The 65,653-nt window shown below is 27.7% G+C and overlaps 2 protein-coding genes and 1 non-coding gene across 5 annotated transcripts; 1 reads left to right on the top strand and 2 right to left on the bottom strand.

Moving 5' to 3' along the window:
* The first annotated feature begins 20,593 nt into the window (after positions 1-20,593).
* On the top strand, positions 20,594-24,113 carry LOC135923313 (serine/arginine-rich splicing factor 4-like). Of its 3 annotated transcripts, XR_010571181.1 has the most exons (5): positions 20,594-21,110; positions 21,850-23,159; positions 23,222-23,288; positions 23,542-23,790; positions 23,970-24,113. XR_010571181.1 is itself a non-coding variant. In XM_065457996.1 (3 exons), the coding sequence occupies exons 1-2, from the start codon at positions 20,647-20,649 to the stop codon at positions 23,156-23,158; spliced, it is 1,773 nt and encodes a 590-aa protein (XP_065314068.1). In that variant the 5' UTR covers positions 20,594-20,646; the 3' UTR covers position 23,159; positions 23,222-23,432. The 3 variants fall into 3 exon arrangements, 1 of the variants encoding a protein (XP_065314068.1); XR_010571180.1 differs by lacking the exon at positions 23,970-24,113 and having other exon boundaries at positions 23,542-23,937; XM_065457996.1 differs by lacking the exons at positions 23,542-23,790; positions 23,970-24,113 and having other exon boundaries at positions 23,222-23,432.
* A 15,462-nt stretch (positions 24,114-39,575) lies between these two features.
* On the bottom strand, positions 39,576-39,647 carry Trnad-guc (transfer RNA aspartic acid (anticodon GUC)). The gene has a single exon. It is a non-coding gene; the product is annotated as a tRNA-Asp (tRNA).
* Positions 39,648-43,955: 4,308 nt separating this feature from the next.
* LOC135923912 (uncharacterized) lies at positions 43,956-64,911 on the bottom strand. Its single transcript, XM_065458918.1, has 16 exons — positions 64,858-64,911; positions 64,697-64,813; positions 64,517-64,647; positions 57,451-57,537; positions 53,061-53,157; positions 51,923-52,065; positions 51,491-51,611; positions 49,658-49,887; positions 49,430-49,529; positions 48,477-48,742; positions 48,161-48,240; positions 47,226-47,339; positions 46,604-46,858; positions 45,758-45,888; positions 45,160-45,265; positions 43,956-44,452 (listed from the first exon to the last, which is right to left on the bottom strand). Exons 2-16 carry the CDS (start codon positions 64,757-64,759, stop codon positions 44,172-44,174), a joined length of 2,205 nt encoding a protein of 734 aa, XP_065314990.1. The 5' UTR covers positions 64,760-64,813; positions 64,858-64,911; the 3' UTR covers positions 43,956-44,171.
* Positions 64,912-65,653: the final 742 nt, after the last annotated feature.

Here is a 65,653-nt window from a genome sequence, read left to right as displayed (position 1 = left end):
TAAGTTTAGCAATGACGCCATAAAATTTATTGTCAATTTTAACTGTAAAGATAAACACATCTGCAGCATAATTTTGTGAATCTTTGTTAAGATTCTTCTTATTGCAACTACACATTAACAGCATGTAGTAAATTTCCTACATGTGAAATCATTCCTAAATATACCTCTGCCATTCATTATTGAAAATAATTTTTAAATGTTAGGACAGCTTTTATAATTTTTATTTAAGAAATTTTTTTTTAAGGTGTATAAAATTTTAAAATTCTATCGATGGCGGGTATTAGGAACATATCGCAACCAACATTGTGCTGACTCAATTCTGTAAATACACTCTGTTTTTACCAAATTCACTGAGGCATTATCAGATCAGAAAGCTGACATGCAATTTATTGATAATCTCGAATCTGCTATATAAACCATTATGGTTAGCTATGTCTTTGGATTTTTCACTAATTGAGGGAAAAAAATTTAATAGTTTTATTGAAACTGTTGTATATGCAAATTAGAATGTTAATTTTGGAAGTTATTATTCATAAATAAATTGTAGACGAAGATAATATTTTTTGGGTAATTTTGTTATGTAAATGATCTTAAATTAAACATATTATTATTTTATAAATTTTCATATATTCAAATTAATTGTAAAGCAATTTTGATATATATATCCCGTTAAAAGTGAGATTCGACACATAAATGATTATTAATTTTTTAAAATATAATTTGGATTCCTGATCGAATAAAATATAGTCGTAAAGTTTTTTATTCTTGATTATATTATATATTGGGTTATCATAATTTATATATATTTATTTCTTTCTTATTTAGATTCCAATAATAATAATAATTCTAATCGCGAGTGTTAGTTAACATCGATAATAATATAATCAACTTCTATATACAATTTCAATTCAAGCTTGCAGCCAACTGCAACAGAAACGACCTTAATTTTGTTGAAATAGCGGAGGATCAACCTTATTAGATGCATCTGTTAGAATTGCATATGTATACCCATCTTTCAAATCGTCAAGGATTGACCTCCTGGATTTAGGTCCTAAAACATTGATGATAGCCTTGCTCATTTTTGTACTACAAGTATAGTTTTCATTTATATTAGAGTCGTTATATATTATGGGAAAAAAATTCTAACATTGTGATGATAAGTATCTCTGTGAATGTTGTACTACAAGATAAGTGATTACAATTGCCGCATAGTTGCAACTGTAGTTGCATCTGTATTATTTCTTATTTTTGGAGTTCCTTTTTATGTATTTAAACGTGATACGTGATAATTAAGCGCCTATCCCTATAATGTTATACACACACGGTAGATTTTCAATTGCGGTCGTTTTGCGGGACATTCGCATAAAATATATTTTTAATTTTTAAAATTTGATCTTGTACATTCTTTTATATTTAAAAAAGATCTGGTTTTTTTTATAAAAAAATATATTTTAATAAATCAAGATGTTATTTTATTTTGAAAATAGTTACTAACTTTGTATTTATATAAACTAATTATAAAAAATAATAGGCGGATAATTAAGTCAATTCAAAATCCCGGCCGAAGGTCGGAATTTTTAGCAATTTTTATATTTCTACCACAATTTTCATATTTCTCCCGCATAATACTAAATTTCTCCAGCAATTTGAAAATTTTGACCTGGCAACCCTGCTCCTTAAAAGAATTTTTAGAATTATTATCATAATTTAAAATGTATATAACAATCTCTTTTTATTAATTGGTTTAAATGTATTCTTATAATACCTTTATCTGCTTTGAATTGGAACATCATGTCACTTTCTTTGTGTGTGATCATGCCTTTCCACTATTTGTCCTCACCTTGTATTTTATACCAAATAAAATCTCCGGTTCTATTACGTGATAGTGTTATGTTATCTCTATTTTTTTTTCCTCTAGCGGTTTTAAGTCCCATTTAATTATAATCTCGCGGTTAAACAATCTTTTAGAAGGTGCAACTCCTATTTTATATTTTGTATGTTTCTGTAATTGAATAAGAATTTGTCAAGTGTAGTATAATTCAATCTTTATATTTCTTATCATATGCATTTTAAACGTTCTTACAATATGTTCAACCTGGCCATTAGACTGCTGGTGATATGCGGACGTAAGTACATGTTTGATACCATAATCATTGCAAAATTTCTCAAAATCATTACTTCAGTGGCGTCACTAGAGGGGGGGGGCAGCAGGGGCTCAAGCCCTTTAAAAAATTTGAATAGCCCCCTGCAGCAAAAAAATATTATTTTTTTTAATGGTTCCTTAATATCCCCTTAAACTAAAAAGAACTTTTTTTGATTGTCCCCTGTTTATTATAATTCTATTAAGTAATACATAGATTTAATTTTATTAATTAAAAATTAATAAGACTATCTAAATTTTATTAGATTAGATTAATACATATAAATTATATTTTCACTATGTCAGCTTGCAATCAAATTCTTTGTTAAAAATAAAATATCAATGCCATGCATAATGTTTAAATATCAATTTAGCATTAACAGTTGAAGTTTAATTGATTTTTATTAATTAAATTATTATATAACCCTAATTAAATAAATATAAAGATTTATTAATTGAAAATTAACAAATTTAATATTGTAAGCCGAGTTTAAAATCACTATTTAAATAAAATGACTTTGCGATTTAAAAATTTAAGCATTAAAGACTTTATGAAAAAAACTAAAGATAAAAGTAGCAATAATCTTGAGTACCAAAGAAGAGGATTCAATAATAAAGCTGGTGATGAACAAAGTATATTTTATACAGTTTTTAAAATTCAAACTTTGATTTAGTTGAAAGACGATTAATTGTAGTTTTAAAGATATAAATATTGAAAACAAAAAAAGTTAAAAGAAAGAAAATAGGTAAATAAATTTATATATAAGTCTGTGTCCAAAATGTTTTGAAAAAATCCTTAAAATTTTCACAAATTAATAACAAAACACATTGGACATTTAAGTTTTAAAAAATAAAAATTTATTAGTTAATTATCTATTTTAATGGAAGGTTTCTTTTTCACTTGATCATTTACTCAATCATTCTTTCATAATTTGATAATTATATATTTATTTGTTTATCCTAACTTAATAATAAACTATATTTTAATAAAAATGCTAAATAAATTTAGAATAGTTTGCTTATTTATATATATTTTTGAAAAATGGACCTATAATATGGAATATTACTTTTTATATATTATATTTACAAAAATAAATACACTGAAAAGAAATACATTTTAAAATTAATCTTATTTAGATTCATTAAATAATGAAGAAAGTATTGTGAATGACATGATTGTAAATAATGTAAGTACAGCAGGAAAGAAAATAAGTAAAAAATTAATTTATATATAAGATATTTTATTTATAAAATAATAGAAGCACTATGTGTGGCTCAATCTGAAGATATATGTGAGATCCAATGTACAGATATCTCTGAATTATCAATATATCTAACATACTAGATTTTAATATGAGTTAACATCGTGTATGTCATGGCTATGACTGCAAATTAACCAGCATCTATTATTTGTATGGCTATGTAATTTAAGATTATTACTACAGCTGCTGAGATCATATGATTGCATAATTAAGATGAGCAACAATGATCAACTGTCCAGTAGTTTATATAGGATTAAAAATGGAAGATAATCTTTTAGAAATTTAATATCTCACAATAATTTTCTCGATTACTTATCTAGCTTCCATCATGTCATCTAAGAGGAAGCTCTAACCACCATATAGTTTTATGATTTGGATTGGTCGTTTATATTCTCTTCTTCAAGAATTGTTGATTTGGTTAGGCCTATAAATTTTTCCTTATTAGTCCATGTAATATAAATTGAATTTAAATTGAATATAATATTAACTTTTCGTTTGTAAATTATATAACCTGAAGGATTGAATTCATGATATATATATACGTGATATTTTGTATTAAATATACTTTTACTTACTTTACCTATTTTACTTATTTAATAAAACACTTCATTGGCGACGATATTTTTATAGAAGATTTATTTGATTTATTAAATTTAAAGTAAAGGATTCAATGGAAGTAGTCCCTATTAAAGTTAAAGACTCAATGGAAGTAGTTCCTATTAAATTCCATATTCCAGAATTCGTCAAAGAAAAAGTAAATATTCAGGACTACTTATTTAACTTGGAGTTAATTTATAAAAGAAATATTATAAATTTAAATACAAAAAAAGACCTGCTTTTAGCCTATATCGGAACAGACAATCTTATCAAAATTAAGAACTTTCACTCTCCAATAAATTTAGAGATGATAAATTATGATACTTTAATAAAAAGCTTAAATTTGGTGTTCAAGGATAGTTCGAGCATTTTCGTAAATAGGAAAATTTTTTTTACGCTAAAAAGATGTAATGAGACGATTATTGACTTTTCAATTAGGGTTAAAACTGTCTGTTCTCTTTGTAATTTTAAACCGCCTTTTGATGAACTTTTAAGAGATATATTTATCCTAGGAGTAGGCTTACCTGAGTTGGACAAAGAACTTCGGTCAAAGTATATCGAAGGCAATATTACTTTTGAAGAGACCGTGCGTTTAGCGATCGCGCTGTTTTCGTTGGAAAATGAAACCCAGACTGAAGTTAATAAAATAATTAAAAATAAGCCAACACAGGGTTCGAAAAATAATTATTTTAGAAATAATAATTATACTAACGTCAATAGATTCAATAATAATAAACACTTTAGTAACAATTATATTCCTAATAATAATTATAGACCTAGTATCAAACCTAACTCTATTCAAAAGAAAGTGATATGCTTTTGTTGCGGTAAGGCAAACCACATAGCGAAAGATTGTAGAACCCATGCCATACAAATGATTCTGCCACGGACACCTCGCCTGTCATTTTCAAATAAAGCTACCATCGATGCGAAGATAAATGGGTTGCAGCTAGCTATGGAGTTTGATACCGGCGCCGCATGTAGTGTGATTGATGAGGTCACCTGGAATCGTATTGGCAGACCACAACTATCACCGGCTTATAAATTAGTGGGATATAATCATATCCAAATCGAAGTACTAGGTAAATGTACCGTAGAAGTCAAAGTAAAAAATATTTCGAAATTTTTACTTATTTGGGTAGTTAAAGGGGAGAATTCCCTTATTTTTGGGATGCCTTTCATTAGAGAATTTGATATAAAACTACCGGAAGAAGTTAGCATTAATAAAATAAATATGAATGTTCCCTCTTTAAATACGATTGTTTCAAAATTCCCTCAAGTTTTTAAAAAAAAATTAGGTGAAATCAAACTGCAAAAGGCAGTCATCCGAATAGAACCGAACACGTTACCGATTGCATTACCAGCAAGAAGAGTTCCTTTTCCGTTGCGTCGAACCATTGAAGCTGAGTTGGACAGATTTTTAGACGAAGGCGTTATCGAGAAGGTAGATCCAACAATAACTCCAATCACTTGGGCTACGCCAACGGTTAATATCTTAAAGAAATCCGGTGCCGTACGGATATGCGGAGATTTTCGTTTAACAATCAACAAATATCTAGCGATCGATAACGATTTACTACCAACTTTCGTCGACCTAACAAATAAAATCGCGGGTGGTAAAATATTTTCAACAATAGATTTAAGAGATGCATTTTTACAATTCGGAGTTAGTCCAGAATGTAGGGACCTTTTAGTAATTTCGACACATGTCGGTTATTACCGATACCAAAGAATTCCATTTGGTTTGACTAGCGCTCCGATAATATTCCAACGCTTTATGAAAAACCTATTAAAGGAAATTCCTATGGTTAGTGTATTTTTAGACGACATAATTATTGCATGTGAGAATAATTCCGATCACATAGTTAATTTGGAAGAAGTATTAAGAAGATTTGAGAAGGCTGGACTGACCACGACGACCGATAAAATTAAAATCGGAGAAAAGTAAGTCACTTATTTAGGTCATGTTATTGACAGTTTCGGAATTTACCCTACAGAAGATAAGATTAGCGCTATAAAAAATTTTAAAACACCTTCCAATGTTAAAGAACTACGTTCATTTCTTGGAATAGTGAATTATCATGAGCCATTTATTAAAAATTTGCATTCTATTTGTGCGCCTTTACACCGACTAACGAGTAAAAATGTTGGTTGGTTTTGGTCAGCTAAAGAAAATGAAATATTTACTAAAGTTAAAAATATATTGTCAAAAGAAGATATAATAATTCCTTATTCATCCGATATCCCTGTCGTATTTCTTGTGACGCTTCCGAAGATGGTCTAGGAGCTGTTATTGCACACCGATTTTTTACTGGCCAGGAGAAACCAATTGCTTACGCATCGAGGACACTTTCGGCGGCTGAAAAGAATTATGCCACAATTGATCGGGAGGCTTCGGCAATCATGTTCGCTATCGAGAAGTTTCATCAATATATTTTTGGAAGACATTTTATCTTGGTTACTGATCATAAACCATTACAATATATTTTAGGTGATAAAAGAGATCTAAACAAAATAACAAATAACCGTTTAATACGGTGGGCGACGAAACTATTAAATTATGATTATGAGATATATATAGACCAGGTAATCAAAATAAATGTGCCGATGGTCTGTCCCGTTTGGGGGTAGAGAAAGCAAAAACCAATGAAGTTACAAAAAAATTCGAAGAAGAAATCAGAGGATTAAAAATGAATTTAATAGAGGATTTATCTTTCACACGCAGTAAAGTCGTAAGTGAAACGAGCAATAATATAAACCTAAAAGAGATTATTAAATTAATAAAAAATCATTGGTATATTGATAATATAAATAATTATTCGGAGATTGTAAAAAAATATATTTCGATTAAAGATAATATTTCGTTCGAAGAAGGATTATTATTTTATAATGATAGAATTATTATTCCAGATATTTTAAAAAGGGAGGTTTTATATGTGATTCATCGAGGACATCCTGGGATAGTGGGGATGAAATCATTGTGTAGATATTACGTGTTTTGGACAAATCTCGATACGGATGTTGAAGACTTTGTTAAATGTTGTAAGAGTTGTCAAGAAGGAAGGCCGGGAGCTAAAGAAGTGCCATTATACAATTGGAACCCTACCCGACCTTGGGATTACACATTGATTTGGCAGGCCCCGTATCTGAAAAATATTGGTTGATTTGCGTAGACGCTTTTACCAAATGGGTTGAAGTTGCAATTTTAACACATATTAATTCGGCTAGTGTAATAAATAATCTGCGTAATTATTTCGCTAGATTTGGGTTACCTTGCTACATTGTCTCAGATAACGGTACTCAGTTTACTGGATCTGAATTCAAAACGGTACTCAGTTTACTGGATCTGAATTCAAAACGTTTCTTTTTAAAAACAATATAAAACATTTTAGATCGGCCCCTTATAGCCCCAAATCGAATGGTTTGGCTGAACGATATATACGGACGATAAAGACGCGTTTCTATGTTGGAAGGAGATGTGGGACTCCGGACCAGTTAAATTTAGCAAATGTTTTAATTACTCACCGTAATACTCCCAATGCAACTACTGGTAAATCTCCTGCCGAGATGATGTTTGGAAGGTCGCTTAGGACGACATTAGATCAGTGGAAATTATCAACGAGAGAAAGGACGGAAAACGCTCTATGGAAACAAAAGTACTACAAAGATAGAAGTGTTGAACCTCGGGAGTTTGAAGAGCAGCAAAAAGTTTGGATAGCAAACGAAAGGACAGCAGGGTGGCATGAAGGAAAAGTGTTACAACGAAAAAGCGCAATATTGTACGATGTGGAATCAGAGGGGATCGTTAAAAACAAGCATGCAGATCAATTGAGGGATGCACATACACAAGAGAAGGAAATACCCGTTACGTTGACCGAAGAAGTGGAAAAGGCAGAACATGAGAATACAACTCTTGAAAAAAGAGTTTCGAAACCCCCATTACGTTATCACGATGAATTCAATTTATAGTGGGGAGAACTGCAATATAAATTGAATTTAAATTGAATATAATATTAACATTTCGTTTGTAAATTATATAACCTGAAGGATTGAATTCATGATATATATATACGTGATATTTTGTATTAAATATACTTTTACTTACTTTACCTATTTTACTTATTTAATAAAACCTTTAGTCCATTCTATAAAACTTTGTCTAAAATTGTAAGAGAGAGTTATATTAGTTTCATGACCTTTTGTTAATGTTAGTTGCTTAGAATTATATTGCCTTATGGGGTTTTTAAAAACATTAACAATTGAGGCATATGTATGAATTAGTTAATCGGTTTTATCACTTGTAATTCTTTAGACGCGAAATTTTTTATATCAGCAATTTAAAATACTTTATACTGTAGTAAATCGATTTTGTATTGAAAAATTTGTAGAAATGTATTGTTTTAATTATTTATATTCTAGTTTTAATTATTTATATTCTAGTCTTAATTATTTATATTCTAGTCTTAATGATATTTATATTCTAGTCTTAATGATCAATATTCTAGTCTTAATTATTTATATTCTAGTTTATTTTGTACGTATAATATAATAAAAAACAAAATATGAAAATAAGAATAATCCTTCAGGAGTTTAGTAATTTTTAAAAATATATTAATATATAACCCGGCCGAAGGCCCGCAAATTAGGGGGTATTTTAGTTGAGCCCCCTGAGATTGTAAAGGCTAACGACGCCCCTGCATTACTTGTGAAGTTAGTATCATCAATAACTATGGTTTTAGGTATTCAGAATAGCGAGATGGCTTTAAAAATTTCTTTTAACGTAATTTCAGTTGTAACATTTTTGACAGGAACAATAATCGGAAATTTACTCAATTTTTTATGAAAAACGGACCCGCTTAATTGAGGTATATCCTTTTAAATGGTTTGGTTGCATAATCTCATGGTTTTTGTATCTTTTTAGGATTGTCATGATATATATTACAATCGTCACAACTTTTTACTTCCATCTCTATGTCACTATTCATACCAATTCACAACATGTGATCTTTGGCTAAGGATTTGATTTTTCTTGGTCCCATACGACCTTCATGTATTGTGTGCAGTACATTTTTTTCTCACAATAGACGGAATTATAATTTTGTTATTTTTGTAAAGACAATATATAATTATACTTAATTCCAATTTAAGGTTTTTATAAATCTTATATTTAATAGGCTATTTGTTCTTAATATCATAAATGACTTGTGTTATTTCAATATCTTTATAAATTTTGTCATGTATTTTATTATAGTTAATAGGTATATCCCCTAGGTCATTTCATTTGTAATTGTGATACTTTCAACAACTTCATCGTTACTTTTTTTTGGTAATCTTGAGAGACAATCAGGAACAATGTTGATTTTCCGGCTTTATATTTTATATTAAAATCGTGACCTCCTGATGTTATGTCCCATTTTCGAAGTCTGCAGGACATAGTACTGTTGTCCTTAAATCCCTTGCTAAAAATATGGACTAGAGGCTTATGGTCAATAATTATTGTAAATTTAGTCCCAATTAAGTATTCCTGGAACTTCTTTATAGAAAACATAATAGCGAGAGCCTCACGCTCAATATTGGTGTAATTCATTTCTTTTAATAAGGTTCTCGACGCAAAAGCTATTGGTTTTTCTTTGCCGTCTTTTTCAGTATAAAATAATATTCATCAGTTGCAATTCCGATAGGCAATTCAGGATTAAAATAAGTCAAAGCTGGAGGAAGACTAATCAACGTCTTTAGATCATTAAAACTTCTTGAGTGTTCTAAATACCATATTAATTTTTTTTTATTAACAATTTTATATAAAGGATCAGCAATTTCCGCAAAGTAATTTTCTATAAACCAGCCATTCACAGAAATGTTGATAATTCAACAGCTGATTTTGGTTCTGGCATATTTATTATTGCTTCAATTTTGTCATCGTTGGCATGAATCCCCTTGGCATCAATATCATGATTCATTCATGACCCAGGAACCTCACTTTGTTTTAAAAAAAAATAAGCTTTTGGCGAAATTAGGCACTAACTCATATGATAATATTTTTTTAAACACATTTTTAATGTTGTTTTAATGAGCTTCATCGTTATTTCTAGTTATAAGAAATCGTCATTGTACAATATGACATCTTTCATATAACCGAACATCTGATCCATAATTGTTGAAAGATTGCAGATGAGGTCTTTAGCTCAAAAGAAAGTCTAATAAATTGGTAGTATCCCTTATGTGTGGATTAGTAGCGTATCTATGGGGGGGGGGGGAGGGGGGGGGAGGGTTTGAATCCCTCCCAGAGAAAATAGATTATACTTTCAAAAGACTCAAAAGTGACTTTATAACAAATAAATACCATGAATATTTATATTTTTCTGGTTTTGATGTTTGTGGAAGGATATTATATTACTATTGAAATTATTCTGGATGTATAAAGTCATTTGAGAATTATCTATTAAAATACAATAACGTATTATTGATATGTATGGACCCCCTCTAAGGAAAATTCCTAGCTACGCCACTAGTGTAGATTATGTCAAAAGATTTCTGCAACATTTATCAATGAGAATCTGTAAAAACGCATTTTTTAAATCGATCTTAATAAATTTCTTTCCTCCCGAAAGTTTAGCTATTAAATCATTTATTCGTGGAAGTGGATATTATATAGCTGGGTTTATAGTCTCTTTAAAATCAGCGTAAAGTCTTATGTTCGCATCACTTTTGTAGATGGCGGTTATAGGACTTGTCCTTCGAATATCTTTAACCGGCTCGATAATTTTTTCTTGATCCATCTATAATACTTTGCCCATAATATCAATTTTTGCATAAGGTATACATCTTGGTAGTATAATTTTGGGTTGGGCATCTCTACTTAAGTATAATTTGACATTTGCTTTGTTAATTGGCCTATTGGTCATTTTTAATTCACAGTTTTTAATCAATTTTTTTATTTCATCCTCATAATTGGTGTCAATATAAACTTGTTCAAGATATATTTGAAAGTTTTAATACATGAAAGTCCCAATAATGCATTTTTTCTTGATTCAACTACCACTACTTGTAAATTTTTAGTAATACCTTCATAACTTACTTTGACTTGATTAAGTTTACGTCGTAGGCTGTAAGTTACAGATTGGATTTTTTAATTTCTGTTAGCAATGTCATGAGGTATGATAGTAAATTTTGATTCTATATTGACTTGCATTGTAATAGTAAAATTATTTATTAGAGTAATCATAAAGGCACTGTCATTATCTTATGCGTGTTTTCAGTTAAGTTGTTGTCGTTAAGATCACTATGATTATTGTCTTTGTAGTGTCGACTTTGTAATCAACAATTTCTTCAATGTTCATGTTGTAATTTATTATTGTTATATCGATTTTGGTCATCGTATGGTATTTGTTTTCTCTGGTTGTTATCACGCCATGTGTTCTTGTAGTTATTTGAGTTTATCATAGGATAAATTATTATTATTGTTGTAACCAGGGGCGTCGCTAGCCTTTACAATCTCAGGGGGCTCAACTAAAAAAAATTCATGGGGGGCTTCGCCACCCATATCCCCCTTTTAATTAATATATTATACATATTTAAAATATGCTAACTCTATATAATTATTCTCAATTTCATATTTTGTCAATTATAATATTTTGCGTACAAAATAAACTAGCATATAAATAATTAAAACAATACAAGACAGACATTTCTAAAAATAATATTTTTTAATTTAAAATCTATTTTGAGTAAAGAATTACAAGTGATAAAAAAGGTTAATTAATTCATACATATGCCTCAATTGATAATGGTTTTTAAAAACCACATAAGGCTAATAACTCTAGCAAGTTACATTGACAAAAGATCATGAAACTAATATAACTCTCTGTTACCATTTTAGACAATGTTTTATAGAATGGACTAATAAGAAAAAATTTATAGGCCTAACCAAATTAACAATTCTTGAAAATATAAACGACCAATCCAATCATAAACTATATGGTGGCTAGAGCTTCCTCTTAGATGACATGATGGAAGCTAGATAAGTAATCGATAAAATTTTTTTGAGATATTAAATTTCTAAAAGATTATCATCCATTTTTAAGGGTATATAAACGACTACACAGTTGACAATTATTGCTTATCTAAAATATGCAATCATATGCACTCAGCAGCTATATAGTAATAATCTTAAATTACATAGCCACACAAAACCACCTCTAGTTGGTATATTATATCTTAAAATAATAATAGATTGTAATAATATCAAAAATATATTCGTATTAAAAATTTAACTCAAAACTGTTTTTCAATAAATAAACAGCTTTCCTAAAAAGACTTAAAAAAGAGAAGAAAAGATATCTAATTTATTACATCCATTGTGAAATGAATAATAATAAGTTTAATTTTAAAAATATATTTAATAAATAGATGGCGCTAAGTAATTGAATGCAAATTATTAGGTTAATGATGCTTGGTACCTTAAGGTACCATCTATCAAATTTGAATTTTGTTCATTTTTCATTTGGATAGGCACTACCAAATATATTTATAATATATATTTGAAAAATCGTGATTTTTGGAAAGCCTCTATGGCCTAGTAGGCAAGAGCTTGGCTTACTTATCCTATGCTCCCGGGTTCGAATCCCAGGAATGATCATGTTTTTTTTCTTATTCTAACTTGGTGGTTCCATCCTTGGGGGGATGATATATAGAAGGCCGGACTCGACCACGTGATTCCGTATTAATATATTAAATAATAAGGGTCTTATTACATGGGTCTTATTACATGGGTCTTATTACATTTTAAAAAATTTTGGTCGGTATTAAGCAAATTAGATTGGTATTTAAAATATTTCCATACATTCACTTCTGTCGAAGAATGTTGGGCGTCTTTCAAAAACAACTTGTTTGATGCCTACAATCATCTCCCAAACATTAACATTTCTCCACCGAGACAGGAATGGCTATCCGATGACACCACTCGCATGATAGCTCAACTCAAGTTACGGGGTGAGCGCGATGGTCACTTATGGACCTCAATTCATAGACTCCTAAGGAGAGATAGAAGGATCTTTATTGCTAAAAAGGCTTTTGAGATAGACAGGGATATGAGGGAAAATAGAACTTTCGACGCCTATAAGAAACTAAATTATTTTTGTAAAGCCAAAGTGTTCAAGACACTTCCAACTATAAGACTGGATAATAATAGGTTAATTACTGACCCTGACGAACAGATAGCGTTATGGCTTGACCACTATATGGGAGTCTTTGATTCTAGGAGGCCTACCTTAATCCCATCCACTAGTCAAAATGGGGGACAATTGGATGCAAACTTTTCATCGGCGGAAATTGTGGCTGCCATTAAGAAGCTTAGGAATAATAAATCTCCGGGTACAGATAACATTACGGGAGAACATCTGAAAGCAGCTCCCTTAACGATCTCTCGGTTTCTTACTTCCTTTGTTTAACAAGATATGGTTGACTGGGATGATGCCAGCGGATTGGAATAAGACTATCTTTTGCAACTTCCCGAAAATTCCAAATCCATCTAAATTCAAGGATTATAGAGCCATCGCTCTCACGTCTATTGCATCAAAAGTTTTTATGGTTCTTTTAAAAAATCGCATTCTTTCCTCTACACCAAACCTTTTGTCTAAGTATATTTGTGCTTACCGTCCAGGTAGAAATATAAACGAACCAATATTAGCTTTAAAGATTATAATGCAGAAATGTCAGAAGTATAAATTACCTTTTTACTTTATTTTTATCGACTTTAAACGTGCTTTTGATAATGTTAATTATGATGAGCTTTGGAAGATTTTAACCGAATATGGCATTGACTCTAATATTATAAGGATCCTTAAAACACATTATAGTAGTCTTTTTGCCTCCTTAAAAATTTATAATAAGGTTTCTCCATCTTTTAGGACAAAAAAAGGGGTAAAACAAGGATGTGTTCTTTCCCCGCTTTTGTTTAATATACTTATGAATAAAATCATAGTAGATACGCTGGCTACTGCGAATCTCTTAGAATTAAGTTCCAGTCAGTCTTTTTTCTTGGAAAATAGGGTGATATCTTATGCTGACGACATAGTTTTGATAACAAAAAGTTTGGAAGAAACCCAAAATTTGATCGCTATATTAAACTCCTTTAGTCTTAAGGTTGGCTTGGACATTAACTTTGATAAAACAGTGATAATGCCCTCGTCCCAGGCGCCTCTTCTGAATAATTTGGTGGTGGGGGGAAAGTTGGTTAAGGTGGTAGATTCTTTTAAATATCTAGGTGTAACCATTGACAATAAAGGTAGTTGTAAAGAAGAACTAAAAATTCGTTTACAAAATGCTAGGGCGGCTTTTTATAAATTTTTTAAACTGTGGAAAGCTAGAGAGATATCCGTTTTCACAAGACTCTGTATTTTCAACTCAACCATCATCCCGATTCTCTTTTATGGCGGTGATACATGGGAGATTACCAAGACCGAAACTAGGAAATTACAAACGTTTGTAAATAAATGCCTTAGAATAATAAATGGAATCTTCTATCCAAATATTATCTCAAATGAAAATCTTTGGAAGAAGTCTAACCATACCCAGGTTCACGTATCTTTAAAAAAGAAACGTCTTACTTTCTTTGCCCATATTTTAAGAAATCATAGTAACAATAGCCTTGTTATTGATGCCATTAATTGGTTATACTCCTTTAATGGGAAAACATATTGCAAATATAAGACATTATGGTTCTACAGAGCCTTGAAGGACATAATGGATCTAAACTTAAATTTGAAGCAATTCCTAAGGCTAAATAAAAACAAAAAATCTATAAAAAAACTACTAAAAATTAAATCGAATTACCTAAACCTCCCATAATTTATTTTCTGTATTTTTCAGGTTATTTAATTTCTTCATCTCTAAATTTTACCTCTTGATTTTTGTCTTTCACCTATTCTGTGAATTACTTACTTCACTGACTTCAGCTTTTATTTATCTTATTTTCTGAAAAAACTGCATGGTTAACATTATCAATAGCTCTGTTATAATTCACAAATGTAAAGCAGAAGGGGTTTTGTACTTAGTTTTTCTGCATGATTATTTTTCTAAATTAATTTTGGATCCAGTATTTTCTTTTCTTGGCCTGTATATACTTATGTATTTTTGGTGTGGGTGTTATGCTTTTTCCATGCTATAGGATGTGATGGCTATAGCTCAATAAGTCTTAATTTTCTTGTGGTCTTAGTTTTTGGGTAGTTACTTAGGTAGGATTTTTGATTTCATCCCACTGCAGTAGTTCCGCTCTCCTATATTTCTATTAAATGAGGGCAAATAGGTAGCGATATTGTTATAGATGCTATTTATTTTTTGGTTTTTCTGCTGTGATATTATCTGGCCCTGGAGCTTTTGCTTTTTCTTAGTGTTTTTTCATTAGTCTTTGTTCGCTTGTTACATCATTTATGGAGAAACCAGTCGACAGGGGGGTGGCGAGGTTTGTAAATATGTTTTGCTGGTAGAGTTTTCCGTGAATGATAGACTATCATATAACAATCAAGCCAAAATGCCTTTTGTTAATCCTGGCCAACAATTACTTTTCAATTTCCTAAAACTTACGGAGCTGGCTCCTATTTCTGCGTCATAGTTTCCTTTCTCTCATATCTTTATCATTATCAAAGACCTTTTTCGCTATATAATCTATCTATCACTCCATAGAGTTTTTTGTTTCTCTGGAAAAAGGAAAAATAACCGTTTGTTGTGTGGTGTTCGTTTGCTGGATAGTCATAAACCGATTACTGACTAGTTTTTGCCTATTCACTGGATTTTTCACCTTTTAAACAATTTGTGGTAAACCCATTTTAGCTTTTCCTTATTTTCATGAATAAATTCTAATCTCAATTGATATGAACACATTCTCAATTAGTTAGTAACTATCAAGGCTTACATTAGATGTTAAACTTAAAATTGGCCACCACCCACCCTTAAAGTAATTAAATTATTTAGGCAGTTCATGGGTATAGGCTTTTGTTTTTGCATCTCTTTTGTTGATTAGCCTATAGACGTTTAAGCGACAGTTCTCGGACTGTTGCGCGTACAAGTACGTGCGGCTTGCCCACAAACGTGTGAAGGGCTCCTCATTTTTTTTCCTCCCCTAAATTAACTATCCAGTTTGATGGATTTTTTGAGGAAAACCTAGCGTAGCTCTGTTGTATCCACAACCAGAGGGCGAAAACGCTTTTATCACGTATCACGTATCAATTATTACTTATATTTATTATCAAAAGCATTTATTATTAAAATTTTAAAATTATTAACTGTAATATATTATATAACTGTCACTGTCAAATATGTCTGTAAAAGTGGCATTTTATCTAATATTTTATAAATAATTATATTTTATAAAGGATTATAAACTATTTATCTACTTACTTTTTACAAATAAATATCTTATACTCATTTGGATTTGGGCCTTGAAAATAATTTTAGGAAGAAACCAATGACATATATAATACGTAAACTGTCGATTCATTCATTAAAATGCATTTTTAAGCGTCTTTAAAAGCAAATCAGCTGGACCCGCCATTTTGGTAACACATATAGTAATTATTTTCATGTTAAAAACTACTATTAAATTGATAACTTGCTTCCTTATTATCTCGATGATCCGGTAATTAATAAAGTTTGCATCAGATATATAAATTAGGCTCTCGTTTAAATTTTATAAATGATTAGTGTAACCAAGATGGCGTCTCCAGCTGATTTGCATTGATGTACACTTTTAATGAATGAATCGTCAGTCATATGTCATTGGAAGAGACATGATAAAATTTAAAAATCAAAATGTAGTTGATTAGAGATTTTGAACTCGGTTAATTACAATATTAAATTTGTTAATTTTCAATTAATAAATGATTATATTTATTTAATTAAGGTTATATAATATTTTAAATAATAAAAGTCAATTAAGCTTCAACTGTTAATGCTAAATTAATATTTAGTGAGTGATATTGATATATTTTTAACACAGAATTTGATTGCAAGCTGACATAGTGAACATATAATTTATATGTATTAATCTAATCTAATAATTAAAATAGTATTCATTTAATAAAAATTTAGATAGTTTTATTAATTTTTAAATAATAAAATTAAATCTATATATCAATAGAATTAGAAATCGTTCAGGAGGCAATTAAAAAAATTTATTTTTAGTTCAAGGGGATATTAAGGAGCAATTAAAAAAAAAATTTGCTTCAGCAGGCTATTCAAATTTTTTAGGGCGACACCATTTGTTGTAACGATTTTGATCATCCTATTGAATCTGTTTTCTCAGGTTATTGTTATGCCAGGTGTTGTTTCTATAGTAGTTATTATAGTTATTATCATCGATAATTATAATCTCTAAAGTTGTTATTGTTTCTAAAATTAACATTATTGCCATAATATCTAAAATTGTTATTATTGTAACTCCTACTCCTATTATAATTATTATTATACCTGTTGTCATAATTTTGTTAAAATTGTTTCTAAAATTATCATTAGAGTCAAATCGATTATTAGATCTTTTATAATTATTTTTGTTCTGTTCTCATTCCTGCAATTATGTCTAGGAAAGGTATTGTCAAACGTATTTTGGTGAAAATTTATATAAATTCTTTTGTTTATGGTCAACATTGTTTCGATTATGGGATCCCTTTTTATAAGGTTTTTTGTCATTACTCACATAATTTTTATTATCATTATCTGATTTAATATTAATGCAATCTAATTTTATTCATAATTGTACCATTTCATCTAAAGTTGAATTAACATTTTAAATTTATGTTTAATATTGTCATTTATAGATGTCTTAAGTTTTTCCTTTGTACGATTATCGTCAGGAAAAGCACATTGTCAACTAAGTTTGGATAATCTTAAGTACCATTCTAGATGTGCTTAAGGGGCAAAATAAAAATTGTTAATTAAATCATTTATACCTTCCCTAGGTACCAAATATCTAAGTTTTTTTTATTATTAAGTTAAAGTCCAAAATTTATATGTTTGAACATAAAGATCTGATTTTGTCATACAAATCGTCTGATAAATTGCTCAGGATTGTATTGATTTTAACCGAATCGGACGATACTATGTCCGAAAAAAATTGGGTCAGTGTGTTATTTTATATGTCGGTGATGTTCCCTTATAATTTAGGAAACTTATGCTGAAAGTCATAATTTGATATCGTTTTTAATTTTTCATCCAAAAAACAAATTTAATGAAGTTTATAAATTTTGTAATAAAACACATTATTTTATAGTTTGTTAAAATACAAGTTAATTGGATAAAATCTTCGTCATTCAAAATGTAAAATTTTCCAATCAATTCATAATATTTTAGCATGTCCTTAAGTTTTTCAAAGGTAAAGAATACATCGCAAAAGTTTGGTATTATAATATTCTAGGTCTCTAATCCCAATGATCTAATAAAGTAAGTCACAAATGTAAATATTACTGGTAATATTAATTAAAAAGAATCTTCCAATAAATTTTTTTTTGGTTTTTTTACCTTTATATTTCGAATTTTTTATGTTATGCATAAATAATTATGAGACCAATGAGCACTTTTTTTCGGTTCCTCACTCGGTTCATTATGTAAAATGGTGATCTAAAACTATATGATAATTTATTTTTTAAATAACTAAAAATTATAAGTCTAAATGTTAAAATGTTTTAAATCTATATATATAATGTATAAATTGAATGAATAAGTTAACAAGAAGGTTAAATAAATTACAAAAATAAGTTTAACAAAATAATAAGAATAAGCTTTGCAAGATAATAAAATATAAAATGAATTTATTACAAAAATAAGAATACATTAATAAGTGAAATTTTAATAATAATTCTTTAATAATACTATCGTGAATATATATATTATTTTTATTACATAATTAAAAAAAAACAACGTTTAATATAATATATTTTTTAACAATTTCAATCGACACTTCTTTTTTTCATTTTAAATTGATTTTAGTTTTACCAAAATAATGTATAAAAAACTTTTATTTTAAGGATGAGGTATTGAAAGAGTTGGATATACTTAATTGAAACATCTTTTACTCATTTATTTTATTTTTTATTAGATAATGAAGAAAGAAGAAATATTGATTTTGAAATAAATGCTTTAAATAATAAAAATAGAAGCAATATTTAAGTTAATAATATTTTTGACAAAAGAATAAGGAAAAATGAAAGAGTTGGAGTTGAACAAAATACGTTTAACATACAGTTTTTTAATTTCAAACTATGCTTTAGATAATGAATTAAGATTAATTATAGTTTGAGCAAAGAGTTATAAAAATTGAAAGATAAAAAGGTAAGGGAAAGTAAATAGGCATATTAATTTATACAAAAGATATTTTATTTATAAGATAATAGAAGCTTTAAGCGGTGCTGAATCTGAAGATATCTCTGATGGTATTAATAAATTTTCTAAAATATTTTAAAAAATTAAATATAGGCATGGAATCTGATGAGAATACTATTGCAGGCCTGATTGCCGGTAGCAACACTTTATATAAAGATACATTAGATAATGAAGAAATAAAGGAAATAAAGGATAATTTTCTAAATCACTTTTGTAATTCAAATTTTTTTATATATTTGAAATCACAAATATTTAAAGCTCTTTAATATTTAAAACTCTTTAATATAACAAATTATAATATATATATTCTGCAATTGCAGATAATAAATAAACTGTAACAAATAAATAATATTTTATATTAAAAAATATTATCTTTAACCTTACAAATTTGTATTGTTTTTAGTGATCTGCATCGGCTAATTTTTTAAGTCCTGTCCGATCTCGAAATTTTATAAAAAATTTTGATGGCCAGGCCCAAACCCGTTTTTTATAAAAATTTTCCTGTGGGGTCCTCTGCGAATTTATTTAAATATTAAAATTAATTTTTATAATTACTCAAAATAAAAGATTTATGTTATTTTTATAAATAAAATCAAATATTTTTATTATACATCAAAAATTCAACATAAAATTCATAAATTTAGATATATTTTAAAAATTTTTAAAGGCCCTACCTGAACCGACATAAATTTAAAAAAAAAATAATATACCCGACCCAATTCGAACCCTATTTGTTTTAAAAAGGCAGATATCTAATTGTTTTATGAGAGCTTGTGGAAAAATGCATTTTTAAAATAAAATCGACCATTATCAAAATATTTTTTTAGGCAACCTTGCTCAGATTTTTTTGTGATTTTTCTAGCGCAAATATATTTTCTTTTTTTACGATATTGAAGTGAATTAATTTTAAAAGCAAAAAAATTTTTTAGATATATATCAAAAACTAAATCTGGAAAATAAATAAGATCTATGATAATTTATCTACAAGATATTTTAAAAATCGAGTTGAGTTCAAAAAATTTTAAGGTATTAATTAAACTACTAACCAATGCTTCTAACTGTATTTAAAAATTAAAAAGTATTCAATATATAAATGGTCTATATATTTTATATGATAAAATTTTTGTACAAAATATAATAGTATTAATATTTAAAGTATGATTTACTATATTATATTTTTTAATTTCCTTCATGAATTATTGTTTTAATAGAAATTAATATTTATTGTGAATAATTTACAAATATATGATTTGTTAAATAAGACGCCATTTTTTATCAATGTCTAAAATGGATATATCTCGTATGATATCCTTAAAAATCGGTGGTCTTTCTTATCGAACAACCCACGATGATTTAAGAGACGAATTTGCACGATATGGGGATGTGGGAGATGTTTACATTCCAAGAGAACACAATTCAAGTAGAAGTAGAGGCTTTGCCTTTGTAAGATTTTTTAACCAAAATGATGCAGATAGAGCGATGCGTAAAATGGATAATAGAATGCTTCACGGACGTCCTATAAGAGTTTCTATGGCTCGTTATGGTCCGCCCAGTTCACTCGTTACTTCTCTAGCTAGGCGCCGTGAAATGAAAAGAACTAGGAGCAGAAGTAGGAGTAAAAATCAAAACAGAAGCATAAGCAGAGATAGAAATAGACGCAGGGAAAGGACCCGGAGTAGGGGTAGAAATTCTAGGAGCTCTACCCGATCAACAAGAGTTAGCCGTGAGCCAGAGCGCAGCAGGTTCATTTTTTAATGAATATATTTGATTCATTCGTATATTCCTTATATTATAAAAATATAATAATTAGTGAAGGCTGAGCATTGAGTAAAACTTACCTATTTAACAAAAACAGTATTTAGTCCTGTCTTTATAGTTTTTTTTCATCTAGTGCTATCTTTTTGTTCAGTACCATTAAATTTTGTAAAATATTTATGCAGTTTTATTTTATATATATCACATGTTATGCAATGTTAAAATAAATTTAATGAGATATTTATCTAAAAACAATGTTAAATATTTTTGCAATTATATGGCTAAATATGGCATCTTATTATTTTGATTTTTGACTCATAAAGTTTTTTATTCTATTTATAATGCCTGTAAAATTAAGATTTGCTCAACTGATCATGATATCTATATAATGGCTACTTAATGCTAATTACACTAAGGAAAAATTTCAAGTAAGAATTAAGAGAAAAACAATATTAAGTTCAATTATGAAAAAATAGTTATTAAAAAATATACAAATGAGTGGATGAGATCATTAAAGATATGGATATATGATTTTAACTTTGACCAAATTATAGAAAATAAAAAATGTATTTAAAAATTGACCCAATATTTTGATATTAACATTTGGTCTGGTTATTTATATATCTGTACAATCCAATTTTTGACCTTCACTAATTTATATATTTTTTTTTTATTAAATTCACTTTTAAGCTTATATTTTGCACAAATCTAATGTTTATTACTTAGAAGTAGAAGAAAATTTAATAGAAGTGTATCTAGATCATCATCCAGAGGTAGAAGGCAAAGAGGTAGGAGTAATATATCAACTAGAAGGTCAATTTCAAGGAGAAGAAATGGTAATGACCGTGACAATAGATCATTTAAAAAAACAAGATCAAATGATAAAACATCAAGTAGAAGTGTTTCTAAACAAAGGTATACTCGAAATAATAATAAATCAAAGAGGTCCACATCCTCTGACACAAGTGTCAGGAAAAAAAGTAGATCTGCTTCTAAAGGAACACCAAAACGTTCCTCAAAAAGTACAAGCTCAAATAAATCAATTTCCAAGCCATATAAAGTTAGAGTAAATAGGAGTTTGTCTAGAGATAAAAGTGTGTCATCTAAAAATAGTGATACAGTAATGAGCCCTGAAAGATTTAAAAAAGATAGTAAAAAAATGATAAATGGTCGTATAAGCTCTGAGCATTCATCAAGATCTAGTTCAATCTCTAATCAACACAAATTAGAAAAATCTGATTCTATAGCTAATGACACAGAAGCAAATGACAAACTATGGAGCCAAAATGACACTAATTTGGTTGGGAGTGCAGAGGAAGATAGAAATGAAGAGATAAAAGAGTCGTCTGTTGAAAAAGATGCTGATTCAATCAATGAAATCCATGTGGTGTCCCCTAAATCTGATAAAATAGAAACAGTAATTGATAAAGATTCTGATGATGAAAATGATAATGAAATAGATGTTAACAAAAAGTTAAAAAATAAAAAAGATAAAAAAAAGAAAAAAATTTCTAAAAAGGATAAAAAGAAAAAGAAAAAATTAAAGAAATTGAAAAAGAAGAAGAAAGAAAAAAAGAAACTTAAAAAAAAATTAAAAGCTAAACCTAAGTCTAAAAATGACTCTAGTAATGAAGAGGACATTGATAAAAATGGTTCTCAAATTGACGAATTAAAGATTGTTGCCAAAGATATAGATAAGCCAGAAGTTGGAGATCATGAAATTGCTTTACCCAAAGAACCATTAGTAAAAAAAACATCTAGCAAAAAAAAGTTGAAGACTAAAAAAGTAAATAAAAAAAAGAAAAAGTTGAAAGGTGGCAAAAAGAAAAAAAAGAAACATAGTTCAACCTCTTCTGATTCAGAAGAATCATCCAATTCTTCTACCCAATCATCAACATCTTCAAGCACAAGTAGTTCAGATGATTCCTCAGACTCTGATTCTGACTCATCTAACAATTCAACTTCATCTCACAACTCAACCTCAAGTGCTGACCTAGCACCTTCCCCAAATCATGATATTAAAAGCTCTGATTAAAGTAATGCATAATGAGATATATTAAATTTTAAAATATTTTTTATTTTCATTCTTTAAAAACAGTTAGCAGAGCAATCATTCATAGACTTATGCCAGACACCTAAAAGAATTGATAAAGTCTTATAAAATGGTATATTTTTTTTCTTCATTTTTTTATTAGTGTCATTATATATATTTTTAAAACCTTATTTAGTAGGCATTTTATTTATATTGTATATCATTCACATTACAATTTATTGATTCCTTGTTCATAATAAATTGCTCTTATGACCAGTATGATGTAATTATTATATTTGAATATATATATTTTTTTACATGTACATATAAATAAATAACATCAAAAAAAATTCAATCGTACACCGTAAAATATGCACGTTACAAAGTTCGTACATATATAACATACGTTTAACGAACGAGAAGGCATGGCTAGGTAATATTTGCGCGTTTAAAAATCGTTTGGTATCTATCGTTATTGGTCGATCATGTGCTTTTCTTCACCTAACCATTTTTTAATGCGAATATTCGTTTCACTATCAAAAAAAACGCGTTAAGTTATTGCTAAATATTTAGGAAACGCATCGGGGTTGTGACCTACCAATCTAGATGCCGCGACGTTATAATTTACATGAAAAGTTTTATCTTTCCATTCATTATCTGTTATTTTAGATTAAAACGTTCAGCACACTTTATTTTATATTGTGAGAACAGACAAGACGTGAGTTTAATATTCCTAGTTATTATTTTAAATAGCTTATAATTGAGTTTAAATAAACTTTAGATCACTTGAATTTACCTTTATCACATACAATAGGTGGTTTATTTTAAGGCTTCTTACGTCACAGGTCGGGCTTAGAATCTTACGTTTGCGATTTGCGTTTTTTCATCCTTAAATGGATGATAGCAGCATTATGATAAAGATGAAGGTTCTTTACCTTACGTATGAATTTACCATATGCATAATAAATTATATATTATTTTTATAAAATTATTATTAATATATTTTCAATAAAGTAATTATGATCTTCAACATATGTATTTATTTCAATGAATGGTTAACATGCTTTTCAATTAGGTAACTTGATATAGCATATTAATTAATAACAAACTTAAATTCAAAAAGAGAATATGTGTTCAAATGTTAATTGTAACAATTTTAAACAAATAAATTTAGAGGAAAAAAATTGTTTATTATAAATACCCCAAAATAATTAACGATATAAGTTTTAAAAATTAAATGAAATTTCTTTATTTTAAAAAATAGCCTCATCTGCACTTTTTAAAGTTTGATGCAAATCAAATGATATTCACTTTATTGCATTTTAATGTCAGATGTTAACCAAATATTATGAAATGAATTTAATTGACATCAAGAATGTGTTTTTATTATTTCTCTTTTTGTTTGGTGGAAATTCCATTAAATGATTGAATTATTATTTTGTTCTTATATTTTCATCAAAATTTTCTATTTGAGAAAAAGGAATGAGAATAAATTATGTTACTACATCATAAGTTAGTCCACCTGACCTGCAAGCATAGCCAGTAAAAGGAGATATGGGCTTGCTGGACAAAATATTTATAATATAAGGCAAGACCATAATTAGATAATGCTTAATGCTAATAATGACAAATTTATATCCTTTTCCTTCGTAAAAAAATATTACAAGTCAGATTGGAATATATTTGTGAGCTGAACCTAGAAAATATTATCTGTTTGCTAAAAAACCCAATAAAAATTTATTTTCAATTTGTTAGTCTAGTTAGGTATGACCATATAAAAAATTCCCAAAGATTCAAATTAATAAAGTTGACAATCTTGTTAATAATAGCCCATCAATTCTAGTATTTTTAAATAATCAAAGAATTGAAATCGTAACTTGAGCTCAGCTGATTTATAAATTTTTTAAAATCTTGTGCATATTTTCTTATTCATAAAACCCACTGGATAATTAGATTTTTAGTACAATTAGTTTAAAGATTTTTGTTATTTCTTGTATTCAGATTTTATTTTATATTTCAATATTTTTCAATACCATGATATCTATATCAATAAGAAAAGACATTTATTCATTATTCAAATTAATATAGGAAAAATAAATGACAATGAGTATGAATCTTTACTTTTGACAAAAAATCTTTAAATTCGGTAAAAATATTAGAGAAAACTCAAAATTAAATTATATAAAATCACCACTTGTTCCTCACCATTAAAAAATAATATAAGTATAATTTTCTGGAAACAAATTGCAGATTTAATGACAATACCTATTATAGGTAAACTTTTATTAAATTGGATATTTTATCTTTTGTAATATCTTGAACACAATTTGATAATTAACAATATCTTTTGAATTTTTTAGTATAATAATTATATTATAAGCAGAGTTGTAAACCCTACTCTTAAAAGTAACGTGCTATCACTATTTGTCCATGCATATTATCTGGCTACTTTTTAGATTAAAAAAAAATTGAAATAAATTCTTATTTTTTGCTTATAATATAATTGTATAGAATATAATAAGAAAAATCAACATTTATAAATATTTAAATATAGTTATTGATTAAAATTTTTTTTATTTAAAAAGACTAAAATTAATGTAATAAAAATAACTATTTATGGTAATGTATATTTTATTATGCTGCATTTTAATATTAAAATTTTTATATTTTTCCCAAGTTTAGAGTGATGATCAGAAATTATAAGTTTAGCGTTATTAAATCTCAACACTAGCACTTGAGGGCAAGCAGTAAATAATTTTATATACATATTTTTAATATAAAAAAAATACTCATTTGATTAATTTTATATATAAAAAACGCGTCTAGTGGATTTTCTATTAAATTAGTATCCTTTGTTTCAAAATTTTTTTTAGTTGAAGTCGTTTTTGTGGTTCTAACTAAGGCGTCTTTGTGTGCTATCTTTTAGTGCCTGGCAACGAAAAATTGTTTCTATAGAGTTTTTATCATGGAAAATGATTATCAAACAGCCAGTTTCTGAGAATATTGTCAGGCAATATTGTTAATCAATTTAGTTAGAATTGAATTGGTCTTTTTGAATGTAGTCTCCCACATACCAAGATGTTTTACTATCTCTAAAACTGTTGGCATGAACATTCTTACAAAATAAAAATATGATTAGAATTTAAAAATGATAATTACTTTTAGGTGTTTTTTGAGTTTATATCTACTATAGGTTTATTTGAGGATTTTAAACCTTTCGCTTTTACATTAATTTGAAAATATTTTCTTGGAAATGGAAAAGTTCTATTGTTATCAAAAACATTTTCTTCTAAGGTATCTTCCACATGATTAATTTTATCATTGTCTGATTCACTTACATCGATTTCGATATCCAATTGCGATTACATTTTAAATAATTTACATCAGATGATTTAGGTTTATAATACAAATTGAAAATATAAACTTCAATTTCAAAAAAATTAAATCATAAAAATTATGATTTTATATTTCTGTTTATATTCATTATATTTTTTAAAAATTACTAAGTAGTGCACTTTCAAAAAAAGAGGGCGCTAAAAATAAATATTACAAAAAATAGGCTTAAAAAGTGCAAATTTAAGAGAAAAAAAGATTCAAATTAAAATTGGACAATTTTTTTAGGGAGCCTTAAATATTTGGCTACACAGTGCTGGTAAAGTAATATTTGTTTAAAATATAATTGGAGGAGCACATTTAGCCATATCAAGTTCGTAAAAATGGCTCTGGGCTAATTTTTAATCATAAATTAAATTAAACAGACTAATAAAAGGATCATTTTTTATTCTCTACTTATCTCCATAAGTGGAACAGGTTCAAATTTTACTGAAGTATAGGGTACTCATATATTTTAAATTGATATCCCCTGTGGCCATTTTATAAATCACTACCTGCTTCTGAGTTAAAATTATATTTGCTTTTTCTATTATGCTAAGTTAAGACTCATAACAAAATCTGGGAAATTAGAATATTGAGAGGTTTAAATGCTTGTTCAAAAAGTCTCAAATGTTCCTAATTTGATTCCCACACTTAAGACTTTAAAACTCTTCAATCAGACGATGTGTAGGCTTCCTCGATCGTTGTTTCTAGTTCTCGAGGTAATTAAAACCTCTTGTGAACCCGAATTTTCATCAGTATTTTCCGTGTCGTCGTTATCTCATTCTATAGGTTATTTTCCAAATTCTCAACTATTTCCGACCCCAATTTTTTTCGTCTCTCCCTGACTTCTCCATTTCTTTCGTTACATCTCGTTTTCGCAGTTTATTAACATGCTTTCATATCGTTCTACTTTCTACTAAATAGGAATATCGACCTTTTCAGGATTTTATAATTCCTTCTTTCCAACCTGAATTGATTTCACCATGTACCCACCAGCGTCTACATGACAGAATTTTCACTGGATGCAAACCCCCAGTGGCGTCGCTAGGGGGGAGCGCAGGGGCTGAGCCCCCTGAAAAATTTGAATAGCCTCCTGAAGCAAAAATTTTTTTTTTAATGGCTCCTTAATATCCCCTTGAAATAAATTTTTTTGATTGCCCACTGAATGATTTCTTTTATAATTCTATTGAGTAATATATAGATTTAATTTTATAATTTAAAAATTAATAAGTCTATCTAAATTATTCTTAAATGAATACTATTTTAATTATTAGATCAGATTAATGCTAATAAATTATATTTTCACTATGTCAGCTTGCAATCAAATTCTGTGTTAAAAATAGAATATTAATATCCACTAAATTTTAATTTAGCATTAACAGTTGAAGCTTTATTGACTTTTATTATTTAAATTATTATATAACTCTAATTAAATAAATATTAATTGAAAATTAACAAATTTAATATTGTAATTAGCCGAGTTCAAAATCACTAATCAATTATATTGTTAGTATTTAAATTTAATTACTATGCCTCTTCTTAAAATTATTTTCAAGGTCCAAATCCAAATAAATATAAGAGATTTATTTATAAAAATAAGTAAACATATAGTTTATAATCCTCTACTAGATATAATTGATTCTAAAAGATTAGGTTAAATACCACTTTTACAGACGTATTTGACAGTTATAAAATATATTACAGTTAATATTTTAATTAATCTTACTAATAAATGATTTTGATAATAAATATAAGTAATAAATTACTTTTAAATATTTAACGCCATCTATTTATTTAGAAATATTTTTAAAAATATAACATCTTATTATTTATCCCAGAATGAATGTAATAAATGAGATAACTTTTAGGAAAGCTATTTTTTTTATCTGAAAAACAGTTTTGAGTTAAATTTTTAATACTAGTATATTTTTGATATTATTACAAACTACTACTATTTTAAGAAATAATATACCAACTAGAGGTGGTGCGACAATAATATATAAAATCTTAATAATCTTAATTAATTCCTTTTTTCATATCATATCACCCTGGTTCTTATTTTATAGTTACAAAATGTTTCATTTCTAATATGGCATCCCTGCCTTGTAAATAACTTAAGGCATCAATACATTTGCATAATTTCTTCTAAAGATTTTTAGTGTTTTTGTTTTATCAATTTATCTAGCATAATAAATTCTGATATAAGTTAAAATAGTGAGTGTCATGGCTATGACTGCGAATTAACCAGCATCTATTATTTGTGTGGCTATGTAATTTAAGATTATTATTACAGCTGCTGAGAGCATATGATTGCATATTTTATGAGCAATAGTGGTCAACTGTGTAGTTGTTTATATATCATTAAAAATGCAAGATAATTTTTTAAAAATTTAATATCTCACAATTTTTTTCTCAATTACTTATCAAGTTTCCATCATGTCAATAAGAGGAAGCTCTATCCACCATACAGTTTTGATTTGAATTGGTCGTTTATATTCTCTTCTCCAAGAATTGTTGATTTGGTTAGGCCTATAAATTTTTCCTTATTAGTCCATTCTATAAAACATTGTCTAAAAATGGTAACAGAGTGTTATATTAGTTTCTGGACCTTTTGTCAATGTAAGTTGCCAATTTTAAAATATGTAAATTTTAATACCATTATCAATTGAGGCATATGTATGAATTAATAAACCTTTTTTATCATTAGTAATTCTTTAGACGCAAAATTTTTTTATATCAGCAATTGAAAATATTTTATACTGTATGTATTAAAAATAATATTTTTAGAAATGTCTTATATTGTTTTAATTATTTATATGCTAGTTTATTTTGTATGCATAATATAATAAATGACAAAATCAGAATAATTATTCAGAGTTAGCAAATTTTTAAAAAGTATAATATATTAATATAAAACCCGGCCGAAGGCCCGCAAATAAAGAGTATGGGGGCAAACGACCCCCCCCATAAAATTTTTCAGTTGAGCCCCCTGAGATTGTAAAGGCTAGCGACGCCCCTGCCAAACCCCCTTTAAAAACCTTTGCATACCCCCATAAAAAAAAATCGCCTCCTTCGGCGGCGGTGTCTCTTTCTCATTATTTTCACCTATTTATTTATTGATACTCTTTTCAAAGAATTTATAAAGGATAACTTAAAGTAATCTATCTCTACTACCAACTATCTATACTTTGTGAATATAAAGAATTTATTTTTTAGATAATAAATTCAATTAAAACCTCCATTATTTACAATTAATTAATTATTATGACATTATGAGCTTGCTAAAATATCTAAACCTTTTAAATTACATTTAAAAGGATAGTTTATTTGTAAAACAATGTGTATGATTGTTTGCAATATATAGATTTGGTCGATGAATTGTATTATAATAATACTATAATAAAAGTATAATTTTTACAGCAATAAATTTTATCCTATTTCATCTCAAAATTTAATAGATAATTCCCCAAAAAATTTATCCTACCCCCATTAAACCAGCTTACCCCCTACCCCCTCAAAAAAATAGGATGCAAACTGTTCCTACCCCTCCCGCTCATGTAGACGCTGCCCATACGTTATGAAACCTCGAATTCCCTCATTTGAATGTGTTTATCACAATGACATATAAATTCATTCATTAAAAGTGTACATCAATGCAAATGAGACGCCATCTTGGTTATACTAATCAAATTATTAGAATTTTAACGAAAGCCTAATTTATTCCTATATCTGAAGCAAACTTTTATTAAAGAATTACCGGATCATTGAGATAATAAGGAAGCAAGTTATTAATTTAATAATAGTTTTTAACATGAGAATAATTACTATATGTGTTATCAAAATGGCAGGTCCAGCTGATTTGCTTTTAACGACGCTTAAAAATGCACTTTAATGAATGAATCGTCAGTCTAGGTATTATATATGCCATTGGTTTATCATGCGCTGTCTTTTGTGGCATATTAGATTTCCATCCTCATCCTTAACATTTGGATGTAATTAATATAATCCAGTTTTTAGATTGCTCTCAACAATAATTTTGCCGATGAACTAGTTCGAAATTCTCCAAGAATAAACTGAGGGACATTATCTGACACAATTTGTCTTGGCGTTCCAAAACGTGCAAACCATTTCCTTAGTGCTCTGATCATTATTATAGACGTGGTCTCTCTCATCAACTCGACCTCAACCTGTTTAGAATGTGCATTTCAACTAACCATGAATACGAATCGAATGATCCAGCAAAATCTGGATGAATTCGTTCCCATGCCATATTAGAGATGCTCCAAAAATATAAAGGAACCTCCATTATATTTGACCGGTTACTTTGACATGACATACATTGACGAACATGTTGTTCAATATCTTTATAGCAATTAGGCCACCAACATTAAATTCTAAAAATTGATTTCATAGCATTTATTCCTGGATGCCCCCCTGTGTATAATAGTTAATATTAATTTTTTCAACAGGTTAGAATTACCAACTTTCCATTCCATTTAATGACAACACGATCTACAGACCATTTCTCCCGACGATTATTAATACAAAGTAACTCTGCACCATTTTTCGCATCAAACCCCACCCATCCTCTCTCAATATTTTTAATTACATTATTTAGCAATCTATCTTTTTTTTCTTTCTCGAGTTCAACTTGACCAAGATTTATATCGAGCAAATTTATAGCTCTAATCTTTAATGCATGTTTCTGATCATTATTTGACTCCACACTTGCTACTATCAGTCTAGATAATGTATAAGCTACTATATTTCCTTTTCCTGGACAATATTCAATTTCAAAATCATATGCGGACATCTTCCATGCACAGCGCGTTAATCGACTATTGGTTATTTCTGGTAGTTTCCTTATCAATAATTTTTCCAAAGGTTTATGATCTGTTCGCAATATAAATTTTCTTTCAAAAATGAAAGTATAAAATTTTTCCATTCCAAACAAAAGTCATGCCTCTTTTTCTATAAGTGCATAATTTTCTCTGACTCAAATAATGTTTGCGAAGCACTTTTTAACTACGTGAAGTAGCACAGCTCCAAAACACATGAACTTTTAATGCTTGTTAATTTATGCAGTGGATGGCGTGTAAATGTGGTAAAAATCTTACTCGATAATTCACAAGCCCTAAAAAAGATCGCAAATGGTGTATATTCTTAGGAAGTTTCCTTCAAATAGCATCTATTTTTTCCTTCGCTAAATGCATGCCATTTTCATCTATTACAATCCTAGAAAAGAAATTGATTCTTTTAAAAAACGTATTTTTGCTTATTTTGCCTTTATACCAGCTTATTTTAATTTCATTAATACTTTTTTCACATTGTTTAAATGCTCTTCATCATTTTTTCCCATTATGTATCAGTGGAAAATATTCGGCGCACTAGAAAGGCCAAAAGGCATACATTGATATCGAAAATACCTAATATGGGTTGATTTAGTTAGTTATTCCTTTATTGCTGCAAATAATCATCTTTTAAATCTATGACAGTAAATTTCAAGCTTTTTGCAATTTGGCCTTTAGATCACCCATAGTTAATATGGTATGGGTTTAATGTAACGATAAAATCAGAACAAATCCTGATTTCTCCATTTGTTTAGGGCACGTTTACTGTTGGAGTCAATGACATATAATAATACCTAGACTGACGATTCATTCATTAAAATGCATTTTTAAGCGTCGTTAAAAGCAAATCAGCTGGACCCGCCATTTTGGTAACCTTTATAATAATTATTTTCATGTTAAAAACTAATATTAAATTGATAACTTACTTTCTTATTATCTCGATGATCAGGCAATTCTTTAATAAAGTTTGCATCAGATATAATATAAAATTAGGCTCTCGTTTAAAATTTTAATATTTATTACAGTAACCAAGATGGCGTCTCTAGCTGATTTGTATTGATGTACACTTTTAATGAATAAATCGTCAGTCTAGGTATTATTATATGTCATTGGTTGGAGTAGACCACGTTATGCGCGTTTTTGTTGGGTCAATCGGTAATTATTACTGATTTAATCAATCTATCAAGTTCTATCTCGATTGGCTTTCGTAATGGAAAAGGTACTCTACGTGTTGAGTATGATTTCGGCCTAACTTCCTCACTAAGATGTATGCTAACTTCAAAATCATTAACTAATCATGGCTTATCATTGTAATAAAGTGACAAATTCTGTAGTCATGGCAACAATTTGTTTATCAATTGTATTACTTGTTATACTCAAAGTTGCCATGTCTCCCCCCATCAGCGGGAGACTCCCGCAATTTTTTAGTTTACACGCAGACATCTCTTTCCCGCAAAACTACCGCAATTGGAAATCTCCAGCAAAAATCTACCGCAATTTTTTAATTTCTCCTGCATTTTTTTAAGTATTTTAACGTTTTTAATATATAAATAATGATTTTGAGAGACATTAATTGATTATTTTTATATTTATAAAATAAATTTTAAATATTTATTCGAAAAACATGTCTAGTTTGTAAATTTCTTTCTATCCTGTTTTATTTTTATCTAATAATAACAACATCATTTCATTTATATAAGTCAGTACAGGGGAGTATATCAACATGATTGCAATACAAAAATATTCTCAAAAATAATAAATAATACAGATGCAACTACATTTGCGGAAATCGTATACATCTATCATGTAGTTCAACATTCACAGAGCTATATCATCACAATGTGGGTTGAATTCTCATGATATTTAACGACTCCAATATAAGTGCAAACCTTAATTGTGGCAGAACAAAAATGAGCAAGGATATCACAAGTGTTTTAGTACCTGAATCCTAGAGGTCAATTCTAGATGATTTGAAAGATGGGCATCCATATGCAATAGATGCATCTAATAAGGGAAATATTAAAACATTTCCCTCGATCCTTCGCTATTTTAAAAAGAATAAGAACATTTCAATAAAACTGTTAAAATTATTTCCTCGGATAGTGAAAAATCTAACGATGTAGCTAGCCACATAATGGTTAATATAGCTGATTCAGGGTAATGAGTTGCATATCAGCTTTCTGCGCTGATAATGCCTGTGAATTTTGGCAAAAATCAAAGTTTATTTACCGAATTGAGGCAGCACAATAATGAATTAATACTAATTGGCTGTATATGCCATATGCTACATAATTCTTGCAAGAAGGCAATGAATGTACTATCTGTGGATGTCGAAATAATTATGATAAAATGTTTAACGAATTTAGTTCATCAACTAAAAGAGTTAATGAATTAAAAGAGTTGGTGAAATGGTCTGATTTTGGAATGTGAGTTGTTTGCGATATATACCTATCAGGTGGTTGTCATTAATACCTGCCATCGATAGAATTTTAAAATTTTATAAACCCTTAAAAAATACTTTTTAAATAAAGATTTTAAAAGCTGTCCTAAAATTTTGAGAAATTTTTTCGAGTATGAAATAGCAGAAGCATATTTGGTTCATTTCATATGTAGGAAATCTACTTCATGCAGTTAATATTCAGTTGCAATCAGAATATTCTTTATTAAAAAAGGTTAAAATCATGCTACAGCTCTGTTCATCTCTACAGTTAAAAATTGATAATAAATTTTATGGCGCTATTGCTAAAAATATTATATTAAAATGTTCAAATAATACTCTAATACATTTTTAAATGAAGCAGATATTTTTATTAAGACACTTTTAGAATATATCAAAATTTGATTTTAATAACTCTAATTACAAATGTATAAATATTATGACCTTGGAACAGAAACCATCAATTGATGGTTTTTATAATTTAATAAATATATTAAAAATACCGAAAGACATTGATGTCTTGTTTGAGGAAATTGTAATTCTCTTTATTTTTTATGATCCGCCAAAATACTTAAAGTTAGAGGGTCTAAAAGCAGAGGAGAAATGGGTAGAATTTTTTCGTAATAACGATAAATCCTCATGCTTAAGAAAAATATGCGAGTATGTCTTCTCCTTACATCATTCTAACGCCTCATCCGAGTGCATTTTTAGCCTGATTAGGACTGCAGGAGAGAAATCGAATTGCTTTAACAACATTAAAGGCCCAGCTAATGGTTAAACAAATATATAATATGTCATGCCAGGAATTTATAAATATCTCAATAACGACGGTAAACATTTAGTTCTATTATTTAAATCTCAAATAAAATATAATTAAGTTTTAGCAATGGTGCCATAAAATTTATTGTCAATTTTTAACTGTAAAGAGAACACATCTGCAGCATAATTTTGTGAATCTTTGTTAAGATTCTTCTGATTGCAACCACACATTAACAGCATGTAGTATATTTTCGATATGTGATATCATTCCTAAATATACCACTGCCATTCATTATTAGGAAATTTTTTTTAAATGTTAGGACAGTTTTTATAATCTTTATTTAAGAAATATATTTTTAAAGGCTTATAAAATTTTAAAATTCTATCGATGGCGGGTATTAGGAAAATATCGTAACCAACATTGTGCTGACTCAATTCTGTAAATACACTCTGTTTGTACCAAATTCACTGAAGCATTATCAAATCAGAAAGCTGACATGCAATTTATTGATAATCTTGAATCTGCTATATTTACCATTATATGGTTAGCTATGTCTTTGGATATTTAATAGTTTTATTGAAACGACCTTAATTTTGTTGAAATAGCCGAGGATCAAGGGAAATATTTTAATATTTCCCTTATTAGATGCATCTGTTAGAATTGCATATGTATGCCCATCTTTCAAATCGTCAAGAATTGCCCTCCTGGATTTAGGCCCTAAAACATTGATGATAGCCTTGCTCATTTTTGTTCTACAAGTATAGTTTTCATTTATATTAGAGTCGTTAAATATTATGGGAAAAAGATTCTACCAACATTGTGATGATAAGTATCTCTGTATATGTTGCACTACAAGATTGATTAAAATTGCCGCAACTGTAGTTACATCTGTATTATTTCTTATTTTTGGAGTACTTTATTATGTATTTAAACGTGATACGCGATAATTAAGCGCCTATCCCTATAATGTTATACACACACAGTAGATTTCCAATTGCGGTCGTTTTGCGGGACATTCACATAAAATATTTTTTATTGTAAAATTAATATCGTTTTTTTAAATAAAATTTTATCTTGTTTACATTCTTTTATATTTAAAAAAGATCGTTGGATTTTTTTATAAATTAATATATTCTAATAAATCAAGACGTATTTTATTTTGAAAATTAGTTACCAACTTTGTATTTATATAAACTAATTATAAAAATAGTAGGCGGATAATTAAATATAAATTTTTTTTAGCAATTTTTATATTTCTACCGCAATTTTCATATTTCTCTCGCATAATACCAAATTTCTCCCGCAATTTGAAAATTTTGACCTGGCAACCCTGGTTATACTACGTATTGTAACTTGTGAAATTAATAAAATGCCAGTATCTAATGGTAGTCCAAAGTGGTATGTCATTTGAACGAGTAACCACAATTGGTAATGATCGGCCTATATTTTCAAGTTGCACTCTTACAGTAGTTTCACAAAGGACCTCCATGATTGCCGTAAACTGATAATGGATTTGTTGGTTCAAGTTTTGGTCTGCCAATTTCATCCCAATATTGTCTTTCAATTACCAATATCTGTGCACCCGTACCATAATCAAATTCAATCAGCACTCAGTTTATCCTAATGGATATCTTAGCACTGTTTCTACAAATTTGGGAGATGTTGTCAATTGAATCTGATGATAAATTATCATCTTGATGCATATCATGTACAAGGTTGCCAGGTCAAAATTTTCAAATTGTGGGAGAAATTCGGTATTTTGTGGGAGTAATATAAAAATTGTGGGAGAAATATGAAAATTGCTAAAAAAAAATTTTTGCGGGCCGTTATCCGCTTATTATTTTTTATAAATATAAAATCGAATCTATTTTTCAAAATAAAATAGGCAACTATTTTTCAAAATAAAATAGCCAACTATTTAAAATAAAATAGCCAACTATTTTTCAAAATAAAATAGCCAACTATTTAAAATAAAATAGCCAACTATTTAAAATAAAATAGCCAAGCTATTTTTCAAAATAAAATAGCCAACTATTTTTCAAAATAAAATAGCCAACTATTTTTCAAAATAAAATAGTCAACTATTTTTCAAAATAAAATAGCCAACTATTTTTCAAAATAAAATATCCAACTCTTTTTCAAAATAAAATAGGTATCTATTTTCCAAAATAAAATACGCAACTATTTTTTAAAATAGGTAATTATAGTATGACACAAAATTTCTTAAATACTATCTTTATTATTAAAATAACATATTGATTTATTATAATATATTAATTTTGTTTAAAAATAATAACCAACGATCTTTTTTAAATACAAAAGAATGTAAACAAGATAAAATTTTATAAAAAAATTGTAATTTTACAATGTAAGGAAATATATTTTATGCTAATGTATAAGTAAGATTTTATAAAAAAACAAACAATTAAATTTACAATGTAAAAAATAATTATAATCAGTGCGGGGAAGTTGTTCTACAGTATTTAGTTAATACAATGGGGGAAGGGAATATGATATTTTGAGGCATCAAACATCTTCAAAGCATAAATCAGTACAGGGCAGTCTATCAACATCTATTGCAAAACAAAAATATTCTTCAAAAATAAGAAATAATACAGATGCAACTACAGTTGCGGAAATGGTAAATACCTATCATGCAGTACAACATTCAGAGAGCTACTTAACATCACAATGTTGGTAGAATCTTTCCCCATAATATTTAACGACTAATATAAATGAAAAGTATACTTTGTAGAACACAAATGAGCAAGGCTATCATCATTGTTTTAGGATATAAATCCAGAAGGTCAATTCTTGACGATTTGAAAGATGTGAAAACATATGCAATTCTAACAGATGCATCTAATAAGGAGATATCATAAGATTTCCCTTGATCCTCCCCTATTTCAAAAAATTAATATCATTTCAATAAAACTATTAAAAAATTTTTCTCCAGATATGAAATATCCAAAGACATAGCTAACCATATATAATGGTAAATATGGCAGATTTGGCATTACCAATGAATTGCATGGCAGCTTTCTGATCTGATAATTCCTCAGTGAATTTGGCAAATACCAGAGTGTATTTACAGAATTGAGTCAGCATAATGTTGGTTGACAGGTCCCTCCTAATACGTGCCATCGTAGAATTTTAAAATTTTACAAACCTTTAAAAAATAAATAGATTATAAAAGCTGTCCTAATATTTTGAAAAAAATTTTCAAAAATAAATGGCAGAAGTATATTTAGGAACTTTAGATATAGGAAATCTACTATATGCTGTTAATATGCGGTTGCGATTAGAAGAATATAATTTAATAAAGGTTGACTAAATTATGCTGCAGAAATACCAAAGTAAGAAAGAATATTATTACTATTATCGGATAATTATTAATAAGATTTAATATCATGTCATGTTTGAGGAGATTGTAATGCTTCTTAACTTTTATGATTTGCCATAAATATTCAAAATATTAATTTTACAATGTAAAAAATAAATTTATTTGATTTTATGCAAATGTATAAATAAGATTTTATAAAATATAGAAAGTCAAATAGTTATAGTTAATTATATTTTATTTGAGATTTAAATAATGGAACTAAACGTTTACCGTCGTTATTAAGATATTTATAAAATTCCTGGCATGACATTTTATAATTTTGTTTAACCATTAACTCGGCCTCTAATGTTGTTAAAGCAATTCGATTTCTCTCCTTTCTCCAGGCAGTCCTCATCAGGCTAAAAATGCGCTCCGGTGAGGCATTAGAATGAGGTAAGGAGAAAACATACTCGCAAATTTTTTCCAAGCATGGAGATTTATCCTTATTACGAAAAAATTCCACCCATTTCTCCTCTGCTTTTAGACCATCTAACTTTAAGTATTCTGGCGAATCATAAAAAATTACAATCTCTTCAAACAAGGCTTCAATGTCTATCAGTAATTTTAATATATTTATTAAATTACAAAAACCATCAAATGATGGTTTCTGTTCCAAGGTCATAATATTTAAACATTTGTAAATAGAGTTATTAAAATCAAATTTTGATTGTAAATATTCTAAAATTGTCTTAATAAAAATATCTGCTTCATTTAAAAATGTATTAATTAGAGTATTATTTGAACATTTTAATATAATATTTTTAGCAATAGCGCCATAAAATTTATTATCTATTTTTAACTGTGTGAATCTTTATCAATAAAGAATCTTCTGATTGCAACTGAATATTAACTATATGAAGTAGATTTCCTACATGTGAAACTAATCCCAAATATGCTTCTGACATTTCATCCTCGAAAAAATTTTTCAAAATTTTTGGACAGCTTTTAAAATCTTTATTTAAGAAGTATTTCTTTAAGGGTTCGTAAAATTATAAAATTCTCTAGATGGCAGGTATAACGATATAAAATATATTAAGTAATTTAAAATATATTTATAATAATTATTCATACTTTTCTAACTTCTATTCTTTCTAACACAAAAATTTTGAAAATGTCGAGTGGATAATTTTATAAAAAATATATTTTAGAGCGGAAAAATAAAATAAAAGAACTAGACATATTTTTCGAATAAATATTTAAAATTTATTTTAAAAATATAAAAATAATCAAATACTATCTCTCAAAATTATTATTTATATATTAAAAACATTAAAATACTAAAAAAAAAATTGTGGGAGCTTTCTAATTGTGGGAGACTCCCACTGATGGGGGGAGACATGGCAACCCTGCTGATAAAAGTATTTTTTACAGCAAAACATTTTGCCCTTATTTCATCTAAAAATTATATTAAAAATTAATAATTGCACATCTTATTTAAAAATTACATATGCTATTTAAAAATAATATTTAACAAAATTATTGTTGTCTTCTTTTATTAGAAAATCCCGCTTAATTTAACTTAATCATAATTATTCTGCAAAATCATTTTAAAATTTGTCATGAACATAAAATATAAGAAAATCTCCATTACACCTATGAAAGAAAAAAAATTTCTTCTCCCCGGCCGGGAATTGAACCCGGGTCTCCCGCGTGACAGGCGGGGATACTTACCACTATACTACCGAGGATGTTACTTATATTTGTTAAAATTTTGCTTGAAAAATATTAAATTATTTTTTACAAAATATCTTGTATCTTTTTAAATATTTTAACAATATCAATATTAAATCGGCAAAATTCCAGAAATTTAAACATTAATTTACTTAGCCTATTAAATTCTTCGATTTATCAAATTTTAAATTAATATTGCAAGCATTATTAAAAGTTGCTGAAAATTTTTATTTGTTTATATTATTCCATAAGCTTATTATATCGTTACATGAAAAAACGTAGGAAAGATAATCTGAATGTTAGAAGAGGAAGGAGAGTTCTCAGTACTTTTCACAAAACTTATGTACAATCCTGAAAAGTTTTATTATATGATATTAAATAACCAAAGTATATATTTCATTGTAAAATCTAAATTTTGTATAACCTTTTATTATATTTTAACCAGTGGCCCCTACAATGGGGGGGGGGGGGTCCGAAGCAACGGCTTCAGTAAATTTGAGTGGGGGGTACTTTTTTTTTAAAACTTTCTTTATTATTTAATTCTTTTACTGTTTTGTTACATCCATCATGATCAAGTATTCATATTTTAATTTAAATATCTTATCTTCCCTCCCTCTCTTTTCTTAGGAATCAAATGATCCCATCAATATTGTTGGAAAAAGAATTGAAAAATTTATAATTGATAAATATCTAGAATTAGGAGCTCTTCAACTTACACATTATTTATTCCCCAAAGATAATAATAATAGAAACAGATCCTTTAATGAAAGCTTTTATGAAAAAACTAATATTGACAATAGCAAAATTGCTAGAAATTGGATTACTTATAGTATTAAAATTAGGGATGTACCGATATTTTATATCGGATCGGGCCGATATTTCGCCCATTTTAAAATATCGGTTATCGGCAAATATTATAAAATTTTCCGATCCGATATAAAATGGCGCTTTTAACAAAATTTAAAAAAAGTTATATTTAAAAATCCATTTATTTTTATAAATAAATTCGGAATATATTTTTATGCTTAATTATTTTAATAGTAATAATTAGTTAATAAACATTCTGCAATATAGTTATTTTTTTCGCATTCTGTTTAAAAAAGTGTTCATTAATCTCTTCAGAATCTGTTTTTAGTATTACTAGTGATATTAACAGTCCCCATCACCGCAGACCGATCTCTGATAAATTGGAAATTTTGGTATTTCTAAAAAGAAATCTTCGATAAATTAATTTCAAATTTCAATATATTTGTTTATTACTAATTATGTAAATAGATTAATGTTATTACTTATTATATAAATAATTGCAATTGAATTGAATATAAACTATAACTGATCATTATAATATATTTAAATGACATATGTTATGGTATAGTAAAATTATAGATGTTGTACTATTAAAAAGAATATTAAAAATTAAAACCGGTATCTTTACAGAATACAAAATTAGATATGATATCGGATCGGTTATCGGCCGATATCAATTAAATATCTGGAATATCGGATCGGATCGGCCTCCAAAAAGTGGTATCGGTACACCCCTAATTAAAATGAATAAAGTTTTTTGCTTAACATGTCTCTTATTTGGCGGTCCACACACAAATTCAAAATGGACATGTGAAGGTCTAGATAAATGGCAGAATATTAATCGTGATATTATTCTGCATGAATCTTCACAGGCACATATGATGGCCGATTATGGAAGGCTTTCTCACAATAAAAATTCGATATTAAAATTTATAACACCCCAGAAAGAACGTGTAGATAATAACCGTTATATCATAAGAATTATAATAAGATGTTTAGATTATTTAATATCTCGTAACCAAGTCTTCTGGGGGAACAGGCAACAAGAAGACAATATGATGGCCATTATTAAGCTTATTGCAGATTCTGAACCTGTACTAAAAATGTATATACAACAAAATGAAGAAAGAAAAAGGGATAAAAAAAATAAGGGATTAAAAACGAAATTATATTCAAATCTATTTTCATATAATAACATAAATGTTCTCATTGAAACCATGAAAAATATGGTTATAAAAAAAATTCAAAATGAGGTTACATTTAACAGGTGCTTTTCAATCATAGTTGAAAATCAGAAGCAATAGTTTTGATAGTAAGATATGTTGAAAATAGTGAGACGCCGAAGCCTGTTGAAAGACTGATTGACATATATTGTACGGGAAATGCCCTCGATATTAAGCATAATATAATATCCAAACTCGGCTCGATGAATTTACCCCTTGAATTTCTAGTTGGGCAAAGTTATGATGGCGCCTCAAATATGAGTGGAAGAATCAATGGTGTGCAGGCCTTGATTAGATTCCAATCCTTAACAAAGTAAACTGCTAATCAGAGGAAGTTTTATTTAAACCAGTTCATAATCCTAATGTTGAAAAAATTTAATGGACAAATGAGAGAAATAGAGAACAATCATATGCATGCAATAAAATTTAATATCGTTTTTATGCCCAAATTTCTATCATTTTTTAAGGAAGGCTAATTATATTAAGAAAAATATCGGCAAAGGAAAAATGTAGAATTAAATAAAATATATGATATGTAAGTTATATTAATTCAATTCTTATAATTTTATATTAATGAATAAAAATAAATGATTGCTTAAAAATCAATTAAATTTTGTTTCTTTTTATATCTTATTTAAAATACATAAAAAATATGTCCTCTTTTCCACTATGCAGGATCTGGTAAGCCTAGGCTTAGGCAATATTTTTCTGGCTAAAATATTGAGTTAGCCGTTTAAAAATGGTTAAATGGAGCTCACACATTAGTTAGGACTCCTGTTTCATCAGTTAAAGAATGTTATTAAACAATTGGATTTAATGTTTATTCTAAGCTTTAAAGGTAGGATATCAAATTTTCAAAAAATGAAAGTTTCAAAAGGCAACCCAAGCAAAACTATACTCATAAGGTCGTATTCTCTAATGACACCGTAAGAATCTAGATATAAAATGTCAGTAATAAATTCTATATTCTATCCCTGAGTTGTTGTAAAGATTAATATGTGCATAATATTGGCAAATATTAACATTTTGCATCAAACAGGGAAAGGGATTGGGTACGGTCAAGGGTTATCATTTTATTAGATAGTGGGTTGGGTTAATATTCAATAAGTATAAATTTTACCTAATAAACTATATAGGATATAAAGGACTGATGTACCCGATGGTTAGTAAATAATGTAATAGCATGGCAAGAGCGAAATTATAATACAACTGATAAATATTGATTATGCGGAAATACTTTATTCAATTTCTTATGCACACTGAAAAATCGATCAAACCTGAAACGAACTCGGGTTTGGCAGGGCCCTTACCGTACCCACTTAATTTTTTCGTATGAAGAACCATAACTATTTAAAAAACAGATAATATATGAATTAATTTAAAAGCTAACATATTATAATGAAAAAATGAGATCGATTGACATTATTATACTCAAAAGGTAACTTCGAAATTTTACTCTGGCTATGAGAATAGTTTCTCAAGTATTAAATAAGCAGGGGTGGATTGGGAAAGATAAGACTTACAGCGGAGAAAAGTTTAAAAAGAATCCAAAAAATTCCGACGCGTTTTTAGATCTTTTTGCATTTATCTTATTGCTTTATTTATTAAATCTTTTATATAGAATAATAAATTCTCATGATTTTTGTTTATATATTTTTTTAAACATAAATGACTTAATGTTCAAATTATATACTTAAAAAAATATGTAATATAATTCCTTACTTATTTTAGTTATATTCGTTTTGAATGAACATTTGCATAAATTACCAATTAATTATCTGTTCTACTAATGCTCGCTAAACCAATATTAAAAAAGCTTATAAATATTAGGGCTTTGCTGAAAATATAGGATCGGATCGGCGCCGATATTTACCGTATAACAAAAATTGAATAAAGCCCATATTTTCAAAAATGATATAATTGTTTTTCATTATTCTTATGATTGTATACATAAATATATAATATTTAATTTTATACGTACTTTCCTAATATAAATAAATAAATAAAAGGAATCTTATTTCAATTTATTTTTAATGTTTTAAAAAAATCGAATAATTTGAAATAAATTAATTTCTAAAAATCATCATGATATTATATTTTGTTATATTATTTGCAACAAGAAAAGGATTTAGAAATATAACTAGTCACATTAAGCCATAAACATTGCCCATATTTAAATGTAATGATTAACTTTCGGGAAATTAAAAAAACGAGATACACTATATCCTTCCCGATAATCACATATTGTCTTGACAATTAAACGAAAAATTTTAAGGTGTTTCTTGTTTTGTCCATAATTTATAGTTAGATATTAGTTTTGCTTAGAAAATATTGATTATTTTATGATATCAGTCTAAAGATAGATGGTAAATAAAAATAATTCTAAATATCAGATCGGTTATCGAATAAATTTAGTATGAATATCGGATAGGATCGGTGAAAGATATGAATCGATACAGCCCTAGAGAATACCTTTATATATTAATTTTCAATTGATTCTGGAATAAAATTTTATTTGAGATTCTGATAATATTTGTATAACAATTGAGATGTTCGTTCCAAACCTTTTTTATCATTGATATCGTAGAGCGAAAATATAATTTCTTCTGTGAAATATTGGGGGAACCAATCCAAGGTGTTTTTTATCAGATCGTGGGAAATGTGTTTGAGAAAGTAATTTTTCGTGTCTTTGTCCAAACTCGAAATTTTTAACAAAAAATTTAATACTGTCGAACTAGAGGAGTCGATTTCTTTCGTTGAAATTATATTTGCGAATGTTTGGCATAATTGTTCTTTGAAAAAAATTAAAAAAAACTGATTATATAATTTTTAACTATATAATGTATCATTTATTTTGTAAAGGGCGAATAATTAAAACCTCCAGTATTTTTATGAAATTCTCAGTATTTTTTTATCAGTATAAAAAAATTAGAATATCAGTATTAAATGCAAAATTGATAGGTATTTTTTCATTCAGTAAAAAAATAATGTTTTTATAAGTCAAAATAAATCTGTCAAAAATCTTTAAATATAGATTTAATTAAATTTTAATAATGGATTTTTCTAGCAGATTATATAATGTACTTATTTTACTGGTAATATAATAAAAATATGTTTACTGAAGAATCAAAATACTGAAAAATTATATTTACTGAAGTTTATATACTAAGCTTCAAGATACTGATATATTTATATAAATACTGACAATGTTGTTATTAAACTGAAAAAAATATTGGTAATTAGGAATAAAACACAGGAGAAAAAAGTAACAGCCTTTGTTTGCAGATTTAAAATGATTATCTAAAATTTAAGAAGATACTCAAGGTAAAATGCGATATAATAGCCCGTTCATATTGTTGTCCGAGTCTGCTTAATATTTTTCAAGGAATTTAAAATTGATATGGAATAAAAAAATCGATATTTTTTAAAATGTTGGATTCACCTACAGACCTCTTACTAACTTTATTGTGGTTAATAATATATATTTAAAATATATTACTTAATATAAAATCAAGCAACTCCATAACTATTTCGTTAGTGGGATTCGACGTTGTAATAATATGCTTGTAAGAATAGTGATTCAAAATTTTTTCAGGTATGTATATCTAAAAAACGATATTTTTTTAAAAAAATTCCTATCTTTTTTAAAATATAACATAAAGTTTTAGTAAAATTTGTATTTCTGGTATGATGTCTCTTATAGGAAATCGGTTTGTCACTAAACACTTTATGTTAACTACTAGGGTAGTTCCATGCTTAAGAAATAATTAAGAATTTTATTGCATTTATGTATTAATAGATAAGGTGGCTTGTAAAAATTGAATTGATTTTTTAAAAAAATTCTTAATTTGAAATATAAGCATAAGCATAGGTATAAAATAGGGACCGATATTGGGGTGGATTGGAAAAAGTAAGAAATTAACTGCTTGGATATTTAAGAAAAATTATAAAATAAGTTCTGGATTGGTTTTAAAATATAAGTATTCATTTTTTTTAAAAAAATTTACTTTATTTTATTTTTCTTTATAAAAAAAATATATTTTGATAAATTAAATAAAAGCCCATTATTTAATAATATCATAGAATGCGGAACGCACTTGAATGGGGTTATCCAAGGAGGAACATTGAAGGTAAACAAACGCCGAAGAAACAACGCTTATCAATATGTCATTGAGGAAATGAGAAAAGGGTTCCATTAATACCCTTTTCATATCTTTTCTAGTCAGCCCTTAAATTATTATTTTTATAAAAAAAAATTAATTAAATAATTCTGTCTAGGATTGTAAAATTCCAGAGAGCTCGGGAACATTCCTCTGGACAATTGAGAAGAAATAAAAATTTGAATGTAAAAGTATTACTTGAAAAACAGGTAGGTAGCGTCCTAACTAAACTTAATTTTTGTTCTTAATCCTAAATTTTATTCAGAAAAGCAGTTTGGGCATTATTTTTTAGTTTTTTTAAAAATTATAGACATTGATATAGTATTGTATAACAGCTCGGTTTGAGCAAGTTTTTAAAAGACGACTAACGCAATATTTTATCCAAAAAATATTACAAAAGCCTGAAGATTATATCAAAGATGGCACAAGGGTTTCGACATATATTAGCCAAATCTCGAGGTTTAGGCAAAATTTTTCTGGCAACAATATTGAGTTAGCCGTTCTTATAAATCGGCTCAAATCGAGCCATTTATTGATATTCATAAAACAGCTTTATAAATATTGTTTTTTCGTCAAAATTTATAGCCGGATATATTAAAAAGGAAATCTCCAATCTGAAGATAAAGAAGCGCATAGTGGCTATAGCTAAAAACTCTTATCCTTTGATTGTTCGAATCAAATTTTTTTTAAAAAAAAATCGTGTATTTTAAAATGTATAGCCAACTTTAAAGTAGTATATCTATATCATAACAAATTATCAAGATATGTAATTTATTTCTTAACATGAGTGGTAAGTATGAGCAAAATAGAGCGCGGAAGCCCTAAAGTCCAAAGAGCATATGCCGATTATTTGGTCTTTCTCGTTATTGAAAAAATCCAAAAAGCAATTATCCAATATTACCCCGCCGCCTGGTTTAGTGGGATGAAGATGGGATACCTTGTTTAGGAAGTGAGCTTCTTTCATTATCGAGTCGAATAATTCGGATAGAAGTGAGGGTTGAATTAGGTTTCGGGCCACTTGCGGATCATTTAAATTACCTTTTCAGTTCGAACAAAAGGACATTTATCATTATTATAGACTATTAAATTTAATATCATGAATGTGATTCGGAATTTCTCTAAGGCTTTCTTTTACTTATATAAATTTTAGCAAATTTTTTAAACATCGAAGTTTTATATAAATCCTTCTATCTAATGGCGTCGTTAGTTCTTATTATTATAGGCGTGCTGTAGTCTCTTTTTGAAAATTATAGTTGCATTTTCAAATAAATATTTTAGCTAGAAAATATTTTATCAACAAATCGATTTCAATTTTTTTAATAAATAAAAATCAATAATAAATTGTTAAATATAATAAAAAATAATCACCATATTTTAAAAAAACAAAGTTAATATATAAATTTACTATAAAGTGTCTTCCATTTGTTAATAATATTTTCGTAAGGCGCGGTTTCCTCCGATCCGTTTTTGATAACTTGAAATAGATATTCGTAATCCTGATGATGGGATTGTTTATTATCTAAATTACATTATGATTAGAAGGAAAAATGGATTACCCAAGTAAACCTGGAAAAGGGGAACGAAGAAGAAGAGCAATACATTTAGTACTTAATGTTTTATAAATATATTAATTAATAGGCTTAAAATAATTTTTCAATCAAATTTATTTTTGTTAAATATAAGATAAAACTTTTTAAGGTCATTTAAATTATTTAACCTTAAAAACAAAATCTTATTTTCTTATTTTCTTACTTTGTTAATTTTTCTTTTTTTACTTTGTTATATGTAAAAACAAAATAAATTCTTTTTCTTTAACCTTATAATAAATTCTTTATTTTCTTAAATTTTGTATATGTAAATAATCAAAATATAAAAAATATATATATAGAATAGAAATTTATCAAATAGATAGATATATATTTGTTAATAAATTAAAAGAAATTAAAATATTTTATCGTTGCCTTCTGTGTAGTTATCAATGTTTAAATGCTTTTTACACCTTTTTATCAATGTACATGTTAATTAAGATCAAATTCATGCTTCAAAGTAAGAAATAAAATATAAAAAAATTGGCAGGTTAATATTGGTTTTATTTTAGTAATCCTCAAATGTAGATAAGGAAAATAATTTTTTAAATCAATCATGAGATTAAAATTAAAGTTCAATTAAATTAAAATTTTCAGCTGATAATTCAAAAATAAAATAATTTAACTATTTTTTAAAGTTTAGTTTTATTTTTTAAAAATAATAAAATAATTCGTTTTTTTGGTTTTTTATTTGATTTTAAAATTTAAAACTTAAGAGGCCCATCAAATATCTCATTTTAAATTTATTTAAAACCTTTTATTTTTTTTCCTTCATGATCTTGTGTTTGAATGATCCTGTCCATCGTTGAAACTATCTCTTTGGTGAGAAGCCATCTAATGCATAAATAAAAGAATATATTAAAATTAAGATATTATTAGTTTATGTTAGATAAAAGTGATATAGTTTTATTTGGCTAAAACATTTAATAAATAATTGTAATCGAATTGCCAATAACAATATATAAAAAATACCAACCGTATTTTTCAAAATTTCTAAAACAATATTCTTGACAAACTCAAAAATATCTTAATTATTTGATCGATTCATTCATACACAATATGATGTAAACCTATCCTGGAAAGATATTTTAATATGATTTGTTTCGTTCATAAAAAAATTGGTATTTGCAGTGGACTCATTCTTAGAGCAATTGTTTGATTCGGCATCTCTTGATTCGCCTTTAGGTGGGTTCACATCCAATCGAAAATATTCGAGCAAAGGTCCCTTGACGTATTCATACAATTCAATATCTATTATTGGGAGATAAAACCGAGTCCACACGAAAATGCATATGGTCAGTGAAAACACCTTTTGCTTTATCTTATCGAGTATTCCCTAGAGATTTACACAAATATAATATTAAATAGTATATATTTTTTTGGATTTGTAAACTTTTTCCGCTCTATTTTATTTTATAAGTATTGGTTTATTTTTTTAATTTGAATTCCATATATTAAAAACTTTGCAATGCACTCATTTATAATTACTTTTAGTGTTTTGTGGTTTACCCACAGGTTAGTTATTATTTATGATGAGTTAATTCATATAATTATTTAAAATACTATCGCCAAAATATATTTTTAAAATTTGTAATAGCTTTCTGCTGAATAGTGATTTTTAGACTTAAAAAAATAGGAAAAAGTTTATCTATAAGCATATTTTAAAGGTATTATCTCCTTATGTCAAAATCTATATTTAAAAAAAAACCAAAAGAGGTTCGGCCGTGTCTTGATTCTTAATTTTGATGCTTAATGCTATTTAGCATAGGTTCAGCTTTGAGTATTTGGTGGAATTGTTATTTTTCGTATTATCTATTACTTTTTAGGCTGTTTAGTCAAAGCTAAATAGCTGGCTGTTTAGTAATAAGTCAAATAAGGATGACCTTAAAGCTGTTTTTGTGACTAGAATTCACAATCATAAATTAAGAAGAGCGAATTTTGGAATAAATTTGATAAAAATATTACCATTAAATAGTTGTATAAAATAAAATGAGGGTGTATAAAAGTTATAAAGTTGATTTACAAAAAGTGTCTCCTTATTGACGACGCCTTGTTTCAGGGCTAAAAATAGTTCGTAAAAAACGTAAGGAATTTGGCAACTCAAATCGTTCCATTTCATTAACCTATAATATATGTTCATATATAATACAGAAAGAAAAAATAAAATATTCTTTGATCTTAAACCCCCCCCCCCCCCTTCTCATTTAAAAAATTAATAAAGGTTATTCATTTATAAGTTACTTATTCATACATAGTTTTGAAATCAAAATTGGGCGCCAGAAACATGGATAAATAAGCCTCGACTTTGTTTTTATCCCTATGTTTGAATGGATCTTGGTGGTTAGTCAATTTGTAAGCATCGATAGATTGGTAACGGGGTATGGCCATAAAATAGCGACACCAGGTGTGAAAAAATGAATTCGTTATATCTATATTTCCTGTTTTATTTCCAGCCAAAGGATCTTTAAAGCTTTCCAGACACTATCAAAATATTTTGATAGTTTTGAATAAATAAAGAGAAGTTGATATTTGAAAGAAAATAATAGAACAAATATATATATTTAGAAAAAAATTATAAGGATTATATAAAAAAAATGAATAGGAAGACTACAATGAGAAAGATATATAGCAATGACTAAGCATCAAGTTTACTACTAGGGAAGCCAATTCTTTATGGTTTTTTTTATTAACAAACTATATAAAGTATCAAGATGTATAATTAAGCGGAATTTGTCTTTGAATAAAATATTCAAATATACTGAATTATAAAAATTGTTAGATTTAAAACTTTTTAATTACTTTTAAATTGAAATCGATATATATTGGATAATCGATTTTGACTATATCATCTTTCTGAAATAAATTTTTATCCTTTTCGAAGATAAACGTTTCCGCTTGGCATTTGTGGTTGTTGGAGTCAAAGTAAGTCGATTAATTTGGATAATTTAAAAAAATTCTTTAAAACTTTTCATTAATTTGGTATACATTATAAATGCAGTATTTTATTGATTTTTCTTTTTTAAGCATCGTTTCGAAACACTACTTTAATTCGGTTACCAGCTTGTGTAAATTAAATAAAATTGGGAATAATTTTAATTAGTGATGAAATGTTTGGAATTCATAATCCAGTGTGCCAAGCATATTTTTCATATGTAACGATAAAAACATTATGAATGCAAGTATTTTTTTCAAGATGGTGTTCCCTCCTTTTTCGATAATCAATTTCTTCATAAATTTGGGTAAAAAATATAACGGGAATTACACGGGCCGGGATCTTTTGGTTAAATTTTAATGGCCAGCCAGAGTATCCAAATTTTTATTTTTTTTTAAATTTCAAGCTAATATATTGATTTTGATTAATACTATTTTAAATACAATATGCTTATTTCATATTTTTAGAGCTTTCTAATTAAATTACTAAATCTATAAATAAAATAGTAAATTTACAAAAATTAAATAAGATATTTATGATTGATTTATAAAATGGTTGTTATAAAAATAAATAGCCAAAGAGTAGAGATATAAGAGCATTAATTGACACTGGGGTTTGATTCATAAAATGGTTGTTATAAAAATTAACAGCCGATATAAGAACATTAATTGACATTGGGGGAAAACTCGATATAGATATTAAAAATATGCTGGCCAAAAAATTCGCCTAAAAAATTAACCAGCCTAAGTCTGATAGACATTATAATACATTTTGTTTTAGTATAGTTAGAATAAAATAACATATATCTTTAAAAAATTGAATAATATTTTAAATTTTTTAATTGATATTTAAAAAATTTTGATGACATTTCTATGACCCAACCGAACTTATTTCAGCCGATCCCACTTTGAACCGAACAGGATTTACAATTTTTATCTGGTTATAAGTCTGAAACGAACCTAGCCAAAATATTACGCTGACCGAAGCCCTGTTATTAATTATATTTGATAAATTTTTGAGAAAAATTACAAAGAAGAAATGCTTCCTTTACATCTATGGATGCTTCACCATTGGCATATAGTATAATGGTTTTACAAGGTAACGTTAAAAGTTAATAATAACTTTTCAAAAATCTTATATAAAATAACATACCTGAATCCCGTATGTTTGTATGATGTGGATTAGGATGAGGAAGGAGATATCGTATAGCAAAGCCCTTGAATTGGAGGACTTACTCCCTTCAGCCAAAGCTTCCTTGCTGTATTCAAGAAATCTTACAAAAAGATTCATAAAATTCGTTTTTTTTTAAATAAATACATTATATACAAAACTGATAAAATTATTGTTAAATTGGAGAAAAAATTTTATCACCAATAAATATATTATCATACTATTTATGAACACAAAATGTCCAATTTATAGGGGATGATAAATTGGGCTAGTGACTTGCTAAAAAGTCATCTTTAATGTCGCAAATAAAAAGATACCGCCATTCATTACTTTATAGAATTAGTTATAATATATCTACTGTGCCAAAATATAAGTTTTCATGAAAAATAAACTTTAATTTTTTCAAAAAATAACCTAATTAATTTACGAAACAATACGGGTAACGTGTCAGTATTAACAGCCACTAGTAAGATTATATCGAGATTGTTTTTAATGATAGTATGGCACATCACTTCTAAAATCGGTTCCATGTTTTTTGAGCAATCTAAATCAAAAGTCTATTATATAAAGTAAAAAAAATTATTTCATTCAAATATGGTCATTTTTATATAATATATATTTTTAAATCTAATTTATAGTTTTTTTAAATATTCGCGCGCCTACAAAATTGAGTAATATTCAATGACATTATTAACATAAGCTGACGGTTCATTTATTAAATGTGTACATAAGAGACCATCACGGGCAGGGTATGTGCCTAATATAATATTTTCTAGCGGGTCTAGTTTTTCAATATTTTTAATATAGATATGGGCCGGGCCTGTGTCTAAATCTATTTAAATTTAGCTTATTCAAAACAGTTCCTAACTTAAAAAAATATTCTTCTGATAATAATAAATTTCAGTATTGCAAACAAAATGATTGCCTAAATACACTTAAATATTGTTTATTTTTTTTATTATATATAATAAATTAAATTTTTGGATATGGGCTTAGGGCGGGCAAAGAAATCTTTTTGAAACTTACCATTGGCCTATGCCAGGTTGAGAATTTCTTAATATTAAAATGGGCCAGGCCCAAACATTATCTTTACTGCGGGCCTTGATCAAAAAATTAAGGCCCATAAAGGTCTATGGCGTACATATATTATAAGTCAGCTGTAGTCAATGTCATAGGCTGTAGCGTTATTGAAAGGCATTTATTTAGATCTAAATGCCTTTCCATGGTGGAATTGATTTCTGCGAAACATTTTTAGAACCGCTGAATTGAAGCATCTTATTAAAATACATTTATGGTTTAAAATTTCAAATATCCAAGTTTATTTGTTTTAAAATTATTTGAGAAGAAATCACCATGCTCGGATAACACCATCTGTTATATTCCCTATAGGTTAATTTAAAATAATTACTAAAATTCAAATATTTCAGAAAAAAGTTTAAAAAATATGTAAAAATAATGAAAAACTAATATTATGTAAAAGATAAAAGTTACTACATCACCGACCGGCAAAAAAGCTAACCTTATTTATTACATAAAAATAATATTGTTGGACCTTTAATATGTTTACAACTGTCGATTCAACTTTCAAGATGAGTTGAGGAGATGATTGAGTCGTTTCATTTTTATTAGATTCTTTGCTACTATTCACTCTAAAAAAATTTTTACAGTATATTCTTCAATGCAATAAAAAATAATTGGGTTGTCTATTTTTAGACAAGGCTTACCCCTGTGTAACGTAAATCGTGGTGAAGTATATAAAATATGATAATTTTACATTAATGTTTGTATACTTCGCCGCGAATTTGTGCTAACTGTGAAAGCAGGATTATTCGACGTGATGTATTTTCAGGTATGTTACAAATGGACAAAGCTGAAAGTCTGGTATTTAAGTTATTTGATAAATACTTCTGATTAGAGTCTAGAAGATAAAAATGAAAATATGATCGGAATTAGAAAACTATGGCATTGATGTATTAACTACTTGCATACAGGGGCGGACTGGCGAAGCTACGGCCTCGTGGGCATTTAGCGGCCTCATTTATATGGGGGCTCCGCCCCCATTCGGTGATTTTGCCCCGCATTTGCCCGGTCTTCGACCGGGTTCCCTTAAATGGCTTCTTTGATATACATGATTTTTATTATTTTTTGAAAATAAGTTCAAACGATTTAAATTTTTAGTAAAAATAAGAATAGTATATTATACGATAATCATATATTTTATTTTTAAAAAATGCACATCTAAAATCATATTCATTACCTATATAAAATAATATTAATTGAAAATATATATTTTATATTAGATTTACAACGATATTGCAAAAATCATACATCACATGTTAAATATAAAAAAATGCATACTCAATATATTAAATCAATTAATTATAAATATAAAATTATTGTAGTTATACAATATTACAGAGAATAAAATTGCTGCACTTTTAAAAATCAGCACCGATCATATTGTAAATAATATTAATAAGATTCTAATAAAAGAATTAAGAAAATATATAATTTTTACGTTAATAAATCTTTCATTAACTTTGAACCTTTACGCAAATATAAAGGAATATCTTCTAGTTCAATCTATGCTAATAGTTCTCTTTCAACTTACATCATTAAAAACGCTTCTTATTTTTCTTGGTCAATATTAGCTCTCAGCTTATTTTTATAATTTTTAATTTACTAAATACTTTTTCGCAATTAACCTGCGTAAATGATAAAGTTAAAATGTATTCATAAGCCAAAAATAAATTAGTCACTTGTATGCATATTGTATCTTTTAAGAATTTCATACACGCATATTAAACACTTGTTACATTTATTATCACACTCTGATTTATTATCATATTGTAATATTCCATCTTCTTCTTTTGACTCCTAACTTGTACATATGATATTATCGTCCGTTTCATTTAATTCTGCTACCAAATCTTTGAATACACTGGCAAATGAACATAATTCGTTATGAAATTTAACACTCAATATATATGCCAATTGTGCCAGTTTTTCCAAGGCCTTTGCAGAAATACCATTACTATTTATTTCATCAAAATGTCTTGGATGCAAATATTGCACATTCAAGATAAGCTCTCAATTCGCAGAAAATAGTTCCGACAAGCTGTTTATAATTTGATCAATTATAGAACGAAATAGTTTAAACCAATAAAGGTCAATCGATTCTTGAGGACGTTCATTTTGGAATTTGTCACTATATATTCTCTTCGCTCTTCCTATTCGATCTTTTTACATAGCATTTTGTATTCAGATACTCTCCGGGAGCTATAAATATGAAAATGTTTTATTTAAATTAGAAGCCATTTTATTGCTTTGTAATAATCGATGATACAGAAGATTTAGCATCTTCTTTCATTTTCCATGCTGACAAAGTACCTAATCTTTTAGTTTAACAATAATATGACAGTGGCCCCATTATTTTAAAAATTTGCAAATATATTATAGCTGTACTTAGAGTTTAAATTTACATAAATTATAAAGTTTTTGTCATTATTTATTATCTATTATAAATTGAAGTGCCTTTATTGTTATTAGGAGCAAGCTCTCTTTTATATCCATCTAAGGGCTTTTTCACGTGTTCACCACCTTATCTCACCTATTTTTTGCAGCCTTCTCAACTTATTTTGGCCAGATGAATTATTCTGTTTCACCCAAGCATCTATCGTTTAATCTGATTCACCGACCTAGATATTATTTGATTTCAATGAATTAAGAACAAGAAATGTTGGCTATATTATTTCTACAATAAATACTTAGCTTTCACTCTATTCAAACGGAAGCGTTTTCACTTCATTTGAAAAAAAAACAAAGAAAAGAACGTAGTAATGATGTGTAGCGTCAAGCGACGTTATGATATATTATGCATTAAAATATAATAAACGACATGACAATTTTCAAGGAATGTGATATTCAAATCATAGAGATATCATTAAAAATAAATAAATGATAAGAGAAAATAATGTGAACATAATAATATTTTTTTCTGATCGGCCTCTATTTTGATATTTCCCACTGATCGGCCTCAAAAATCGGCATTTTCTCGCGGCCTCGTTGGCAAAATGCCCACCTGGTCTTATGGCCAGTCCGCCCCTGCTTGCATATATAATATAATAAGGAAGAAAGTTTTATATTATAAAACGTCTTGCAGGTACATATTAAGATTTCATGAGGATAAATATATATAAATGCAAAATATTGTGGATGATAGTAAAGAAGTTTTTGGTAGAAATATTTTTTTTAGAAAGAACAAATGAGAAGGGAGAAATTTTAATATTAGACTTAAATGTTGGTTAAATACTTGTATCGGGCCACCAATGGGGATTTCTAAATATACAAGTTCTGAAAGACCTATTGATATGTTTTAATAGAAATTCCGTTTGAGAAGTTTGTTAAAGCCCTGTAAATTCAATTTTTCCGGCCTGAGCTAGGCCTTCCCAAAAATTAAAAAGCGAGCCCGCGCCGGTTCAAAATATTTTTAAATGCTTAGGACCGAGCCCAAATTCTATTTTAGACACGGGCCCGAAATTTTTAACTAAAAAATATATTAAACATATTTTTATAAAGATAAATGAAGTAAAAATTGGTAATGATATAAAGAGTTGGTAGCCATATAACAATTTATTAAAAAACGTCCGAATTTTAAAATGCAACAAGATACTTATTTAATAATATATATTAACTCATGCAGTCGCTTCCGATATTCCATATATAATCCTCCGAAGCAAGGAACCACCTAGTTAGCTTCAGAAAAAAATTTGATCCTAGCTGGATCCAAACCTAAAACTATCGGATTAAAAAATACACGCACTCACCGTCTAAGCAATAGAAGCTTCTCGAAAACAATAATTATATAGGATAAAGTTATGACTCCAATTTCGTAATAAACAGATACAAAGCCATACATTACACGTAAAAATCACTAATTCCTTTGTACTTATATATAAATTCTAAATATCATTTTCATTTGATAAAACATTATTTTATATGTTATTTTACATATTTTTCGCCTGATCCAAGCTCGATTTTGGCTGGCCTGATGTTCGAGATGAATTGCAAGGTTAATTTGAGTGGATGGAGATGACCACTCACAATTAATATTATTAAGAACTACCCCAATTTATGCTATTTCCCTTTGAAGTATGGAAGCGTTAGCATACGATTAGTATTGTCAAATACCTCGATTAAGCCGATTTTTTAAAACGGCTAAATTAGATTTTAGTCAAAAAAATATGCCTCAATATTTTGTAAAAAGTGAAACACACTTTTATGCAATCTACATGCAAAATTTGGAGGCCTCGGTAATATTTTTAAGCTAAACTCAACTAAATTTTTGAAACCACCACATACGATATTGTATTCCAGGCTTATTTACAAAAAAATACGAATTGAATAATAAATTATCCGTTTATTGAATTCTTAAAAAAAATTGAATACTTTTGTATTGATAATTATACCAATCGAATATAGATAGTAAATTTTAATATTCCTACAAATACGAATAAAAAATTATTCCATTCGCCCAAAATAAACCAAAACGAATAATTCAATATTCCATACGTTTTTGAATAGGCCTACACTGTATTCTTTTATATCATTAACGATTTCAATTTCTCCGACTCTCACCCAGGTCAGCTAATTAATAAAATAACTCAACCCGGTATTTTCTATCAGCTTTGTCCATTTAGGGATAAAAAGGTATACCAGCAAGTAACATCCCATTAATTAGTCAAAAAGATCGGAAACAAGTCAATCATTTGGGACTCCACTAATGAGCTAAATTTATACATAATAATTATACTTAAAATATCTTTATAAAATGATTGATTAACATTTGTGAATGAAACAAGATATAAATATTTATTGAATAAATTAGTATATTTATAATAATTTCTTAAATAAATTTATATTAAAAATTCAAATTTACTTACCCGACAAAGTCCAAACTTCTATAATCATCCGAAGTCAAAGTCTCCATATTCAATAATTTTTGTAGTAATAAGTCGAATATATTTTCACTATAATAAAAAAATTTTCTTTTTAATTTTAATAATATAATGAAAGAGTTTCAATTTTTTTTTGATATAATAAAATTTTCTAGGACAATTTTTATATGACTTGACTTGTAAATAAAACCAAATTTTGAAAATCAAAAATCTTTAAAGATTTTTCATTTTGAAGAGCATTTCAAATCTGAATAAAAGCGATCCTTTTTTTGAGAATTGCCTGGATCGGCGATATTTTTTTTAAAAAAAATTTATTTTGCAAACATTTAAGATAAATAAATTACACAATATTATTTGAAAAATTTTAATTAATTAATTTTAAAAATCTAACTATACTCCACTACTACACAATTTAGCATCCTTTGGAATTTCTATTTTTTTATCTTTAATTCATATCTATATCTAATTAGGGTTTATTAATGTTAATGGAAGAAGAAGACAATACAATTATTCAAAATTAATATTTTACCCTTTCCTCAGCTTTACTAATATCTTATTTTGTTAGAATAAAATCAATAATCTTCTGCGAGAGAGTGGGTGGGGGGGGGGGTCAAAGCAACCGCGTTAGTCTATATTTAATTAAGTTTGAATCGGGTATTGAGTATTATAATTATCGAAGGAAATGGCGTCATGTCTAGATAGCCATCTTAATGGGTAACTAAGTTCAAATTGCGGGAAACATAATGATTACTTTTTTTTCCCAAATAATTTATCAAATGTCATTATAGGAGGTAGTATTCAAAAAAATTAAGATGGTTATTATTTTGCAACTGAATAATTTTTCTTGAGACCCGTAAACCTTTATGGGGTCGTAGGTTTGCAGAGAAATTCTAATAGACGATTACACTGTTAAGGAATTCAAATTAACGAAAAATAGTCTAATTGAAGAATATATATCAATCTAATAACAAAGGATAGGGATCCTTTTAAAAGATAGTTTAGCAAGCCAGCATTAATCTTCATTGAAAGACCTCATAACTAACATTTTTTGCATTAATAGGATTATACTACTATGTTTACTGTCATATAGGAAAGACTCGAATGTCTTATTTCATTTTAACTTTTTTAAAATAAATTTGTAACACATATGTATATATATATTAATGGTATTCAATGGAAAGATTTTAGCCCTGTTGTTTAATTTTATTTTAAAAATTTCATAATTTTGATTAAAAAACTTACCCATCAGGTTTAAATATAGTTCGCTCGCTTATGTGTAACGCCCATCTGCTTATTAAAAAAATTTCTTAACCCTCGCTCACCCATTTCTGAAAAAATTTAGAACATTACTTTTAATAAAATAAAATGATTGATAAACAAAATAAATTATCTCATCATACTTGCAAAAAAGTTTATTTTAGGAAAAGAATAAAATAAATATGACAATAAAAGGAAAAGGAGCATTTTAACTTTTAAGAGAGAACCCCAATCGATAGGTTGTTAAAACTTGTATCATAGCTTCTTTGAGATCAGTAATTGACTCTCTGGTCTATAATATTGATCTTTCAAAGTTCGTATTGTACGTTCAGCCAATCCATTAGTTTTTGGATGATAAAGTGCCGAACGTATATGATGTATGTTATTTAAATCACAATACCTACGAAATTCCCTAGATAAGAATTGTGGTCCATTGTCTGACACAGTGTACTTGGGTATTTCAAACCTAGCAAACCATTTTTTTAATAGTTAAATCATAGCATCAGCAAAGGTATTCAGCATTAGATCAACTTCTAACCATTTAGAGTTGGAATCGACACTAATTAGCTAATATCGCGAATCTACTGGTCCAGCAAAATTATTATGGATTCGCTCCCAAGTAATGTTGTTAATCGGCTCGATTTGAGCCGATTTTTAAAAATGGCTAACTCAATATTTTAGCCAGAAAAATATCGTTTCCCTAACTTTCATATAAAAAATTGCGACTTTTTTATGATTGGTTGTGATAATTGCGACTTTATACCCATTGGTTATAAAAAATTAAACGTATTTATAATATATATTTGAAAAATCGTGATTTTTGGAAAGCCTTTATGGCGTAGTAGGCAAGAGCTTGGCTTACTTATCCCATGGTCCCGGGTTCGAATCCCGGAAATGGTCATGTTTTTTTTCTTATTCTAACTTGGTGGTTCCATCCTTGGGGGGGATAATATATAGGAGGCCGGACTCGACCACGTGATTCCGTATTAATATATTAAATAATAAGAGTTTTATTACATTTTAATATATTTTGGTCGGTATTTAGCAAATTAGGTTGGTATTTAGAATATCTCCATACATTCACTCATTAACCATATAAAGTCGCAATTATTTATATGAAAGTTATACCAACCGAAAAATATTGTATAAGCCTTGAGATTTTGTTGATAGAAGTTCATGTCTTTGTTCCACCTTTGAACAAAAATCTTAGAGCTTGCATAATATTTTTCTGGTTAAAATATTGAGTTAGCCGTTTATAAAAATCGGCTCAAAATGAGCCGTTTAACAATACTAATCCTAAAATTCCTTACCAATAGTCCTAGAATATAGAGGTACTTCTTGAATACTAGGTCTATTTTTCTGGCATCCAGAGCATATTTTGAATAAATTTTCTATATCACATCTGGGCCACCAACAATACAATCTAAAAATAGATTTCATTATATTTTCCCCTGGATGTCCCCGATGAATCATTCCTAACACTGCATTTCTTAATTTACTAGAATAACCAATATTCCATTCCATTCTATATCACTATCGACAGAAAGCTCTTCCCGTCGATTATAGAAACTAACAATTTTTTTATCAAAGTTTCGCCAACTTTGCTGAATGTGAATTGCTACTTTTTTTAATATTACATCTTGTTAAGACTCTTTTCATATAATATTTTCTGACAATTGCATATCATCCAAATTAATATTTCGAATATCCATAGCATGTATAGAATCTCGATTCTCTTCTATGTCTAATATCGAATGCCTTGATTATATGTCGGCGATTAAATTTTCATTACCAGGTCTATATTCTATTGTAAAATCATAAAAAGCCATCTTCCAGGCCCATCGTGTTATTAGAAATTTTAGGTAAATCGCGTTTCTCCCCAAATAATCGCTCTAAAGGTTTATGATCAGTTCGAAGTAATTAATTTTCTTCCATAAATAAATGAATGAAATTTTTCAATACAAAATAAAAGTGCTTGAGCTTCTTTATCAATCGGAGCGTAGTGTTTCTCTGATTCTAATAAAGTACGTGACGCAAAAGAAATAGGTTTTGTCCTTCCGTCTACTAATTGATGTAACAACACAGCCCCTAATCCTGAATCAGATGAGTCGCATTCCAAAATTATAGGCAACGGAGCGTTATAAGGAATTAACGTTTCCTCGGAAGACATAATTTCTTAACCTCATGGAAGGAATTTTGTTCATCTTTCGTCCACCGCCAAGGTACTTTTACGCTCGATCTATGTAATAGCGCCGCTTTACAATTTAGATTACGAATAAAACGTTCATGATAATTCACGAGTTCTAGAAAAGATCTAAGTTGTATATTTTTAGGTTTTGGTGCATTTCGGATAGCCTTCACCTTTTCTGGATTAGAATGTATACCGAATATATATAATCACCCCTAAAAATGATTCCGATTTTTGTAAAAATCTCACTTTCGTCATTTCGCCTTAAGACCTGCTGTCTGTAATCTGTCTAACATGATTCGCAAATTATTGATGTGCTCCTCATCGTTTTGACCAGTATTAATTACGTCATCTAAGTAGACACCAGTCATTTGGAAATATATTAGAAACTCATCCATATATCTCTGGAATATAGTAGATGCATGCCAATCCTGGAGGCAATCGTCGGTAAAGGAAATACTAATTATGAGTCACTATCGTTAGGAATTCCTGAGATTCCGATTCTACTTCCATCTGTAAATACGCATCTTTCAGATCTATCACAGACCACCCTGGATTTTCTCTAACAAATCGTCTAAGGTAGGAATATCATGATGGTCAAACAATAAACACGGATTGAGTGTAGCTATCAGCGCAAATTCGAATATCGCCATTACTCTTGCGTACATTTACGGTTGGCGTTGACCACTGTACCCTAGTTATAGTCGAATCAATCTTTTCGATAATCCTGCAGCCACTAATCGGTCTAATTCCATTTAAATTGCTTTGCGAAGTGGAAATGGTACCCTACGGGCTGGAAAAGATTTTGGTACAGCGGTATCCTTTAAATGTATTCGCACCGCAAAATCACATATATGTCCCATCTTATCAAAAATTTTTTGATGTTTATTAATCAAATCTCGAATCTAGTGTTATGCAACATTTTTCTTTTTCAATAGTGTTGACCAAATTGGGTACTTGTTTAATCTTAACCTGACGAGGCATTCCTAAATTGAATGCTATAATCCATGGTAATCCGAAAAAAGGTCCCCAGTTGTATTCATTATTACTACTGGTAGTTGTCTGTGATCCAATCCTAACATTGACTTGGGTCTCGCCCTTAACGACTAACGGATGATCACCATATGCAGTCAATGGACTGGTTGGCCTAACTTTTGGTCGACCAATACTTGTCCATATATCAATTTCTATCAATGACCCTTGTGCACTAGTGTCAAAATCAAATTCAACATCTAACCCATTTAACTCTGCAGTTAGTTTTGTTCGATTCTCTCGATTTTGTTGAATCTTTCATATATTATGAATAGAATCACTTGATGACACTCTCATATAATTTAAATTTTTTGATTTATAGCAAACTGCAAAATGACCAATTTTTTTACATTTATTACATGCCGCATTTGTAGCTGGACATCTCACTTCTCGGTTATGAATAAATCCACATTTATAACATGTAAATTTATTATAATCTTAATCTTTATCATTATTATATTTGTATTTATTATTCTCTTTATCAAATGTATTATTATACTTGACTTTATTATAGCCTTTATCAAACGTAGTCGTTTTAATTGGATGTTTATAATTATTATTATTATTTTCTTTTGTTATTATCATTTATCTTATAAACAACAGGCATATTTTAATTTTCCATTTCTTTATCTGCTCGCTCAGAAGCTAATGCTAGATAAAAAATAAATTGGAAAGTCAATTCATTATTATCTCTATCAACACCGTCGGGATATAGAGCCCTAAGATCTCTTTACAATTCCGGCATTTCCATGCCAACCATAAACTTATCACGTAAACGCTCGTCAATATCATTAAGATAATGACAACGCATGCCAATTGTTCTAATTATATCTGCAAATTCAGTTATGGTTTCAGTTGTTCTCCGTAGTCTAACAAAATCAAAAGTTGTTGACTTCGGTTTAAATAAATTTAAATATATTGATTTAATTTTCCTTAAGAGATAATGTCAATCGAATCAAGATAACAAGAACGGTCCACCAACTCAATATTTGCCAAAAAATGTTAAAAATTTATCTTTATATTGACATTGAGATGGGCTTACGTTTTTTAACCGAAAACTGGCTTCCCATTGAGAAAAATATCAAAAAATAGAAGATTCGCCATCGAATTTATCAAATTTTATCGTTGATAAATCCACCAATTTTCTTTTATCCGCCAAATCTGAATCTCCATTTAAGGAATTATCTCCGTTTAAGGAATTATTTTCTCCATTCGTCGCCATTTACGACTAATTATTAGCTACTTTAATTAGTGATCTGCATCGGGCCTAATTTTTCAAGCCCGGTCCGGCCCGAACACAAAATTTTTTTGAAAAGTTTTGCCGGCCCGAACCCGAAATTTATTTTAAAAAAATTTACCGGCCCGACCAGGCCCGAATTTATTTAAATATAGAAATTAATTTTTATAATTACTTAAAATAAAAGACATATGTTATATAGCGTTTAGTTTCAATAAATTAAATCAAAATTTATCGTTTTTATTAATTTCAAAATTATCACATCATATTTATTAATTTTTAATTCAAATGTTTCGTTCTATTTTATAAAATATATAATAAATAACATTTATTTATTAAAACCCTTACCATTGCAAACTCCATTCGTTTAATGCAATTATTCGTATTCGTACGAATAATAAAATGATTATTCGATTCGATTGGTCGTATATTCGATTCAATTCGAAAATTTTATTTAACCATAAATTAAAAAAGATAGAATATTAAATTTATTTTGTAAAATTTAACTATGGATAAAAGACAAACAAATTTTATTAGTAAGATAATATAGAAGCATATATATATATATAATATTTTTATATATAATGTAGTAAAATCAATATAATATTCATATCATGTAGAAGACAAATATACCAACAACAAACTTTTTAAACAAAAAGTTTTTGCAAAAAGTAAAATTTATGATTTCTCCATCATCAAACGACGGAGAAATATCTGGTTCGACCGTCATTCTTGACGGGATGGCTACTAGTTTATTATAATTGTATATGTGTTATAAATTGCATATAAAAATAAATACTCTCTTTGTCCATCATAAAACAATTTTCGGAAGTTAATTTTGTATTAACCGTTAACAACAATTTTAGAAATATAAAATGTTTCTTCATTATTCCACTAGAAAATTTTATTAAATAGGAATAATTGCAAATAATTCCTACTAATAATTTATGATTATTTTTCAATATTTATTAATATAAATTATTTTAATTGAATAATCTCGAATAATTTGATCGAATAATAGATAAAAAATTATTCGACAAATAATATATTTTCCTTATTCTAATTGGATTAGAATAATTGTGATATTCGTATTCGTAAAATATGAATCGAATAACAAATAATTCGTTTTAGGTATACTTATAGTATAATGAAAATAAAAAATTTTGATCTAACTGACTATTCTTAGAGTAAACGGTTATTATTAATGACTTATTATCTTATTAAAATTGAAATTATCAACCCTTCATATCTAAGCTTACATGAAAAATAATACTTATGAGGTCTTACAGTGAAAAATATACAAAATATAATGTGATCAGGTCAAAAAAGTTTGTTACTTATATTTGCTTTGCAAATTTTTGAGAAGATCTGTATTTTTACCAATTAACTTGAATGCTTGTAACAAAGAATTATTAGCAGTGACTACCCCATTATTTAATTTGGTCATCATTGTTATAATTTTTGGTAACTTGATTTAAATTTATTTAAATAATAATTATTTGAATAAAATAAATTACTTTTAAAAATGCAAATGCACACCATTTAAGCTCCCAATTCTTACAATCATTATATTTTAGCATGTTATCAAAAGATTTTTGGAGAATATGGTAATATATTAAACAATACGGGATTTTCTATTAAAAGTAATAAGGGGTTTTATATATCATTATTAATTTACATATAATTTGGCATAATGATTAAATTGGGCTATAATATCATCAGCATTATTTAGTTGATACAATGTGACTTGTAATATTAAAAATATTTCTAAAAATTGAAAATCACCATTGTATATATCGATATGATAATTGCATACAATCTTTTTTTGCTCCAATAAGTAAAAGCTAGAATAGTATAGATATTTGCTTAAATAAAATTTAAACTTTTGATGTTTTAACATAGTTTGTAGATTGCTTTTTACATCTTTATTTAAAGAAATTGTAATAATTTTTTGTCTGATATTGGCAACATAAGAACAGAATTTATCATATATAACTATTTTATCATATAAAAAGTAGGTAAATGGTTGAGATTACTATTATTCAATGTGATTCCAATGATAAAATAATAATACATCTCTTTAGTTTGTATAATTAAAGTTATAGTCTCAATCATGCCTGCAATAAAACAATTTATATCCTCATCATTGTAGGAAAAATTTGAATTCATGATAGAATTTAATAATTTAAAGAGCCAATTAATACTCTTTGTATATAAACAGTATATTTCAGTTGTATAATCAGTTTTATATCTAATATAATTTTAATATAAATTAATAAAACTTATAGCCACTTAATTAATAAATGTAAATTATCTTTATATATTTCAATTATTTTTGTAAGTTTCTGTAATTCAAATTTCTCAATGTCAATACCCATGAGAATTTCATAAAATAATTTTATTGATATAATCTAATAAATTTATTGGTACATATAATTTATATATATATATACCTCCTTTTCTAAAAATTCGTT

This window comes from Gordionus sp. m RMFG-2023, chromosome 2 (assembly GCF_954871325.1).
Source record: "Gordionus sp. m RMFG-2023 chromosome 2, tfGorSpeb1-WG-v2, whole genome shotgun sequence".
NCBI classification, from domain to species: domain Eukaryota; kingdom Metazoa; phylum Nematomorpha; class Gordioida; order Chordodea; family Parachordodidae; genus Gordionus; species Gordionus sp. m RMFG-2023.
This window is presented reverse-complemented; position numbering and strand designations above follow the sequence as displayed.

What these genes read in the sequence shown, in the direction of transcription:
- LOC135923912 (XM_065458918.1), bottom strand. Translation starts at nt 64,759, where the DNA reads ATGCTAAAATATAATGATTGTAAGAATTGGGAGCTTAAATGGTGTGCA. An exon ending in TACAAACATACGGGATTCAG is followed by an intron (nt 49,888 to 51,490) that starts GTATGTTATTTT and finishes ATATTTTGATAG; the next exon opens with TGTCTGGAAAGCTTTAAAGA. An exon ending in AAAATATCTTTCCAGGATAG is followed by an intron (nt 48,241 to 48,476) that starts GTTTACATCATA and finishes TTTATGCATTAG; the next exon opens with ATGGCTTCTCACCAAAGAGA.
- LOC135923313 (XM_065457996.1), top strand. Translation starts at nt 20,647, where the DNA reads ATGTCTAAAATGGATATATCTCGTATGATATCCTTAAAAATCGGTGGT. An exon ending in CGTGAGCCAGAGCGCAGCAG is followed by an intron (nt 21,111 to 21,849) that starts GTTCATTTTTTA and finishes TTTATTACTTAG; the next exon opens with AAGTAGAAGAAAATTTAATA.